Raw genomic sequence first — 67,500 nt, 5'->3', positions numbered from 1 at the left:
CCAGGAAAGAAAGGACTAGGGAGGGATTGAGAGAAGCTTTCACAGTGGAAAATGCAAAAAAGCATATCGTTCTTAGAAATTGTGGAATTTTACTCAGTTAGAGCTATGGTTTAGCATCAAGAGGGAAGTTTTGTAAAAGCAACAGGAAGAATTGCTCAGATACCCGTGAGCGTATATAACTTGGGTCGTGTTATAAATGCTCTGGCTAAACCTATTGATGGGAGAGGCGAAATTGTAGCTTCCGAATCTCGCTTAATTGAATCTCCTGCTCCAAGTAGAATTTCCAGGCGTTCCGTATACGAACCTCTTCAAACAGGGCTTATTGCTATCGATTCGATGATCCCTATAGGGCGCGGTCAACGAGAGTTCATTATTGGGGACAGACAGACTGGCAAAACAGCAGTAGCCACAGATACAATTCTCAAGAAAAAAGGGCAAGATGTAAGAAGAACGAGAGCGAGCCTTCACGAAATAAAATGCAAGTGAAAGAGAATTGTCAAAATTTCCTAAAAGCGGTGGTTCTTTTCTTTATGGATCGGCTAGATCCATATGTTCTGAGGGGGAGACGAGGTGTAGCGCAGTCTGGTCAGCGCATCTGTTTTGGGTACAGAGGGCCATAGGTTCGAATCCTGTCACCTTGATGTGGTATTCACACAATGGGGCCGAAGTGCAAAGCCCCGTAGCCTATCCGCGGTCGGGAAGGCAGGCGAAAAGCGCGCACAAAAGAAAAAGAAAGCTAAAAAGCTTATTTTGCAATCCATTATCTTTGGTATTCTTCTATATTTAGATCATATTATATAGCTATTTCACAGGTTTTATTTACATACCTCAGTCATGTTATTTGTCTAGCCTTCAATCAGAATAGCCTCTCCACCGGTTCCGAAGATTCTTTCGGCATCAATGTGCTTTTGGAATCTTCCTATGAAACAAATAACATTCTGGAACAGTTTAGGATAGAACAGGCCTCAGTAGAAAGCGAGCTTTTTTCGCGTATAGCCACCTCGAAGCCCAATTAGCGCACGGGCTGCCCCCTCAACTCAACCCTGACGAGTACGCAAACTTGGTCAGGGAGCATTTAGACGGTGCAGTTAGTATTGACCACTACCGCCAAGTCCATAATTCAAAAATTGATGAAGTCCACATAATGGAGCTCAAAAGCCGATTACCAAATCTACTTTTTTAGCATCTTGAAACCGCACATAAGAAATATTCTGAATGAATCACCTTACAATAACATACGAGAGACAGCTTTCTATTTTGTCGAACAACAAGTCGAACCCAATGAACAATTCCATTCAAAGGAATGTTCTAGAGTTTTTTCCACTATATTCGCGATATTTAAAAAAATGGAAGAAATTCTTCACGATTTCTAGAGTTCTGGGATTACTTCACTGATATCGATTTTCGCCTAAGCACGGCCTCTAGGTTAGTTCAAAGTGTAATACAACGAACTATCGATACACCGAAAACGAGTCAAGATGGATACATAAAATGGAGACATCGTCGATTACCCAAATTGGGACGACGATAGGACATTTCACTTTCTTTCGCAATATTTCTGATCATGACTCAACCACTAGGAAAGGGGATTGCTTACTCTCAGCCACGTTTTCGCTTATGCTTAGTCAAGTGAGGATTCCATTCGAAGTAACATAACAGGAGCACCATCTTCAAAACTTCTCGGGATCCGGAGTTTTTCGATAAAAGGTCCCATCCTTCAATATCATGATTGGGTCAACCAGGCCAGATCATAAGTGAAATAGTTTGATCGGGTCGACCAGTTCAGGCCCGGTCATGAGTGAATAGAAAATCAAAAACGTACATAGCTGTTCCAGCGGAAATACTTTGTTAATTCTACCACTTCTACTAGGAGTAGCCTTTTTAGTGCTAGCTGAACGTAAAGTAATGGCTTTTGTGCAACGTCGAAAGGGTCCTGATGTAGTGGGATCGTTCGGATTGTTACAACCTCTAGCAGATGGTTTGAAATTGATTCTAAAAGAACCTATTTCACCAAGTAGTGCTAATTTCTCCCTTTTTAGAATGGCTCCAGTGGCTACATTTATGTTAAGTCTGGTCGCTTGGGCCGTTGTACCTTTTGATTATGGTATGGTATTGTCATATCCGAACATAGGGCTACTTTATTTGTTTGCCATATCTTCGCTAGGTGTTTATGGAATAATTATAGCAGGTTGTTCTCGTAAGACGGGGGGCGGCCGTTCGGTCGCCTATGATATACGGACCAATTGGTCAAAATGGGTTTGTGCCGCAGGTGTTGAACGATCTACTCTACACAGGTGTGGGCTTACAGGGCTAGGGCTCATAAACCCTTTCTTTCAGTCATCAAGGGGTCGGTCACTTTTCTGGGCCGGGATCGAGAAGTGGAAGTCATAAAAAAGAGATGTTTCTCTTCGCACCTCATATCAAGAGGAAAGGTAGCTTGTCAAGCTGGTCTCACTATTGGAAATTCTAGCTTTCTTTTTTTTCACCGGCTCTTCTTCTTTGTCAACGCTACTAAGGACCTGACGGTTCGCCTACTTGATGGATGAAAGAACATGAGAAAGGGTTATAAAATAAAAGGCTAGAAAGTCTACTACAGTACAGTCAAAGTCAGCGGCTGAGTTTGCCTAGCCTCGCCTACTCATTTTTGTAGGCGAGCGAGTTAGCGAAGAGGCTTAGGGATAAGAGAGTGTCGGTGCGTACGTAGCCTTCATTCTACTACGCTACACAAAGTCACTTAGCTCGACGTTAATTAAGAGAGTAAAGGAGGAATACCCTACATAGAAGAACCACAGTTCGCTTACAAAGGTATAACCTTTAGCTCCCCGGGGCTAAGCTGCTTCGCACCACTGATAGTTAATTAAGATTCCATTTCAAAGGCGCTACTTTGTTTCGCAAGCCTTTGTCATTGTCAGTCAACTAAGGTTGGCCCTCGGCCCCCTGCGAATCCGTAAATCAGAGAGCATGCCGCAAAAAAAAGGATGGTCCCCTATGCATTTCATTCTTTCCGGAACGCAAAGAATTAAAGTACCTGACCCCCCATCATGGTGAACCTCTCCTTGTGATCGGGATGAGGTAGATGCCTCCCAGCCGGGGGGCGGATCGAATCGGAGTTTCCTTAGGTAGCCACCGACCTACAGTTCTCCTTAAACTTCTGTGCTTGGTGGAAAAGAAGCGAACAAAGGTACGCTCGCTTGCTGTCTTGTTCTCTGCCGCGGACTGGGATCGCTCGCCAGCTAGGCCCTCTAGAAAAAAGTTGGAGCAACATTGTATGAGAACATATTACCCATCTTCGGGGACAAGGGGCGGAACGACCTCTCGATCTACTTACTGCAGCCCAGGACGGGCGTCGTCGTCTAGGCGTGACTTCTTGTTTTGATCTCCCCTACGCCTAGGACGTTGTCTGGGCCAAGAGCCATAGTTAGTTGCTATTTCCATTTGGTTCTTCTTTCTCGTTGTTGATACCGGCAAGACCCAGCCAGATGATGATGTCTGCTGGTTGGTAGTGAGAGGACTCTTAGTACCCGCAAAAAAAGGGCGCTGGTGAAAAAAAACAATCATTTGATTTAGTTTCTTGCTCTCCCTTAGCAGCGGGAAAGGAGTCTATCTATCTGCCTAGCTTTGGTAGATTTCCCCCAACGCAATTCAAAAACGGAAATTCCACGAATCCCTGAGGTGGATAAGTCTGACGACTCAGCAGCAGTGCGGAATTGAGTTTCTGGTCCGGTGGATCTGATCTATAGTTAGGGGGCAATACATACCAAAAGGTTTGAAGAAGGAAGGCGCAGTATATAACCAACCCACCCATAGCCGGTCTAACTGTTGAGAGAGAAAAGTGCTTTTCTTTCCCTAAGAGTCCTCGAGTACACACAGCTATTGCGGATCCTTTGCGAGATCAGGATTTTGGATTCATAATTTAGAATCAATCCATGTTAGGTCAACATCGAGACAGAGCATCTCAGTTGGCTCTGTCAAGGAAGTGAAACAGGCATTCCTAGGTTGAGTTACCATTGGATTGACCCTCAGTCAGGCCTCCGATTCCAAGGAGTTGATTCAGCAAGTTCCCCGCGCTACCCCGCGGGAAGTCTAATCGGATCAATCGGTGGTTCCGTAATGAGTAGTCGAATACACATTGAGGGGGCCTTGCCTCCTCCTTCCCGCCCACACCTTCATTCTTTTCCTCCTTTGATCTTAGAAAGCATACTAAACTTCACTCCAATCTTTCTCCATTAGCAACAAGAGCAGCTCTATCTATCGGCCCTTGATGAGTAAGCTTAGCTATACCGCTTAGGTTGCAAAGCAGCAAGCTCCCTTCTAATGTGTTATTGCTTGGAGCCTTCTCGCTTAGTAAGCCGCCTTCGGCCCTTCCTCCTTCTTACTCTGTTTGGTATTCACTCGCGGGTTTGTTTCCAGGTTCTTTCGTTCTTGGTTGGCTCTCTCTATTGTTGTTTGTAGATCGTGCGTCTTGCGCATTGATCCGGCAGCGAGACCCTCCCTGGTTGTAAAGCGAAGCGAGCCATCCTTCCTTTCATTCGTTGCTTTGTCTTCGGTTTGTTTTTAAACTCGACCTTCTATCGGGACTGTGGTGACGAACCTTACTCCCCTCGGTCAAGTGGTTGACCCGTCTGTCCAATAAGTTTACTAAGTGAATGGGAATCCTATAGTTTGACCAGCCTGGGAAGAGTAGTCAGCGGCAATTCGCTAATATGGAGCTGTTTATATCGGCTTTCTTTCCTAACTAACAGGAAAAGAGACATGCGAGTCCGACTCTCATTCTATCCATGTTCAGCAGTCCCTTTCCATCTTGGTACTGTTGATGGCAGTACCGCTCAACTACGAGATGCTTGAAAGTCGATGTATCAATAATGTTCCCAAGAGTAGCATCGAGCCTCGAAACGGCAAGCCATGCTTCAAGCTAAGTCAGTATGGATCTAATTGATTGCTAAACTGAAGGAACGATCTCTGTCGAAGATTCTCATTCTGAAGCAGGTGCCTAGCTCTGGAAGGATGGACGGGATCATACCTATTTGAATTGAAGAACATTCTGTAACACTTGTTTTTGAGTGGGGAAGGAAAATAAGCACACAAGCGAACAACCATCTAACCGTCAGTCTGAACTCCCAGGATCAGTCCATCAGTAAGAAAAAGCTTCCGTTTCCGTCATTCAGCAGTGGAATGGAATAGTTCGATGGTATTGATCGTCCAACCATTGATTGGAATGTCTATCGTGATAAACCGTGTAATTCTATAAGCTAAGCAGATGAGGCAACAAAGAACCTAACTGTCCTCTCTGATTGACTTCATCAGAAGATTCCTATGGTCTGGTTTACCTTTCTTCTTTCCTTGCAACCTTGGATCGATATGGTTCATTCCTGGGCTATGCTCTTTCAACGGTTGACAGAAGAGGGGGACGGACAAGGATGATCAGACTGCTTGGTTTGGTTCGTCAGAGGTATTAAAAAAACCTTCTTTTTGGTCTTTTCTTTCTTGCCGCCACTTTAACAGGTGCCGCTGCAATGAGAGCGTAAGTTGCGGAGTTTTTTCTGGATTCTTTTTGTTTTGGTGCGCTCTTCCTTTTTTTGGATAGAAAGAAGGGTTCAGTGGGAGGGCAAGGGGTAGTTAAGTTTTAGGTTGGCTCTTGTTTTTTACAGACTTTCTTTTCGTTGTAATTTAATAAAGAAGTAGCAATTGTTCATTTCATTTCATTTTTTTGCATTGGTAGTTCTTTTTCATTTGAAAGGGCAAAGGGGGGAAGGGAAAGGATTGACCCTCAGGGATCATATTACTCAAGAAGACTTGGGGAAAATAGCAGGATTGGAAAAGTTCGAAGAGACTGAGGAAGACAAATCCATTGTCGAATCCTGCAGAGTGATAACATCGAGTAGTGGGGGCTGGCTTCCACCCCTGAGAGAGCTTGATTTACCAGAAATCCCGCCGAGTCCTAGTGGGCCTAGATTCCGCGATAAGTTCCGAGAAATGGAGGAAATGATGCATTCAAAGTTTGCAGAATTGTAAGAAAGAAAAAATCCTTGAAAGAAAAACCAAACAAGACCAGATGTTCCCTATTGTTATCGGGAACGAGACTAAATGTTCGGCCTTAATGAGATGGACCTTGGTTCCTCTCCGGCCAGGAAAAGATGCGGCTCCTCTTTGTTCTACTACCTTCATCCTTGGGTGAAGCCGGTTGGCTCACCAAACAAGATATATACTGTGAAATCATTGGTAACCATGCCTAACGGTCGGTCATCTAAGCTATCGGCCAAGGCAAGTGAGAGTTGTTCAAGAGTTGGGGGCATATCTTTAGCTCGAGCAGCATCCGCTCCCGAAATGTGAGTTAAGCTTTAAAAAAAGAAGAAGAGCTACGAGTGGAACAGCTTCTTCTATTCCTTGTTGGCCTCCAGCTCCTTCTGTCCCTCAATCCTCTTCTCTGCCCTTTTTTTACTATTATGTGTGGCATGCCCCCTGTTCGTATCTTAACAGGCAAAACTTCTCTTGCAAACAATCCCTTCGTCGCTAACACCGGTAATGCCCCATCCCTTTAATACTACCTTCGAGGAATTTCTCTCGCGTCCCTGTAGTGATAAGAGCGCATTCTCTAACAGCTTTGAAGCCGAGGCAGCCATCCTCTTGCCAATCCTAAACAAAAGAAAGAAAAGCCCTACCCGCCTTCATTGGTTGAGTAAGGGGCATTTACCTATCAGTCCTAGTCTAAAGGCGCAATCGGAGCACTAAGCCCAATTACAGCTTGACTCCGTAAATTAGACCTCATTCTCCTAGTCCTATTCCTGATTGTTATTTCGGATTCTGTGCCTGGGTGGTATCTTCTTACTATTGATTCAACCTCTTCGGGCAAACGTTGTCACTTCCTTTATTTGAAAAAAGGGGTCTAGAACTACAGTGATCTGATACCTTCTTCCCTTGGTCTGGGTAGGTAGGTTATGTAGGCTACAATTGTTCATAGGTTGTTCGATCGCAAAAGGCCAAATAATCGATTACTAGTATGCCGGATATTGCCAGGAGGCCCTTCCCCCTATGTTTGACTCATCCTAGATGGGTTCACACCTGTTGATTCCGGTCAAAGAAAAAAGCTTTTTCACGGCATCCGTCCCATCACACCAATCTACGCCAAGATAAAGAATGCTGGGTTGCCAGGAACAAACCCTGTGATTCAAGGTCTTGCCTAGAATTGCCCTAAGAAAAATGCACCCCATTAATTGATCCCTCTTTAGAGTAGTATAAGTACATCCTCGACTATAGCATGAGTAGAGTCGAGTTCTCGTACTAACCTAAGAGCAGATATGCCGAAATATTTCCACGTTCAAGCAGCTAATCAGTAAACGACTTCTCCGTAACAGTTTGAAGATTGGCTCGCAACGCAAGTAGCGGCAAGAAAGGAGAGCAAGACTTCCTTTTCTAAAAGAAGAAAGAACTAGACTTCTATAAGAAGATTTTTATAATCGTAGATCGTGGAATATTCATCTATCTTATTAGGTAACTACTTTAGCTGCTCTCGAAACTGAACCATCGTGAATAGAACTAGCGCTTAAGGAAGAGTAGGATCTGTTAGCAAGTCATATTCAATCACCCGGTCTTCTCCTTCCTAGCTTTTAGATTTTCTGATTCTCTCTTGGATTTTCATACACTTAGTCGTGTACGTATATTGGCTAAACTCGAACCTATAGTTGATCCATCCATACTCGGTAAAGAATCAAAAAGGTACTTGAAGACGACTTTGAATGGGAGGAGGTTTTCTTTTTATCCCCCCTAACCTTATTTTTATGTCTTCTTCGTTCTCAGTCCCTACGGTCCATTGTAGGATGATTTTCCTAAGGCCTTGAATTCGTTGGCAAGGTGATCAGGGTCCTCTCCCTGGTCCTATTGAACCAGTGACTTCTCTCCTGGGATTGAATATGTTTTGCCTTTCCCCGATGGTTCCGCATTCCTATATGGGTAGGATTCGCCAGGGATGAGCGGCTTATTTAGCCTATGCGAAGCACAAAGCATAAGAGAAGAGTGTAGCGAAGCGAGTGTAATACTTGTAGCGAATATAAGTAGTGTCAAAGCCTACACTAGCTTAGCTCTGCAGATGTTTTCAGGACGAAGACGGTGATACGATACCACTCGCCAGTGATGATAAGATTCACTCATAGCATAGGTGGAAGATCCATCCTATTTTCTTTATAGATTTATTTGTCCAAAGAAAATACGCCTAAAAATCATTCAGGGAACCTACTCTTGGTATCCTTTACCACATTCACTTTCCATATTCCCTTTCTTTAGTTCACACGCTATCGTACCTCAGGGAAAATCCAAATTTCTATCAACGATTCCCACCCAACTCTGGAATGACTCTCACCTCTCTCCCTTAACATATAGAAGGCCTCTTATCCGTCAACCGCACCTTAATAGCTCAGACTTCTGAGCCTTGCTGGATGATGCAGAAGGGCCAACATCAGAGGATCAATTGAATAACCAACTCTCCCGCCCCGCTGCCGCTACTGCTCGAAAGCCTTTGGATCCCCTACAGGACTGTCATGAGCCCCTACAAGGAGTCAAAATCAAGCCGAAACCAGATACAGGAAGTGTTGACCCGGATCAATTGAGTGTGAGCCCTTTTATCTTGAGCTGATTCTCCTTATTTTAGAGCTGTGGCGAAGGTAAATTGAGCTCTGGCCTATGGGGAAGGAAAAGGCTCTGACGAAGCTCCAGGGATTACAGGAAGGTTTAGGCCGCAGCTCCAAACGGTCAGAAAAGAAGATGGCCCCGCCCTTACTTCGGCTTGAGGAGTCGTTTTCCCGCTATCTTCTTCGTCTGGATTAGCCTTTTAGTAGCCTAGTAGGTTGTTTGAGTTTCAGGAAAGGAAGAGGTGCTTTCTAAAACAGCCGTTACCGCTATGTTTTTTTTCAATAATTTCTTTTAGAGCATCGTGCCCCACTGTCCGAATAAAGTGTGCGCCTAAGGTGTCATGTGTTTAAGAATATACGTCTAATAGAAATACTTTCCCAATCCGTATAAGAGGAAAGAAGGGTCCGGCAATAAGCAGTAGAAGAATAACCCGCAGAAGAAGTTTAATCGCTTCCAGAGATCGGAGCCAGACAAAGATAAGACTCCACGGCGGCACGATCGGGATGATCGGGTCAAAAATGAGTCAAAACTTGTAAAACCCCGGTTTTGGCCTTGTTACTAAGGAGAAATTGACATACTCAACAAACAGAGATAGAATTATTTCAAAAAGAGATCAGGAAAGAGCCATTTCCCAACCAAATAAAACAAGAAAGCATGAGGCTCGAAGCCCTTTCTCATTTCGAATTTCATCTTAGTATCGGTAATGCCCCGCCCAAAAGTATTTCATCGCAATCACATGCTAGCTTGGTTGGAAAAGCTCGTTTGCACCCACTAACTAATACCTTCTCGTTAGTATGGAATTCTCCATGCTTTTGCCTTGCTTTGTAGTCATTTTCTATGAGTAATCGGTCCGAACTCAATTTCAAGAAAAAACTCTATCTCGCCTGTGGCCAAAAGTAGTGAAAATGGTATTTAGCTTAGTAAATATACAACACAACTGTTGATTCTTCGTGAGATGAAAACCCTTTGTCCTCCGTCTGCAGGGGCAATTCCTGAGAAAAGTGCTACTAGCCCTTGTTTTGGTCATGTCCACAGGCCTTTCCATTCGTCTTTATTCGTCTTTCTTCCGGCAATCTATGCATAATTCTACTTCTTGAACCACCGAATCCGCTTTTGAAAATGGATAACTAGCTCCATTCTGCATCAAGTACTAAGGATGGGCCCAAAGCACACTTTTGAAAGGCATCGGTCACCTTAAAAACCCCAAAAGTAGGAAGTCTAGCGTGCTTCTTTAGTGCTGCTCTTCGATCAGATGCTTTCTCATTGAACGAGGCATATTAAAGTGAAAGAAGTTCCAGGTCGAGTCCCGAGAAGGTGATAGTTGATTTTGATCATGAAGTTGGCACTGGACTTTGGAATTGATTCTGGACCCCCACCTGCTCAAGACGCCCCGCCTGCTCAGGACGATCCCATTACGGATTTTCTGGAGGGGGACACGCTTGACCCAGCGCAAAAACGGGAATTAAGAAATATTCTGAAATTCTTGAAGACCAAAAGCAGAACGAACCTTCAAAATGAGCGAATCGTAATAAAAAGATGTTGGGGGGGCGAGGGTAGTAGTTACGAATCTAGGGCAATCAACCACTATCTAAAAACCCAGGTTGGACAACTGCGTGCTGGGGGATTAGCAGGGGATTTTGTCGTAAAGGAATTACGGAAATGGAAACGGGACTTCAAAGCTCAGAAGAGACGGTCCCACTTCTATCAGGGCCTTCTCGGGGTCTTGAGCAATGTTAATTTGCATTGATTGCAAACAGGGTGCGGGATTCTCTGACGCAAACAAAGAAATGGTCCCGGAGAAAGGAATCAGTCTCTTCAGTCCGGCGCATGCCTCAAATTCATTTTTCCTTTGAATTACTCATTTTTTTGAATTTCGCACCGGAAACTTTTCTAGGAGAAGTTTGAATCCGTTCCGTTCGGATATTGATCGGTCTTGGTTTGACATGGTTTACGCGTTACTGGTTCCCGGAAGAGTCAATTTCTCCATTAGCTAAACCCTTTATTACCCTACCTTTGGACTCGTATTTTGTTTGTACACAATCAACGGAGGCCCCCCCGACATATGTTGCAACGTCTTCAATAGCATGCTCTTACTTCGTCTTTCCCTTAATAAGTCATCAAATTTGGTGCTTTTCGATCCCCAGTTGCTATGGGGAACAAAGGCAGAAATACAATAGAATCCTCCATTTAAGTGGTTCTCGCTTCTCCTTGTTCCTGCTCCTAACTCCTCCCCGGGTAGTTCCCAATGTTTGGCACTTTCCATACTTCGTGGGTGCAACATCAACAAATTCGCTCATGATCAAAGTGCAACTTATTAATTTGACTGGAATTAATAATGGGCAATAGTTAGATTTAAGTGAGATTCAGTCATTAATAAATGGGCAATAGTTAGGAGAGGTGCGCCAGTCATTAATAATGGGATCGTCCAGTCATTACTTAGGTAATATGAGAGAGAGAGAGAGAGAGACTACACGGTTTATTTGCTTTTGTCAAGTTTTTTATCCTTTGATAACATTTTATGTTGAGCCGGTGTCTATTGACCTGGCATGGCTATCAGTCATCATAGTAACCCGGTGTTTGTTAACCCGGCTTGGCTTTCAGCTACAAGCTGTCAGGCCATATTCATTGATAAACCGGTGTTCTATAACCCGGTCTAGCTTTGACTACATGTCTCCAGAATGATCATCCGGTGTTCATCACAACCCGGTATGACTTATTATATACATTAGCACTGCATGGTGGGAGTTATCAATACTCAAGATTTGGGTCCTTACCCTTACTACAATCAAGTTGGTAAACCAACAACATAATTTCATATCACAGGTATGATCTATTTTTGATATTTTTACAACCTTGGTTATCTACCAGGCTTTCTATTGGGCATTATGACCCGTCCGGCGGTAAGCCGCCAGGACAGTTCTTTTTATGCAGACACAAGGATTGCATGAAATTATGAGGATATATAAGCAAGCACAACAATAATCATGGCGGATCAAACCGCATCATGTAGCAGTGCACGATGGCACCATATCAAAGTATTTTAACTAGCCTATTACAAGGCGCTTTGATGCCCAAAATAATGGTTGTTCTTTACACAGAACACAGTTTGTGAAAATCAAGCCGACTGTCGGATTAAGACTCGTCACCAGGTTGACGTGAAGTGGATGGATCCTCTGGCGTTGGTTCAACCTCCTCCTCTCCACCCAGTGGCTGGAAGTCAATGGTGGTCCAGCCAATCCGGGTTAAAGCTTGGAAGACAACTTCTGCACTTATAAGATTGGACGGTTCAACGTCAGGGGCATAAGTGTGCTTACAGATTGGCGGGATAAGATTCTGCACTTCTTTAATAGCAGTATCAACCCGTTGGTTGTCTGCATCATAGAAGGACCGATGAACAGACAAATTAACCTCTTCAGCCAATTGGCTTGCCAGCGGGCGCATCTCCTTTGTCAGGGCTTTGAGGGCTTCATTATCAAATGCTGACCCGTTTTCTTGTTCACCAGGGTAGCCCTCTGCGATATCAACCGGATCAAGGTCAGCTATCCAAGCTTTGGCCCGAGTCAGTGCTAATAAAGCGCCAACCCTTGCAGCAGATCGCTTCACTTCTTCTATCTGGGCCGGTGTCATCGAAAATTTGGCCAGTGTATCCTTGATCAAAGATGGTGCCGGTTTGTTGTACGAGGCCGAACAGATAACTCGTTGGGCACCGGTATACAGTTGCTCTATCAATGTATATACTGCCTTCAACTTCATCCGCATATCCGAGCCCAGATGAGCAACACGGCTACCTGTAACGGTTTAAGAATTTGCTGTTAAACCAGCAATTTCAAAGATGGTTAAGCAAGCTTTTTACAAAGAGTACTTACCAAATATTGGAGAGGTCATAGCATTTACTTGATGCTTTAACCCAATTAGCTCTTCCGCCACCGGTTTAAGAGCTGCCTCGGTGTCTTTAGCCCGCTTCAACAAAGCAGCCTTTTCAGTTTCCCAGCTGGCACGCTCAATCTTGAAGCCATCCTTCAGTTGTTCCATGGCTGTCAAAGCGCCTTTTAGTTCATCTTTGGCCTTGGAGGTCTTTGCTTGCTGGGACTTAATATTTTCTTGACGATTGGCAATTTGGGAATCTTTATTGCTCAAGTCAGCCTGTAACAAACAGATGATAAGTTGTTTATATCTTCTTCAAAGTCCCAAGCACATAACAAGTTATACACTTGGCACTTGGGGGCTAATGTGGATTGCTTCTTAACTGATAACTTAAAGTCCCAAGGCTCAGTACAAGTATTCAGCTTGGCACTTGGGGGCTAATGCCTAATTGGTCAGAAAAATCAAAGGTGAAGGAGGTCAACAAGGACAAATTTTTAACAGAGAGTCCCGGTTCATCTTGAAGAGGTAAACCGGCCCTTGGGGGCTACGCAGTTGCAGTCCTTTTTATCCAAAGTTCCGGTCCATCTTCAAGAGATAAACCGGCCCTTCAGGGCTACAATCGGATTAGCAAAAAGTACAAAGCAAGATTTACAGAAGTTACCTCATATCGCTCCTTCATTAAGTTGACTAAACCGGCCTCATAGTCACGACTTGTATACAGGCGGTTTAGGTATCCAGAGTGAAGATCTTGAGCGTTAAGATGAGCATAACTTGTATTGTAAGTTAGGGAAAAGGGAGAGACCGAGTCGGACTCTTGTATGAGCCGGCCTCGGGACTCTGTAAACCGGTTGGGCGTCAACCTGTGTATATAAAGGGATGACCCAGTGGCGGTTCAGGGACAAGAAACAACAACTCGAGACTCAGGCAAAGTGTATTCGCTCCCTGGTCACCGAAACCCAAGCAATCCCATCACAACTAGACGTAGGCTTTTACCTTCATCATAAGGGGCCGAACTAGTATAAAACTCTCGTGTCCCTTGTCCGTTTAACCCTTTCAATCTAATCTCGTTGCGATGGCTCCACCACTAAGTCCTTCCGTTAGGACATCTGACATGATATTTCCACGACAGTTGGCGCCCACCGTGGGGCTATCGCATGATGGTTTCGAGTTCTTGAAGGGCAACTTTGAAGGACTCAGGGGGTATGCGGCTGGCCGGATGACCAAGAGTCGTCGGGGCAAGCTCTACATCGATGACGCGGGATGGAGCCCCGAGGCCGGCTCAATCGAATACGGGTACCGGGTCCCCTTTGGTGGAATTCATGTTTTCATCGGCAAGATCGGCGAACCGGGCCCTGAGCCGGACATCTCCACGGACCTTGTCAAGACGGCTCAGCATGCGAGTCCTGCCCTGGTTCAGCCTGCCATGAAGCGTGTGTTCATAGGATTCATCCATGGTGCGGGATCTGAACCGGTGTCCGATGGTGAGACGGCCATCTACTCAGATGGCGAGTCATCCACTGGAGAAACCGAGTCGCTGTACCAATGTCAAGACGGCTGGATTGGGGGCTATTCCGATGGCAACAGTATTCCGAACCCCTTTGAACCGCCGAACCGGGTTGCAGTCTTCATGGCCGGAACGCAGCCCACCTTACAGTCTTCATCCACAGCAGCAATGATATCCGGGTCAGCAGCCGCGGCAGGAGGCCCTGCATGCCGACCGACTCAAGTTCTTTCCGGTTTGTTGGATGCCTGGGCGACCTTGTTAACCACGGCAGTCACCCCGGAAACGCAGGATCGGCATAATGCGGAGGTAACCAAGCTAAAGGACCAGATAACACAAGCCAAATAGGACCTGGCAGCTGAGGAAGTTAGGATGGCCGAGGAATGGGCCGCTTTAGATGCCCAGTCACATCAGATCCAAGCACAGATTTACCGGCTTATGTTGGATCAGAACGCGTCAAACGAAGTGCTGCGAAGGAAGTACCGGTCTCGTCTGCTGCCGGTCTACGAAGGACTGAATCTCTTCAATACGCCGGGGGCCGGGCCAAGTAATCCGGTAGCGGTAAATCGGACCGAGGCACCGGCAGCTCCGGATCAACCACGGATAACGGACCCGCCTTGACGAAAGGATAACCCGCCGCAACACGTATCAACACCGCCAGGTCATTTTTCTAGCCCTTTGGATACATGATTGCTGCGACATCTCGCCCGGCAGCTATTCCGATGGAGGGTGATTCGCTGGCGGCGGTTGAGACACGATGTGCCAGAGATCTTCTTCAAACTGTTATTGTGCAAAGGTGATGCTGGAGGAGGAGGAAAGAATCCATATTATCCAACGGTATGCAATTCTCTTTAATCTTTATGCTAATCCTCATGAGTAACTTATTACTGTTATGCGACTTTACACATGTTTGGTCAAAAAGGAATAGTACCCGTCAAATACCATGGCTCTCTGTTTATTAATTAACTTGAATGGTAACATTTATTAGTTTTTTTTTTTTGCAGCAACCCTGATCAGTCAAAGCACTTGGAAACTGCTAACATGAAAATTTTCCTATAAGGTGTTGATTTTGTTAACTTGAGATCTGAAAAATATGTTGGGAGCAGCCGTATTCCTACCATGGTGCGGACTTATCTAGTATCCCTTTACATACTCATTTTATTGAGCTCAGTGTACACAATACATATACAAGTTTTATTTTTGGGAGATACTTTACAACCTGCTTATGGCCGTATCATGTTTTCAACTTGCAGAAGTTTGGCACAGCGGAAGAAGATGCATACCGTAGAGACCTAACAATGAATAGGTAACACATCGATATTCCATTTAAGACGAGGCTTGTGTTTTGTCTGAAGCTTTTCTTTGATCATTACAATGTTGATACGAGTTTGAAATCAAAACTACAACACAACTTATTCTTTAGAATCCCTGAATTTATCCTTTTCAAAATAAATTTGACAGTTTATTCTTCAACATCAACAATAACTCTGTGGAAGATTTTACTCTAAGAGGTGAGTTTTCAGTACTTCTATTGCATGGCATAATAAATTCTCATGAGTGAAATGTAAGTATCGTCCTTAACCTGTCGACCTCATGAGTGAAATGTAAGTGTCGTCCTCTAACTTCTCAGAGAGATCATCCATGTCCATGAACTTTGAAAGTGCGCTTTTGATTCTTCAACTTATTAAGATGTTCACTACTAGTCCAAACCAGGCCGGTCATCATCTTGGTGCCTTGAGGCATGTTGACACACCTACACTCTTTTAAGGTGGGCCAACCAATCCAAGATGCCAATTTCACATATCTATCCTCTCTTAAAATTGGACATGTGTTGTGAAACTTACCTTCCTTCTTTTCTTGCTCATATGACACGCATGGCCATGGCCATTATTCCTCTCTACCTAACAAACCACACGTGTGATGTCGGCTTAAAATGTAACATAGGTACCAAGATGCTAACTTGGATGGTTAAGACCTGCTGTAAAATAACTACATTTTCAAAGTCCGTGGACATGGATGATACTCTCTGAAGAGGACTTCCTATGCATTTTATTCTAAATTTATGGGGCTGTTTTACAATACACATGTTGCTATGTCATTGTGAAGGTATTGATGACCTCAAAAGGGGCCTTATTGCCACTCCTTTACCTGCCAAAGCTACCTTCTTGGATGACCCACTAAGAGTTCTTCGAGCAATTCGATTTGGTAAGTTTAAACATCTTCGTAGTTGATCTTAACATTTCTATATGCCAAAATTTTCATATTATAGAACTATTCATGAAAGTTACTTCCTATGATGTGTGGATAACGGATACATGTAACCAGTGTAATTTTAGTTGAGAACTTAAGAATTTGCTTATGTTGCATATATAGATAAATGTGGCTCCAACTATTTCATCAAATAATTCAGATCACGATGTTGTGTAAATATGACATTCCAATATTTAGTATTTTGGGACGTTGCCCCTTCTAATGAACGTTGCTCCCCTGGGGCGGCTAGCAAAATTTGATTTGACCTTCCAATCTAAAAAAAATCATGTGTAGTTCTTTCTTCTGCTCCCCTCTATGGCTCTATAACTTGTTAGGAAAATCACCATCGTGGTTGATCTTCTAGGCATATAAAATTAAAATTAGTTTATGGTCTTGCGTGTAATTCTTCTCAGGCAATGCTCGATCGCTCTCTCGCACAGCTTCATAATTCCCTAGTAATTACTCCCTCCGTTCTAAATTACTCATCGCTAAAATAGATGTATCTAGAACTAAAATACATCTAGATACATCCATACGTGCGACAAATAATTCGGAACGGAGGGAGTAGTACACAACATTGGATATCTCCCCTGTTCTGAAGAAGGATTTGTTTCTGCTGTGTGCAATTCTTGATCTAAGAAATGGACAATGAATTATAATGAGTACCCAAACTTGTTTGGTGGTGTCATCTAAGTTCTTGAATTATTAGTTTGCAGTTTTATTCTCCTATACTTGCTATGTTCGTGATCTAAACCTCACTTATTGGTCTGCGTACATGGCATCCATGTCATCTAATTTTGCCAACTCATCATAAATTCACCGCTGGTCCCTAATAACTTCCGATAAACAAACAAAACCTCTGATGAGAACCAAATGGGTATAGGTGCTGCAACTGTAAGAATGTAAGAGCATATCTAACCGATCCCCTAAAAACCTATATCTCCCTATTTTCCTACTCTAATTGCACCTAACCAAACTCTCAAACCGTTAGAGGAGGATAATTTGAAGGAGTTAAGTTTACTCCAACGCACAACTCTCCTATTTTTACTCCTCCGCGACACCGCTCCTTAAAAAATTTCCCTTCCCTTCCTCCTGTCTGCCGCTGCCGGAATCTACGCAGCAGGCTGTCGGCCGCCCTGGTGACCGCAAAATGGAAACCACCAACGCTCTCGCAACTCCGGGAACCCTCGCCGGTGGACCTCATCGTGGGCTCAGGCGCATGGGCGCAGGCGCATTGGACCTCACCGTGGTGGGGAAGACCGGTGGCGAGGCGGCGGAATCAGGGCTGGGCATCGTGCTGTTCCTGTGTGCAGTCGAGGTGCTGCCCCGGCTGGGCGCATCAGAAGTAAGAAGGAGATGAACAGAGACTTCCATGTGGGGTTAGTTCATTTGAGGAGTTAAATTTGATGGTTTGGTTACATCCAGCCAGCGTTAGAGGAGTAAAATATTTAGTTACAGTCTTACAGATACTCTATCGTTTGCTCCTCTAAATTGTAAGGTGTCGGTTAGACATGCTCTAACATTTAACTGAAACATCCTATTTATTTGTGTAAACTCATCTTTATCTTTTGCAGCTGCTAGATTCAACTTTGCATTATCCGATGAGTTGAAGGAAGCTGCTTCAGACGAAAAAGTGAAATTGGAACTTGGTCGCAAGATTAGCAGAGAATGTGTTGGCAATGAGGTTTGATGTCTACATTACTTATCATCAGGCAGCTTTTTGATTATTTGTTTCCTGCTTTTGTGAGTAATAAAGCTCTAGAGTGATAAATCTCTTGCATGTATATTGTGCAGATTAATCTTATGATGTCAGGAAAACACCCAGCTGAAGCAATGTCTCACATCCGTGATTTGGGGCTATTTTACGTTGTATTTTCTTTCCCTGAAACATCTGACCCGCCAGGTTTTGACAACTGTGATCGGTGTGTCCTCGTTCTGACATCTAGTTATTTTGTCTTTCAGATACAGACAACTGTTTGTACACAGTTTTATTCCCATACCTATACTTATAGGAATTGGAATAGTAGAAGATACCTATGGGCATTTATCTTTTGTATTTACATTAGCACCCATGGTTATCCTGCACTGGTGCAGGTGTTGCGTTTCGCACATTGAAGCAGCTTGGAACATTGCAATTTCTGTGCATGACGGCGTTTCTCATCCTATGCTGTGGGTCTGTTTTCTTTTTACTCAGATAACATCTTCTTACCTATGTCTAAAATGCTTCATAGTGAGAGCTTAACGACCCTTACTGGCAAACTACTTGAGCCATTTGCAGAAAAATGTAAATCAAAAACCGAACCTGGAGGAGAGCATAAATAATGCTACCATTGTCTTTTTTGTCTGCAATGGTTTATCATAGTATTGTTCTGTTAAAATTCAGAGCACCTGTGATGTGATATTGATAATTTGTTCTGTCTCAGTTCCCTCTTGTATTCTTTTTTAAGGTTCGATGCTATTATGGAAACTCGTAATTGTTTAACTATAATCTCTGTTCTCTCTTGCCTAACCTTAACATTAGATCTTTTATGGTGTTTATTAGGTTGAACAGCAACAGCTTTACCTCTATAGTGCGCTCTTTTTCCCCCTCCGAAAGATGTCCTGCTTGGACAAAAAATCTAATAAGGAGGTAACATCTAACTTATGCATCATCCAATAATTTGTAAATCCAATGTTTTGTCCATTTGAATGGTATACATCTGCTACTGTCTCAAGTCCTTTTCTTCTATTGTGTCGCCTGCAGATTCCCGCCACTAGCTATATTATTAAGGAGTCATTAAAGCTGGACGCATGCGTTGCTAAATCGGTACGTTCTGTTGAGTTGTCCCGATCAAGTAGCATTTGCTGTTGTGACTCCCAGTCTTGTGTAGTGTGGTAACAAATTAATTAACTCGTCGTAATATCTTGTGTGCCTAAAGGTTGTCAACATACATGCTGCCAGCAGAGAGTTTGCTGAATTGGTTCTCCTCTTTGAATCAAACGTCGCCTTGGGAGCACTCAAGGAGAAGCTCGAAGATGCATATCTCGATATACCAACGGACATGTTGATGCGTGTAAAAGCAGGTCAGTTTTAGCATGCTACTTTTTCAATACTGTCATGCCCTGTCCTGATCTGATGCATGTCTCCCTACTACAGTGGAAAATTAAGTTGTATTTCCTCTGTACTTTAGTGATCGATAAACGCTCTTATATTTCTTTACTGAGTGAATATTTTGGACCATAACATTTGACACTGAACGTGTTCAGGACTGATACTTGATGAAATAAAGAACTTGTGGCGGGTGGCACTTCTCATATCCATTCTCTCCTACCCAGAAGCTGGTGACACCCTCAGCCAGCAGGATGAGCTGAGCCGGAGGAAAGAGAAGTACATCAAAGTTGAGCGTTCCATAACTGATCTAGGTAAAGTAAATGGCGGTTGCTGAATTTACGCTTTTCCCGTCACCACAATCGTCGAGATATCTGTGTCACATTTTAACACTTCAGGTCTCGACGGGGTGTGGGAGTGGGAGCAGAAGCAGAAGCAATTGGTCCGTGGCAACACCATAATGGGAGTTCTGCAGGTCAAGTCGGGAGGTCGACTGATTGGAGAATGGGTATGCCCTGCCCGCTTGTAAGTGATCACATCAATTGCATCTTCAAAAATGTTGACACAGCTAGTATTCCTTTTCACAGAAAGAACGCGTGTTCAAGTGGCGGCTTGCGCATCCGGAAGGAACCATGGATGATTGCATCGATTGGATGAAGCGGTCCCAATCAAAATACCAAAAAGTAGAATCCAGCATCTGATGGTGATATATTGAGAATATTTTGTGTATTCGATCCATGGTTTGCGTGATGTTAGCATGATCCCGGGACTGCTGCCTGCCAGAACATTGTCTATCTGTGATGTTAGGATGTGCGTTTGCATTATGTATGGAATCCCGGAATAGGACCTGGCGTAGGTCGAATGCTATGGTTTTTTTACCTGCTTTGCATTATGATGTGTTATTGATCATTATGTATGAAACAGGACCAGATTTAGATGAAAAGATGCATATTTTTTGGTAAGTAAGTCTCATGATTTATAATGGACCTCGAGCAGTATGTATGTGCCTTGTAGTGTTTATGGATCTGTAGGTGATCGTCATTCGGCAAAGAAAGATGGTGGGGACGGGCAACGTGCTGGTGATCATTCATGATTATGTAGGTGCAGATACCATGAGCATCGAAAAGAAGTAAGAAAAACTACGAGGCAGTTTTCGTGTGCATGTGTTCGCGTGATTTTGATGTGATCGATGTGTGGGCGAAAACGTTCACTTGTCCAGCTCGCCTCTATCAGCAAGAGTCCACACAACTATCAGAATTCTAACTGAAGATCATGAAAAGGAACAATCAAAGGTACATTTTCGGAGAAACAAAAGAACATGATGGTGACATGCTCATTTTCAAAATCACGCAGTTCTTCCAACTTATTCTAACTTTTGAGCTGAAGCTCTGCTGCCACAAGCAAGAGCTCAGTCCTTTTGAGTGGCAGATCATCATGACCACAGGATAAAACAATAATTCAAACAATTAACAGACTCAAGAATATATATTGCCACCACTCTAACATCTATAGATCGTGAGGTTTCCACGATGGCTGCTTGCGGATTTTATAATAGCAGTTGTTGCTTCAATTCATTGCTGTCACCTCAAGCAGAAAACTCCAAGTAGAAAGATACCATGCTATCCGATTTTTTTTCTCTACAGCACACTTACCCTGTTGTCTTGTTTAAGCTAATATGTCATTGAGTTTCGGGTTTTCCTCAAATCGACGGGGCATTCAGAAACTCTGTACTTAATCTAGCATGCTACAACAAACAAACTTAATAACTCAATTAAAAAAACCAAACTACAGACATCAACAAAGCAACCAGACAGTAATTGAGATCGGTAAAATTGGCCATACACCAGAATGAATCAAGTGCACATTTCTATAGAATAGACTATCAATAGTTCACGACATTTATCATGTGTACATAGCTTATAGCAAAGATGCTACCGTTACCAGTCCAAATGCCCAGTTATACGGAACCTACTAGATAGCATAGCATAAGTACTGCAAGGGCACAACAAACCTGGACCAGGATCTCAGGATATTACATAAATGTGTTCTATGGATATGGCCAGATGCAATAATGGATCTCATCATCATCTTCTGCTTCTGGCATCACATAATCATCTTGCATCTCCAAGAACGGAAGTGGAATGATATTCTCCTTGAAGCGATAAGGTGTAATGTGCACACGGCTTTCCTCACACTCACCTCAAGCTGTCGAGGACGGTCACACCGCTACTGTCTAGCTTCGACATGGTGATTGATTGCCGCTGCTCCATCTGATGGTCAACTGCAAAGATGCAAAAGTTAGTATGTATTATATATTACTAGTAGAATAATAGGAAACAGGCCACCTCACAAACAGCAAAACACCTAAAATGCAAAAATTCCACCAAAGTACGATCGTGTTTCCTTTGAGACGCACATTTTGGCTATTATCTTTTTAAACAATTTAGATGATACACCAATGCTCACGTGACAGTAAAAGTAAACTGAATAACATTGTTTTGCCAGCAGGGGCAAATATACCTGAAGAGAAAACAATGCCAATTATAACTATATAAGACGCAAGAGAACGATAGAGAATGCTCTATCACAAACGTGCGAAGCAACAACTACTCATACGTGTGAGTATGGAGATCACGAGTGAGAGAATATTCAGCAATTTCCACTCCATTCACAAATTACACGTTCATTCAGATAGGAAAGCTATATAGGAAACTACAGTTAGATTATAAGATGTGAAACCATGGATGTATGACGTAGAGGGATGAGAAGGAAGGATTCCTTTGGTCTTTCGTTCTCCCACATCCAGATCTATTGTTACCACCAACTTAACACAAATAATTAGATCTGTACCAAAGTACAATCAAGTTTTTCTGAAGATGCACATTTCAGCTATATAAATGTTGATACAGCAGTGAATCAAATGATTTTCCATCATAACTATGTGCATCGGATAGCACCAATAACATCAATCAGTACAAGTAGCAGCATCTCAATCACTGTATAATCAATCAGCAAGCACCAATAGCAGCAGCAGCAGCAAGCATTCTCTCAAACACAGGCTACACTAATCAGCACTCCTCTGTCTCCAGCAGAAGTAAACAGCAATCTCTCACTCATCTCAGCCGAAGCCGAAGCATCTCTCAGCGTTTGTCGACTCCGGTCGGTCACCTGCTGCGCCGTCGGATATCCACGTGCAACCACTGGATCGTGTCCGTCCAAACATGCATATGCAACATAGAGAAACACACACAGCGCCCCTTCCCTCTCACTTCACCAGCTCGCCATCTCGTCGTCCCGTTTTTCACGGTTTTAACTCTGTTGTCGATGTTCGCATCTCGCAGACAGCATTGCAGCTGGTTTGCAGTTCCGCCATCCATAGTCACAGCACGGTCGTTGCTGGTTGCAGCTCCGTTGTCGACAGTCGGAACACAGTCAGCGCTGGTTGTAGTTTGACCATCGACGATTGTAACATCTGGTGGATGCTTTCATAGTTCAAGATCATGCATGCAGCAGCATCGCATCACCGTCCCTCGCACCTGCTACGTCGACTCCTCAACGCCTTCGAGGGAACTGTCTACTTCTCTCTTTTTGTCAAGAACAAAGGTGTAACTACATATTGCCTAGTCTCCCATCCAAGTATGTGCTCTACTGCCACAGTATCTGTTGGTGTCCTGGTGCCTACTTGCCTTCACCCGCGTGTTTCTCCTCAACCATCATCAAATCTAGCAGGAGCTGCCCTTAATCAGGTCGTACCAAACTACCCATGGCATTGAAGGCCACATTCTCAGTGTTCAAGTCGTCCAACTCAGGAGCGCCAAGTTTTGTCCAGATTTCACAGATCGGTTCAGTTCTGGCTAATCAATGGGTTATATGAACTCTTTAGCTAAATTCAACGTCCATGCCTCATCTGACGGCATGGTCATCGTCAACAACTATATCTGCAACCGGGCCACATAGTAGTGGGCACCCCTCGTCAGAACACAAGCTTTGTCACTGTCTACAACTAAATTTGATTGGCCCCTACTGACACTAACCGTCTAGGGTGTACCACGTTCTGTATTGATGAAACTCAAGACTGTCTTCTAATGTGCAATGCATAGTTGACTATTGTATCCTCATCATGGGCGCCAAAAAGCTAATCATATCGCACTTTTGTTAGCATCAGTGGACGGGGAAGATTAGGGTGACTGGCAGATGCTAGGAGATGATGATGAAATGCATTATTTCGTACAGCCATAGAATGCACTACTTCTTTCAATTAACCCGAGGGAAATTCTAGTTTGATGTGCCTCAAAGTATCTATTCTATATAAATGCCTAGGAGTGATTGGTTTTTGACCATTCTTACTTCGAGTGATGATATTGGGTGTTAGTGCCTTGTTGGTTGAGTTTTTTTATATGAACCAGATGTTTTCGCTCCATATTTAAGTATATAAGTTGTATGCTACGTTGCGAGCAATGGATGCTCACTTCTATAAAATTGTTGCACTTTTTACCATTTTGCTTTCGGTCCATTGCCTTGGGTTAAGTCACGATGCATATGCTACTTTTCCTTTGCAAGAAGCACAAAGTGCTTGTGTGCAACCTAAAATACTGATTGAACATTGGTATATGTTCGTGCTTCAAGGGTGAACTTGCAATTATGCACACATATTACCAAGGAAGGTCTAATCCGAAAACTCATGTCTGATTAATATAGTTTACATCACCCAAATAAGAATGGGAAGAAAAGTTGGGTTGTCGTGCAAACAAATTTTGATCATAGTGATGGATGGGCCACCCCGATGGTGGGGAATTCTTGATACTTAGCGATTTTAAGACTGGTTCTACAAGTGGTGGTGGAAGACATTCCTAGTGGATCTACGACTAATACAAAGTGATGTCCTGAAACTCGGGAGACCAACAGGATGTTCCCGACTCTGGGCTCTGTAAGGAGCTCTTGCAGGGATTGACAATGTCCTCCACATGTTGCGCACCGTGGCGACTTCAGTGGAGGTTGTACCCTCTTTGGTCAATACTTAGTATAATCTTGATATTAATATAGTGCACTTTATCATATCTTTCTAGATAGCATACAACATTAATTGGATATAGCCAAGAAGGAACTTAAATATTTACCTTCATGTCACAACTACCAGCTCGGTTATAACCTCACATGGTAGGACAAACCCTCACATAGAAGTTCATAAATGAGGCCTGTGAAGAACCTAAACATGAGCAATGTGGCTATATTGCTCCTAATGTCTCGCATAATCTGAATTTCCTTCGTCTTGGTTGGTCTATTCATGTCTGACACTTGTTATAACACTTGGCTCACAACAATTAGTGCCTACTCACTATGACATGTCTAAGGTGTATAACCTTGCATGAAACTCTTAGTTAGCAAGTGTAGCTGTAACACCTCTCTCAACTTGAATATTAGCATGTAACCACATATGTGACACAAAAAAGACATCATCATGCTATCCTTTCTCATAATATCTTCCCAAGCGACTTAAGGATACCCATTCAAAGCATCGACGAAACTTAGTGTTATGATGTCCCCATATATCCAACCTCGATCCAATAATCCCTGGGACAAGAATCAAATTAGTTCAAATAAAAACAAAAATTAGCTGTTGTTTCTCTCCCATTCTCCACAAAAGCATGTAAAAAATGAAGTACTACCAATCAGCGAGACTCAGCATGCCTGCAGGGAGGAGAGGAGTACTGATAGCCTTTGTTTTTTTAGGAAAGGAGGAGGACCCCGGCCTCTACATCTGGACGATGCATGCAGCCACTTTATTAATTATTCATACAATACCTTACAAAATCATACAACAGTAAGACTAAAGCCACCGTCTAGGCAACATCTGTCGCTACTCCTATCCATTTGATGTAGGGATGCTGATAGTCTGGGCCAAATACCAAACAGACCTCGCAGCCAAACCTAACATCTAAGACCTGAGGTCCCAACCAGGACGCCTGCCGGGTATGGGGCACCCACCAGTCCGATACACTCCTCAACCAGGACGCCTGCCGGGTATGAGGCCGCCGCAGCCACCTGCCACCAATCCATCTTCAGTGATGTACTGCTGCATCTACCTTGCCCGGTCTAGCTGCCGTCGACGCCACCACGACGCCAGACAACGCCACGTCATGCACTTGTCCATCATCACACACCCATCAGCGAGACCACGCTGCTCCATGCCGCCGAGACCCGTCGTCGTCGACGTGAGAGAAGGCACGCCACAACCCCTCACGCCTCTTACATCCGGTGCCGCTCCACAAACGATGCCCCAATAGGGAACACGACACCGCAGCGCCGCCATCGTCCGATCCGGTGATCTTAGGATTTCTCCTGGAGCGACACGAGCAGGTTGACGATAGTTACTTGACGATGCCTTCATCAAGGTAACGACGTAGACGCCGCCATCGCCCGCCATGACCGGAGTCGACTCGGATTTCACCGGCGACTATGTCTCCCCAACTCGCCGCCGGTACTAATAGTGGGATCCAAGATCCGTCACTACCAGCCTGGCCAACCGCCTTCGGTGGAGAAGGCAGCCACCACCACCATACCCGGGCCAAGAGACCTGAACGTCCTCGTGCCGCGAAGATTACCAAGGGGGGATCTCCTCTTGTCGTTCTGGAGACAAGGCGCAACCGCAGTGGATCTTGATCTAAACCCCTCAGGCCTAGATCAAATCTCATCGCAACCAAAATCTCATCCGCCAAACAGCCACCGGAGATCTCCTGGCCACCGCCAACCCGCTGCGCACTGCCGTTGGAGGAGGAGGGAGATGGACGCTGCTGCCCCACGCATTACCACCGGCCGAGGACCGCACCGCTGCCGCCGCGTCACCACAGGGGCTTCGCCCCGCGGCGTCCTCAGCGACGGCGGCGGTAGTGGGAGGCGATGGAGGGGGAGGGCTGATGGCGGTGTGGACGGGGACTCCCCGGGGGCGGCGCGGCGCCGCCGCCTCAGGGGAGAGAGGTCCTTGGGGTGGGGGGGGAGCCTTTGTGGGAGGAGGATTTCGTACTTGTGGGGGAGATATGTATCGATCTTCTGGGAGAGAAGGGCGGATATAGACATTGGGTGAGGAAGGAGTTAATTATTGATCGAGGGATCAAGCAATGGGCTTCGGAAAGATAGGATGCCACCTAGGGATGTAGCAGCAGGTCGCAAAGGTGATAAGTTCACCCACATCTAGTCTGTGTAGGTGCGTGAGCACATGCCAACTTTGTGAGTGACACACTATTATATAGGCATAGTAACCACTAATGGACAAGGTTTATCTGTGAGTCAGTAGTGGCTTGTCCTTCCCGGTGAGCTGGAGCAACACCTGACGAGCCATGGTTAAGCGCTTGTCAATGGAGATGCTTGATAATGGGGGGCAATTACACTGATAGACCAAACCACGCCCGTCGATGGTGATGGCTTCATCTTGTGCCAGCGAGATGGCTTTGTTTGTGAGTGCAGTGGCTCCATCAATAGATGAAAAAATGGGCCTCTTGTTTCCCCGCTACCGGCGGGCCACTCCAGGCCCATCAATAGAGGGTCCATCAGGTGGCCTCCGGTCTACCATTCATGATGCGTTTGTTGGAATAGATCTTAAGGTCCAATGGGCTGAACAGAAAAAAAGGAAAGAGGATAAGCTAACGTGAGGGAAGGGGGCAACGAACCAACGTTCGTACCCCTCGACCCCAACTCACGCGCCATGATCGGGGGCACCGTAACCAACAAGTGGTTTTGGTCCCCCGTCGCCAGCGCACACATAAAAGATGGGGGAGCAGCCGACACCTGTGATCTGACTAGTTCACGTAAGGTTTTCTTCTGGTCCCCACATCCCAAAACCCTAATCGATCTAAGGGGAGCGCTGCACGATGTGAGGATCATTTTCAAGCTCTGCCCCTGTCCCAGGGTATTGCCGCTGGCGTCCGGAGGGACGCCGCTACCTGCAACGAGCATCTACACCGAGCATGCGTCAAGCCTGCATCGAGCAGGCACGGGACTACCTGCATCGAGCATGCGTCAAGCCTACACCAATGGCCTCTTCCATTGGTGGTAAGATCATCAAACCATTCCTCTGTTCATTATGCAAATAGGTGATCTAATGTCTAGCTTACGGTCTGTTAAGTAGATCCTACGGGATTAAATTATCTAACAATGGTATCTTGAGCTTGGTTAAGCCTAGATTAGATCCCTAAGATGATCTGTTTAGGTTTGATGATCAACATTACGTACTGATGATTAAGGCTGAAGATTATGGTTAATGATTAGATTGATTGCCCATTGTTCAAGTTAATAATGCTAGGTTAGGGTTCATTGCTTTCGGTTAAAGGACTATTTGCTACAGGATTAGTGTTAATCAAATAACATAAATTATGATTACTAACATGTTCTGTTAGTCTAGCTATGCCACGTTTCCGCATCAAGATCTGTCAATTAGCACTGGTTTCAGTTCCTGTGAGCAATTAGAACATGATGAATTGGCGAAGTTAAAGTCAGCCGAACCCTAACTCTAGAAAATCCCCAAATTTGAAACCCTAGTTTTCTTTTTGTGAAATCCTCCATTGGCGATCCCAAAATGATGAACGTAATTGGAAGAACAGAAACGGTGACGGGCTCACCCTGATGACGCCGGCCTTCGGGGTCCGCACGGCCGCTGCCGTGCGCGCACGCCATGGCCGGGACGCCGCCATCCTTCGGGATGGCGCGCGGAATGAAGCTAACAGCCGCCACTGCCGCGCTCACGCACGCGCGCGTCGCCTGGCCTCCGTGCCTGAGACATCGCAGCCGCCGCCAAAAGCTTGCGCCAGCAGCCGCCGGCGAAATGCCCAACAACTGCGTTGCCGCGTCACAGGAGCTACGCTCGATGGAGGAGCGCGCGGGACAAAGTCCTTTTGCATGCTACTCGGGCGAGCGATGCTGCCGCGTCGCCATGCATGTACGATGGGCCATGCGCCACCGTGTCTTCTTGTGCGGGCGCGCCTTGCCGTCGCTGCCGCAGTCGAGCTCTCCCTCTCTCTCTCGGGAGCGAGTGAATCTGGACCAGAATGGGGATAAGGCTAGGGTTTGATCTAGTGGCAGTTTTGCTCCACTCCGGAGTGATCGGAGCCGTCGGCTTGATCCAACGGATGAGACCGACGCGCAGCTGGGACAGGCTTTTCGGCCGCCTAAACGGGCCACTTTCTCGGCTGGGCTTCGGCCCAAGTTGTCATAGCCCACAGATAATGTTCTTTTTTATGTTTTCGTCTGCTGGGCTAGAAATTTAACGGACTGCCGTGGGTTGATGGGCTAAAATTAAATTTTCTGTGCGTTTTCTACTTATTCAGTGTATTTTCATATTATGATTAGTTCATGCATTTTTATAATTGGAAAATTGCCAAAAAAATTAATGCTATTAATTATGTTTTAGTTTTCTAAATAGAGTGGAACCAACGAGAAATTTTATTTAGAAAACATTTATGAATTAATGTTTGTGTCATTTTATGGCATATTAATGTTCATCTCATGGTAATATCAATAAATGATGTATTATTAAATTTCTGTTGGAAAATTGATATTACCGACGAGATTAATGTGATCATTTTTGTAATACAGACCAAAGTTGTTTTACATTTTTCAATCACCTTGTTAATTCCTTATTATTTTCTGCCCAACGGTGATATAATTTTGAGTTAACTTTTTGCATGAAAATTGATCAAACCGGCGTAGGTTAATTTTTGTGCAATTTTATTTTTAATTATGATGTTCTGTTCCTTTACTTATGATATTTTGAAATGATGACAACTCCCGGTCCTCGTGGTCTCGAGAACATTGAGCCACTCACGGGAAATAAATTCCAAACATGGAAGGACTCGTTGCTATTGCATTTTGGTTGGCATGAGGTGGACCTTGCACTAATGGAAAGTAAACCAGTGGAACCTAAAAAGGATGCCACTGGGTATGCTGAGCTTAAGAAAGCCTACAACACTAAAGTTGAGAAGTGGGAGAGGTCAAACAATATTGCACTCCTAATTATGAACTTCTCCATCTCGACTGAGATTAACGGGCTATTCCCCCTAATGAAAGTGCTGCCGAATATTTGAAATCGGTGGAAGAACAGTTTAAAGGCTGAGAGAAAGTGTATGCAGATGAGCTTTTGCACAAGCTACTTGCAAAATATGAAGGGCAAGGAAATGTGAGGGGGCATATTTTGAGCATGAGTAGTGTCGCGGAAAGCCTAAAACCATGAAGTGTGAATTGAGCAAGAGCTTCTGGTGCTCCTAGTTTTTAGATCACTACCCTCACAGTTCAATCCATTCAAGATAAACTATAATTCTCTTGAAATCAAAAGGAAACTACCTGAACTCATTGCACATTGCGTTCAGGAGGAAGATAGAATTAAGAGTGAACAGAAAGATCAAGCTTTCCATGTTAATTCTGGGAAAAGGAAGCATGAGAACCATGCTCATAACAATAATGTGCCCAACAAAAAGCAGTTTTTCAAAAAGAATCCTCAAAAGCCTAAGCAATGCAACGAGGCAAGTTGTTCACGTTCCACTCCTCCAACGGCTACTTCAATTAATCTTACAAATGCCGCTGGAGAAAGACTTTGCAATTTTTGCAAGCTGCCAAATCATGTCAAGGCGGACTGTCCAGGTTTTCTTAAGTGGCTGAATAAAAAGGTTAAGGATGAGGTCACTCTTGTAGATGAATCTCTATATGTTTATTTTTCTGAATCTACATGGTGGATTGACTCAGGTGCGGCTGCTCATGTCGCGAATTCTTTGCAGGGATTCCATATAAGCCACACCCTAAAGGGTACAAGAAGACTTAATGTCGCGAATGGGAAGAAGGCTGAAGTTGAAGCCGTGGGCTCGCTCACCTTGAAGTTGCACACTGGTTTTCTACTTCAGCTCAAGGACATTCTTTATGTGCCTACATTGTGTAGGAATTTGATTTCAGTTTCATGTTTAGATGATTTTAGTTTTCATTGTACCTTCAGGGAGAAACAATGTTTTTTAAAGTAATGTAATAAGGATGTTGGTCTCGCCGTCCGATGAGGAGCCTCAACATAATGAAGATCCTGAGCATGATGAGGACCGTCAGCCAAATGATGATCCTCAACCCAATGTTGATTCTCAACCTTCTCAGACAAGAAGAAATACACTTACTAATGAGCCTGTGAGAAGATCACAACGGGAAAAGAAAAAGGCCATCTCCAGCGAATATGTCACTTTCATATGTGAGGATGAAAATAACATAGGGAAGGCACAAGATCTAACCTCATATAAAGAAGCCACTAAAGGTGAAGACTCGTCCAAATGGTTGGTCCCCATGGAAGACGAATTGAAATCTATGAGCTCGAATGATGTTTGGGACTTAGTAGAAGTTCCTGATGGAGCCAAAAGGGTAGGCTGCAAGTGGGTCTACAAAACCAAATATGATTCCAAAGGGAACATTGAAAGGTTCAAAGAGAGACTTGTAGCAAAAGGTTATACACAGAGAGAGGGGATTGATTATAAGGATACCTTCTCGCCTATGTCAACTAAAGATTCTTTTCGAATTGTCATGGCACTTCTAGCTCATTATGATTTGGAGCTGCATCAAATGGATGTCAAGACGGCATTTTTGAATGGAGACTTAAAAGAAGAAGTTTACATGACTCAACCTGAAGGTTTTGTCGTGGAAGGAAAAGAACATATGGCATGTCGTTTAAAGAAATCCATATATGCTTGAAGCAAGCTTCAAGGCAGTGGTACCTCAAGTTCGGCGAGATTATTAGAACTTTTGGTTTTAAAGAAAATGAAGTGGACGATTGCATTTATGTTAAATTCAAAGGCAGTAGGTTCACAATGTTAGTCCTATATGTGGATGATATTCTATTGGCTTGCAGCGATAAAGATATGTTGCATGAGACCAAGAGATTTTTGTCCTCAAAATTTGACACGAAGGATCTCGGTGAAGCCTCGTATGTCCTTGGCAGTGAGATTCATCGAGATAGGTCCAAAGGAACATTAGGACTATCACAAGAGGCATACTTTGAGAGAGTACTATATAAATACAATATGCATAAGTGCTCTTCCTCACCTGCCCCCATAGTCAAGGATGATAAGTTTGGAACATTCCAATGTCCGAGGAACCAAAATGAAACTGATCAGATGAAGTCGGTTCCTTATGCTTCAGCTGTTGGAAGCATCATGTACGCTTTTGTAACTAGGATGCTTGGCAGATTTCAATGTAATCCAGGACCGGACCACTGGAAGGCCGCAAAGAAAGTCTAGCGTTATATGCAAGGTACTAAAAGTTTCATGCTTACATATAGAAAGTCCCATAACCTGGAAGTTATTGGTTACTCGGACTCTGATTTTGCTGGGTGTGTGGATAGTAAGAAATCCACGTCAGGTTATATATTCACACTCGCTAGAGGAGCCATATCGTGGAAAAGCTCCAAGCAAACTATAGTTGACTCATCTACGACGATGGCAAAATATCTAGCATGTTTTGAGGCCACTAGGCAGGTTGTATGGTTAAAGAATTTCCTTCTCGGACTTAAAGTGGTTAAAGGCATTTCCAAACCACTGACATTGTACTACGATAATAAACCCGCAATTTTCTATGCAAATAACAACAAGTCAAGTGCTGCTGCCAAGCACATCGACATAAAGTACCGTGTTGTTCAACATAGGATCCAAGATCAAACTATTAATCTTAAGCATATCAATACGACACGTATGCTTGCGGATCCCCTCACTAAAGGCTTAACACCCAATATATTTCATGAGCATGTAGCCGACATGGGATTATTGGAAGCATCTTGATTATGGAATTATGGGACTGATAATATAATTAAACCACTCCCCATAAAGTAATATGTATTCCACTTCAAAATAGGATGTGCGCTATGAGTATTGCGGTTCAATGGTATTTCGTTGGCTGTTGTAACACCTTATTCTAGTGTATCATTCCTATGAAGAATGGGCAAAAGTTATTGAGCCTAACGATCAAGGGGGAGAATGTTGAAATTGATCTTAAGGCCCAATGGGCTGAACAGAAAAAAAAAGGAAAGAGGGTAAGCTAACGTGAGGGAAGGGGGCAACGAACCAACGTTCCTACCCCTCGACCCCAACTCACGCGCCCTGATAGGGGGCACCCTAACCAACAAGTGGTTTTGGTCCCCCGGCGCCAGCGCACATATAACAGATGGGGGAGCAGCCGACACCTGCGATCTGACTAGTTCACATAAGATTTGCTTCTGCTCCCCACATCCCAAAACCCTAACCGATCTAAGGGGAGCGCTGCACGACGGGAAGATCATCTCCAAACTCCGCCCCTGTCCCAGGGCAGTGCCGCTGGTGCCCGGAGGGACGCCGCTACCTGCAGCGAGCATCTACACCGAGCCTGTGTCAAGCCTGCATCGAGCAGGCACGGGACTTCGCATCACCTACACCAATGGCCTCTTCCATTGGTGGTAATATCATCAAACCATCCCTCTGTTCATGATGCAAATAGGTGATCTAATGTCTGGCTTACGATCTGTTATGTAGATCCTACGGGATTAAATTATCTAACAGTGTTATTATACGTCCACTCACCTGGTTATGGGTTATGGGTGTGAGCTCTTCTCTCAGTGAAGACAACCAACGGAAGGTCTTTTCTAGTAATGACACTTATTTGTATACAAATTCCACGCACTTCACATGTTTTGTTTAATATTAACATGAAATTTATTATTAAGATTTTTTTTCTTTCCTTTTAGAAATAGGATATGTTAATAACAACTCTGTTTTTAATGCAACTATGTTAAATTTGGAAAATAGGACGCTACATGCGGCGCTAGATAGAATGAACTAGATGGTACCATGCGTATTGCCGCGCAATTGGGTGCAATATTTCTCAATGAAATTTGTTTGCATAAAACATTAACGTTTTGATTGATAATACGAGAATTTAAATGAAAGACATCTAATTATTGAATAGTTGTAAAATATTTGTTTGATTTAAGTAGTACTCCTACTAGTGATCAAGTTAAGTTTAGAAGAGTTACCATATGTGACTCTATGGTCTAGTGGTACGGTTAGCATCCAAGTAGCTTTCGGGAGTATACTAGTTGTATGCGAATAGGCTTAGGCTAATAGCGGTCAGTGTAGCCAGTGACTAGGAAAGGTTGTTTGGCAGCTTGTCGTGTTGCATCAGGAGTTAGTGTCCCTGTTGTGCTAGGATTAGTTTGAGTCGGTTCCATGCTATAAGATTTGTGTGTGTGCCAGCGAAAAAGGCAAAAGCGGTGCCATGCATTATAACCTTAACTGGTTGGAGAGGAGCGAAAACAATCCATATAAGTAGTACATGGCATTATAATCTGACGTACCAACGATGCCCTTCTGACCATTGCGTCCATTTGAGTGAACCAACTAATTTATGCCACGAATATTCTGCTCCAAATTAAGAAACATCGTCAGTGCGTGTGTGTGGCTTTTGGAAGCCCACCTAACACGAGTCGCTGGTGCATGCTTGCATACTCATGACTGCCCAATAGCACAAAATGAATAATTGCTTTTCGGGTATGCTACGTACTTGTGTAGGAGCTACCCACCGCAAATTTGGTATCCTACGTTGGCGAATCAATTTATAAACAAGGCTGGTCACTTGGAGTACAAGAGAGATTATGATGTAAGCTAAATTAAGTTACTAAACTCAAACTTTCTACCGGCATGCCCCATAGTTCCATGTATGTATGTTCAAGTGCACCTCTATAAATAGCATGCACAAGTCAAGCTGTTAACACACAACAACAGGAGCTGCATCCTCACTTAGTAGTGGCAGTGCTCATCACAGCTAATCCATCTTTCGCAGCTTACGCTCGGTAATCTGTTGCCTTGTCAACGATGCAAGGCCTCGCAGCAACTTCCAAGCTGTCACTGGCCGTCGTGGCCGCGGTGCTTCTGCTGTGCTCGTCGGCGGGTGCCGCCCACGGCCTGAGGAGGGTCGTCTCCAGCAGCTCCGACGAGCCGTGCAACGAGATGACGCTCTACTACCACGACATCCTCTACAACGGCGTCAACAACACGCGGAACGCGACGTCCGCGGCGGCCACCAAGCCCACGGCGCTGAGCACGACCCACTGGAAGAACGGCACCTACTTCGGCACGCTTGTGGTGTTCGACGACCCCATGACGGTGGGGAAGGCGCTACCCGTGGCGGGGGAGGAGCCCGCGGCGCGCGCCCAGGGCTTCTACTTCTACGACAAGCAGGAGTCTTACACCTCGTGGTTTGGTTTCTCCATTGTCTTCAACTCCACGGCGCACAAGGGCACCATGAACCTCGTCGGCGCGGACCTCATGGATGACAAGACGCGGGACCTCTCCGTCGTCGGCGGCACTGGCGATTTCTTCATGGCGCGCGGCATCGCCACGCTCCGGCTCGATGCCTCCGAGGGAACCGTCTACTTCCGTCTGCAGATGGACATCAAGCTCTACGAGTGCTACGTCTGACAATTTATATTAGGATGACATACTGCTGTTTTCTATGCTCTCTGATTTATCTTTGGTGTGTGAGGGCAGGTTTTGATAAGTATGTGAAATGCACTGCATTTTTATCCGTCTTTACTGTTTACTTTGTAAGTGTTAGTTTAGGAGAGGTATCTCTTCTATATATTATCTAAAAGAAGATTTCTAAGTGTTGGTGGTATTTCAATCCACATGCAAAGGCCATCCTACTGTTGAGGTAATACAAGAAAATTGAATATCTTGTTAATAAATAAACTAGCACAGCCACTGCATTTTTATTCTATATGTCATCCAAAACAAGATTTCTATGTGTTGGCCATATTTAAATCCACAGTTCCATCCTATTTTCTTTCCAAAATGCGAGGAAAAACCCTACAAATGCCATCTTACTGTTGAGGAAGCAAAACAAATTTGAAGATCTTGTAAATTAACTAGCACAGCCTCCTGCACAGCCGTTTGCACAGTCGTCTATGAACATCATCATCAGCAATGTAGAACAAGAGGTGCATATCCGTTATAACTACGTAAATATTGCACTATGAAAGAACCATATGGCCATAAACGTATGAACTGTAACATATGAACGTGAATAGTTCTTAAATAATATTTTGTATAGTTCTGAGCCAATTTTCCCTAACATGATAACAAAAAACGTAAATAGAAAAACCATCAGGGTGAAATTCATACGAACCAAATGGTCCACTAAAAGGTTACCGAAACAGATAATTCTACAAAAAAAAATATAATTTATTTGTCTTCCAAACATAGGGTATATCATTTATTGTCGACTATACATTATAGGTCGTATCTATTGATAATCAAACCATCAAGGTGAAAGACAATTTTGCTTCTCACATAGCTGAGCACATCAGGAACAGAGAAGCATAATCAAACCTAAGGGAGGTCAAAGTAATCGAGATTTATGGACCAGAAGCAGATGGGGTAGCATTCGTGTAGATGGCGTGCAAGTAGCTCGACAACCAACTATACATATGAAGGGATATTGGAAAGGACATGCTAGGATCGTGAACAGGAGCTGCAACGTCTTCAACGGCAAGGCGGAGCCGCGTCCATCCCGGGAGATTGCACCTTGGAATGATAGAAGTACTGTGCTCAAGTAGTTATGTTCTCATGCCACTTGATTTCACTATCATGCTAATCTCAGCCTTCACCAAAATTCATGGCAACATGATAGACTAGCTAGCAGTGATGAACTATGAATCTTCGGCCCCATCGGTCCTCTCACACGGTATCGGCATTTTCTACTGTATCACATAAAATATTTTTGAATCAAAAGTAAGACGATGTGATTTATAAGGGCGTTGTATTACCTGGTATGAACTTCTCTATATGCGTCAACAAAAAATTCTACATCTTGCCAACTTAATACAAAATTTAGATTATTTGGTATAGAAGAAGATTCAATAGCATGCTCTTCTTATTTATCTTGAGAATTTCCCAAAGGTGCTGGGAAAATTGGAATTCATTTATCATATGCCATGTTATCGATATACAGTTGTGATTTCCTCTTATATTTTTTTCATCCTATCAACTTCAAGAAAAAAGAAAAAACAAAACAAGTCATTTCTTTATTTTTAGGAATTAATTACAAGGTTGCGACACTTATGATGTTGACATAGATGAATCTTTGGATTACAACAATAGCGATATATTTTGATCCAAACTATTCTATACCGAGGCGTGGTGCCTGAAACTTTTAATCTTCCTCTTTGTTGTATTCCCACAATCCGGTGTAAGTTCATATCTAATTATCATACAAATATACCCGATACAAACTTTTATGTAGCCAAGCACCAAAGACCTCATTATAACTTCATCCGTTGGATCACCTCCCTCTCGGTAATTGAAAAACAAAAAGAACTACATTCTTCCAACTGTTGTAGTACATGGGTTGTAATAGTTTTTCTTTGCGAATGTAATACAGACTTTTGAATACAACTTTTCCAAGATTCATATGTTCTAAAGTATATACATATAATAGAATCCAACTAAATATTCTAATTTTTTTTACAATGCAAGACTACATGAGACACAATAATAATATAAAATATCCATGATGTTTAATCTCTTTCAAGGAACTGCTAGAATTCTACACCAAAAAAGTGAATTGGTAGATTTGGGAAATTCCAATAAAATATCCGTGTATGAAAGGAAATATCTGGTGCACGGAGCTTGTGGTGCTACCGGTGCACCAAACTCATATCGCGCTTTTAAAATGTTCAAAAAAATACTGAATAGAAATTAGCATATTCACACAACATTCATGTAGGCTGTCACAAAATTTCAAGTCAAAATTCGAAACATAACAAAAAAAATCACAAAATCAACACTGAATAGTACATATAACATAACTTGGGCTTTAGATTTGGCTCATTATCACACCAATGTCAAATTTGTCATTTTTGTATCTTAAAAACTGTTTCAAATTTTGATACGAAATTTTGTGACATCATACATTGATGTTGTGTTAATGTGGTAGATTTTTCTTAGATTTTTTAAAAATGTTCTATGGCATACGGTGCACCGGTAGCACCATAAGTACCGGTGCACACCAGCGGGCCACTTTCCTAGTTCAATTAATGGTAGCACCCAAACTGTGAATAACTTGCCGGACCGTATGCATGGCTTGGCGACTAGTACATATAATTATTGTATACTTGTGAAATATTTATTAACTTTAAGTGGTATAATATAATGAAAACCATCAAGCCTCTGACATGCATGTTTACATGCCAAGCTGACATGTCTACAAAAATAAAATATTTGCATCTCTCCAGAGAAATAGGTTACTAATTATATAGATACTCTGTATAAAGTGTTCTTTGCCCGTTGTCATATGCCGAAGCTCCCGCCGTGGTTGGCATGTCGACGTGCTAGAGAAAAAGGCAAAAGCGATGACATGCATTGCCTTAACTGGTTGGACAGGAACGAAAAGAATATATATAGTACGTACCAACGATGCACCCCTTTTCGGATCGTTGCGTCTGTTTGAGTGAACCACGTAATTTATCCCAAGAATATTCTCTGCCCCACGTTATGAAACAGCAGTGCATTTGCTTTTGTGGGGCTATTTTGGAAGCCCACCTAACATGAGCCGCTTAGGCTAGTCATAGTGGGAGTAACATAGGTAGTAACATAGATGCCACATAAGCAAAAATGTTGATGTGGCAAGTAGTTAATGAGGAGAGAGGCAAATAGAGTAACCTAATATGTTACCATCACATAGCGCTTTCCAATGCAAAATGAGTCTACAAGACAATAAATGAACATGTGTATGTTACTACACATATGACACTTCCCACTATAAGGATGGTAACATAGAGTAGTAACGTATGCATGTTACTACTCTAAGTTACTCCCCACTATGACCAGCCTTACATATTCATGACAGCCCGATAGCACAAAATGAATAATTGCTTTTCGGGTATGCCTCGTACTACCCACCGCAACCAAATCATCATCAATTCTAAACAAGATCGGTCACTTGTTGGGGACTTGGAGTACAAGAGATATTATGATGTAAGCTATAAGTTACTAAACTCATACTTTCTACCTGCATGCATGCCCCCACAGTTCCATGCATGCACCTCTATAAATAGCATTGAGAAGCCAACCTCTTAACACACAACAACAAGAGCTGCATCCTCACTTACCAGTGCTCTACTACATCACAGCTACTTGATCTTTTGCAGCTTACGCTCAGTAAACAGTTGCATTGTCAACAATGCAAGGCCTCACAGCATCTTCCAAGCTGTCACTGGCCGTCGTGTTCGCAGTGTTTCTGCTGGGCTCGGCGGGCGCCGCCCACGGCCTGACGAGGGTCGTCTCCAGCAGCTCTGATGAGCCCTGCAACGAGATGACGCTCTATTACCACGACATCCTCTACAACGGCGTCAACAACACGCGAAACGCGACGTCGGCCGCGGCCACCAAGCCCACGGCGCTGAGCACAACCCACTAAAAGAATGGCACCTAATTCGGCACTCTCGTGGTGTTCAACGACCACATGACGGTGGGGAAGGCGCTACCCGTGGCGGGGGAGGAGCCTGCGGCGTGCCCCCAGGGCTTCTACTTCTACGACAAGCAGGAGTCTTAGGGCATCTCCAGCCGTTGGCCCCCCAGGGGGCGTCAAAAAGCGCCGCCTGGGGTGAGCCGGCGCAAAAAATGGCCCTGGGGCAAGTCGGCCCCCAGCCGTCGGCCCACAGGGCCGCCCCTAGGCGCGTATTAAAAAAAAGATGAGACGTTCGGCGAAGTTATGATAAAAACTAGTTAAATTTCGGCTAAACATGACAAATTTCGTCTAGACATGGCAAATTTCAGCGAAATTCGCCATTCTCACGACATTAACCTAATCTAAAAAAGAAAGGCGCTGAAGTCGTCGCCGCCATCGTCGTCATCGGCGGCCTTCTCCTCCTTGACGCGGGCGCCCCTGCTGGACCCGGCGTCGCCATGGTGGACTGGCGGCGGCGCGTCGTCGTCGTCGTTGTTGCTGTCGCGTAGGACGACGACCCCGTCTTCATCGCGCCGCGTCGGCGCTCTTCGAAGCGGCGCAGGGCGGCGCGCTGGCGCTCCTTCACCTTCTCCCGGCGCGCCTTCTCCATCGCAATGGAGTCCTGGCGCACCCATTCTAGGGCCGCGTCGTCGTCGTCGAACTCCGCCTTCACCGGCGCAAGCCCCGGCTCCGTCTTCACCGGCGCCAGCCCCGGCTCCGTCTTTGGCTTGACGAAGCGCGGAGGAGCCGACGAGGACGAGGCGCGCCGGCCGCCCTCGTTGATGACGATGCCGGCGCTGCGAGTGCGCCGGCCGAGCGGCGACTTCGCCGCGGGCTCGGCCTTGACGCCGAGCAGGGCCGGAGTGCCGGAGGAGTGCGACGAGGATCGGGAGGAAGAAGAGAAGGAGGAGGACCCGAACCTCCTTGGCGCCCATGGCCCAACGCGTCGGTGCTGCGCCGGGGGGTACGCCAACGGCGGGTCGTTGCCGCCCTCGAGGTACGTGAGAACGCCCTCGAGTGTGCGGCCGGGGACGCCCCACCAGAGGTGGCGCCCCTCGCTGTTCTGCCGGCCGCCGACCACCGGCGTGCCGTTGGTGGACGTACACCAATCGCTGCTGCTGGCGGCGCTCGAAATACGCCGCCCAGGCCGCGTGGTTGTCGGCGGCGTACTGGGGGAGGGAGAGTTGGGCGTCGGTGAGGGACGCGCGCACGATCTCGACCTCCTCGGCGAAGTACTTCGGCTTCGCCACGGCGTCGGGCAACGGGGGAACGGGTACTCCCCCGGCGCTGAGCCTCCACCCCGATGGCCCGGCGTGCATGTCCGGCGGCGCCGGGATGTTCGCCTGGAACAGGAGCCAGGACTCCTGTTCGCGGAGCGAACGACGGCCGAAGCCGTTGGCCGCCGCCTCGTCTCCGGGGAAGCGTTCTTCCATGGCAACGGCGGGGCTGGGCGGGCTCGGGAGAGGTAGAGGGAGGGGCCGGAGGGCGGCGCTCGGGAGAGGCAGGGAGAGGGAGGGGTTGCACGGCGGCGAGGGGGGACTGGTCTGGGCACAGGCGAGTGGAGGCCGCTGGCTTTTATAGCCGGGCCGCGCCCGTGTGTACGCGTGCGAGGGAAGGAAGGCGTCGGCGCGCTGCCCCGTGAAGCGCCGCCCGTGAGGAATCAATGGCAAGGCTGACCGGCGGCAGCCTTGCCATTGATTCCCCGCGGGAACCGAGGCCGTTGGGGAAGACGAGGCGCCGAGTCGCTGACGCGGCTGGCCCGCGTCTTTTCCGCGCCAAAACAGCTCGCCCCGGCGCCCTCGGGCGCCCCCCAGCGCGCCGGGTTCGGGCTGGGTCCGCCGGCGCTGTTTCCGGCCCAAGCCAGCGAAAATCGGGCTTCTGGGGGCGCGACTGGGCCATTTCTTCGGCACCGGCGCGAAAAAATCGCCTGAGGAGGCCTTCCTGGAGGCGCGGCTGGAGATGCCCTTACGCCTCGTGGTTTGGCTTATCCATTGTCTTCAACTCCACGGTACACAAGGGCTCCATGAACCTCGTCGGCGCGGACCTCATGGATGACAAGACGCGAGACCTCTCCGTCGTCGGCGGCACTGGCGATTTCTTCATGCCGCGCGGCTTCGCCACACTCCGGCTCGATGCCTCTGAGGGAACCGTCTACTTCCGTCTGCATATGGACATTAAGCTCTACGAGTGCTACGTCTGACGATTTATATTAAGGTGACACATCCATTATGGTGTCTGTTAATAAGGATGCTGCTGTTTTCTATGCTCTTCGATTTATCTTGATGTGTGAGGGCAGGTTTGTGTGTTATTGTGACATACGTTGACAAGTATGCGAAATGCACTGCATTTTTATTCATCTTTACTGTTTTTTTTTTGTAAGTGCTATTTCAGGGGAGGTGTCTCTTCTATATATAGTATCTAAAAGGAGATTTCTAAGTGTTGGTGGTATTTCCTATTTCTTTTTGAACACAATACGGACGCAAACACTCATACAAATGCTCATACACTCACCCCTATGAGCACCTTCGAGAAACTGTGTAGGCATATTATCATGAGATTTACGAAGTCGCCGTAGGAGCCTCGTCGTCGACTGGAACGTCTCCTCCCACTGAAAGATCACCGAAAATCCTGAAATAAATTCAGAAATACTGCGAGCATCAGGACATGAATCCTGATGGGCTGAGGATACCACTGTCCCTCTAACCATCCAACCATAGGTTGATTCGCTCCTATTTTGTTTCTGGAATGTGACAAAAAGGCCCCCAAAGGCCATCTAACTGTTGAGGAAATACAATAAACGAAAGTGCTGCAAACACGGACACCAACAGCAAGGTGTGATGAACGACGTTAGGACGATTGTTTTGCCTTGGACTTGGATGGCGGGATATGTCATATCACTAGATCATTGAAGGCGCGCGTTACTGCGCCGGTCAATTTTGGCACTTTAATATTGGTATTTGATACAACTATTTGTAGGTATGTGTCGTTGGATGAGGAAATGTATTGCAAGAAAATTAGAATGTTTGCCAGAAAAGAATTAGGTTAGTACGTTTCGATGAAAATGGCTGGACTTTCATTTGGTCGCTCGTCATATACGGATTTTTTTCGTAGTGTTCGTTCAATGGTGGCGAGGCTTAGATCGCTCACCTCATACGAATGGTTTGCTCACTTGCCACAGAGAAAACAGACAAAAAACGCCCAAAGTCCCATCCGAGCGCCCATCCGTTAGTCCAATAAATTTGTTAGAATTTTCATATTCAGTGACTTGTATATTGGAAGAAGGAAAATTTAGTTGTTTTGTGGATATGTCAAATTACAACATGGTCACGTTGACCTTAGAGATCACAAGTAAACTACTAATTGGGGATAGATCATAAATTCAGAAAATTATATACATGGTGTACTTGTATATTCAGCAAATCCTGCATCGGTTCAATCCATCTTGGTTCTTAGTTTGTCTTTAGAGCATTCTCCTTTGCTTTCAGGTAAAGACATTCCTCTAATAGAGAATTATCTCGTCCACTGTTCTCATCTTCTCATCTGCCAACCAACCATAACCACAGCTAACAACATATTTTAGTTCCCTTGTTTCTTCCGTTCTCCCATCCACCAATATCTAGCTAATGATTTGAATGAAATATATGACAAGCAACGCATCTATAATTATGGAAAAAATCGGTGAAACTAAATCAGTGCCCCAGCTTTGCCACACCTGACTGGCAACTCTATCATAAGATTTTCATGAATTCATATTAGTACCAGTATAAAGGATTGATTGTCAATAAATATTGCGTCCTTCCTTTTCAATAAATTAGAAACCTGCAAAATCAAAGGCCAAAATCTTGCATGAATATAATCAAAAACATGTCTACTTCGTGTCAGAACTATTGGTGGCGTCAACCTGAATATCTCTTAATAAAAACATCAAACCTCTTTCTGTCAACGAAACCTCTGTGCACACGACAATTCTGTGGCCGATCCCTGCCCGACAAACGATCCTGTGCCTGCTCTGATTTGCTTTTGGGCTCCTCTGTGAAAATTAGTAAGGTGATTTGCTCATATCTCCAATACAATTATCTAATCAAGCCATGGATACTTTGGAGGCACGTGTGCCCCTATTTTTTCCCAGGAATTTGTGTATACCTGGCATTGGAACGCTTGCCCAAGACGTTCTTGCATCCGGCCTCCTTGTCTGCCACCTCCGCGATCCGGGAGGGCAGCTCCTTGCGCTGCCTTTGCTTGACCCAACGCAACCGCTTTTCCTCCTAAGCAGTTCGCTTCTGAGGGCCTGGTCGCTGCGCCGTGGACGGAGAGCGAGGGGTCGAGGAGGAGAGGAATCAGCCGCTGGCCCCTTGCCTCGGTCGCGACCTAGCCTGATGCGAGGAAAGGAATGATGGAATATATGGACACTCGTGGAGTACAGGAAGCGCCATGGTAACTGGCCTGTAATTATCCTCCACCAGCGTGCGCATCTAATGGCATTAAAGCACTGTGAATGGTATCGAATCGCCGGCGGGTGGTATCGAATCGACAGATATCGATCTGCAGCCCCCGGACACTGCCCATCTAGATCAGACCCGAAGGGCAGTCAGCATGCGACGCCGTCGGTTGCGTCTGTCGGACCCCAGGCGCGGTGGCCATGGGAATCACTCGACGCCGTCGGCCGCCACGCCACACGACTGCTGCGTCCGTGCGCGAACGAGAAAACAAGGCCGTGTAGAGGCCTATGCACAGGACTAGGGATCAGTGGGCCCATTAGGCCCAATTACATACCAGATGCTCAAAAATGTCGCCAGAGCAGCGGCCCAACACGGGTACGGCTCGTTCTTAACGAACGGGGGATGAGCAAGCGCAGGATTGAAAGAAATCGGACGGCCGAAAATGCCTATAACTGAAGATCCAACGGCTGCGAACGCTAATGGCCTGAGATGGTTGGATTAGTGCTCAGTTTTAATATCTCTAAATGTGCATTTCATCTGGACAGTGTCGTGCATCAGTGGCGGATCCAGGATTTGAAGTTACCCGGGGTGGACTTTAGAAGAAACAAATAATCAAAGCCACGGCACAATCAAATAAGACAATCAAGAAAATTAATTGGCCAATACTATGCATTTAGGCAAGATGATCAACGCAGTGAATTGTTCAGGGTTGTTTCATTCTAAAGGACTAAGCCAATAATATATACTACAAAAAATCATATAAAGTCTAACTTAAACCCTCAACCCTAAAAAAGTCTAACTTAGACTCTTGCTGGCTGAATCTTCCTACAACATCTAATTGTAATTAATATCAGTATTCAACTTTTAAGAATTAGGTCCATGTGACAATAAATAAATAAAAATGATAGAACAGAAGATGAGAAAATTACTGGAGGGCAAAAGGACCTGCTCTTTGCTGCTTCTGTTGGTTGCTCTCTTGCAGTTTTAAGCAGGACGTTGGGCCGTGGCGGTGACGAATGGCACGAGAAATCGGTGGCCTCCCCTCCCTTCTCCTCCATCAAACACCATCCATTGGAAGAACTGGGGAACCCCGCAGTGTCTCGTCAAGGTCAAGGAGGCGAGGCAACAATGGAGGGGGGCGGCGTAATCATGTAGCGCGGTTGATCTGTTTCGATCGCTAGGAATTGGGAACGTCAAAGGCTGCGTTTCTTTTAGAACGGCAAATGCTTCAAAGGCTGCCTAAGGAAAAGGAATGGGCTGCGTACAGAAAAAGAATGGGTATTCTCGTGTTCTATTGGGCCTTACTCATTGGCCCGTCTCTTTAACGAAGCGTTCTCTTCTCTTTTCATCTTCCTGTTCGAAGCGTTTTCTATCTTCTTCTCTGTAGCATGCACAGAAACCTACAGCAGGAAGCTCCCCTCGCCTCCCATGGTGGCCAGGACTGTCCAAAGCATTAGGGGGTACCATGGGTTCCCAAAATTTACCCGGGGCGGCCGCCCCTACACGACCCCACGCTGAATCCGCCCCTGTCGTGCATGTTGCACTCGTCTGCAATAAAATTGAAGACCTTGTTAGTAAATAAACTAACACAGCCACCGGCCCAATTGCACGGGCAACATATTTAATGATTTTAATATTTTTTCAAAATAATTTTGAGAAATTACATCGATATTAGATACAATGTTTGGTTGTTTATTCTTCTAAAAATGTTACATATATTGATCATCAACATGACAGGCAGGCCGCACACGTGATCCGGTGCTGCACCCGCAACACAGGATCCGGCTGGCGCGAGCGAACCTGACACGACGCACGCCCCCACGTGCAAGCCGACATATGGGCACTAGGCACGCCCTGCCTGTTGCAACTAGACCAGCCTGGCGCGAGGCGAGGACGCCGACAGGCGCGTTCGGGCATGCTTTCGCACATGGAGAAACGTGCTACAGGGCACTCACGGGCGTGCCCGCCGCCGCCCAACGACGGTGACAATGGGTGCGCCCCCACGGTCGACCCGTCATGGATTGCCCAGTCGGGTCACACGGACACGTGCCACCCATGCAGATTGGATGGCATGCATAGCCCTTGAGAAACCACCATGTCACGCTAGCCGGAAACAAACGGCGCGGAGGCTTTCTTCGCCCTCGAAGCGCCTAGGGAGGCGGGTACGCCGGGATCCTTTAGAGGAGTAATATGTGAAACAATGTTCTTGAAAGTTCAATGAAAAATGCTTTTTTGACACAAATTCGTTGGATCTAAGTGATTATTGTTTTGGGTCGGGGTGCATGGATACTTTTTTTACTCTCTCTAGGTAGGCACTTTTGACCGATTTGATGTCACTCATCCTCAGTTGGCCTATATGTTGGTTCGTAAATTATTTAAGGGAAATGATTCCCTTCAACCGGCAGATTTCTTGGATCTCATCTGTTGCCTCGCTCGCACAACACGTGTCCCACGTGAGAAGGCGCTGACTCCTGGCAATTTTTTTGGCAACTTGTGCAACATCACCAATGTTGCAGAAGTTTCTTCCATAACATTAGCTATATTGCAAAAAGACGAAGACGAAAAAACAAAATATGCAACAAAGCCTGCTACTAAAAAAATCCGCAATAAAACCTGAGTTGCAAAAAAAATTGCAAAAAGATGAAGACAAAAAAAAAACAATTCTGCAACAAAGCCTTTGTTGCAAAAAAAACTGCAACAAGACCTTAGTTGCAAAAAAATTATGCAACAAGACTTTGTTGCAGAAATTTTCTGCAACACTACTTATGTTGCAATGATGGAGGGCGCTGATGCACTAGATCAGATGGCCCACGATCCGGCTGATCTTTTAAAAAAATCAGCCGGTGGACACGTAGCAATCCCAATGATTGGGATCATCCGACATTAGCGATGAGTGCGGCTGTCGCCTCCGTGGATGTTGGATCTGATTTTAATCAATGTATTACCTAGACTAGGTTTCGAAACCGAGCCGTTGTTGCGCTTTTCCCCACCGCACCAACTGATGTGTTCTGGGATCTGGATCTAGATCCCATAAGAGCAGTGGCCACTCGTCCACCTCCCGAGCTCCCCGTCAAGGCGACGCTTCCTCGTGCTGCTTCGACCGCTGCCACCAACGCCTCCTCGTTCCGCTTCGACCGCCGCCACCGATGCTCGCCGCTAGCATAGGCGCCGCCGCCGCCCTCCTCCACCATGAACGTCGGCCATCGCGGTGCGCACGAACTCAAGTTGCATCTGCCGTCCTGGGGAAGAATCGGCGTCCGCGTCTACCGCGAGGGGTTGTGTCAATTGTTGCCCTACCGTCTCGAGGGAGTTAGCCTTTCTTTTGGCTGACGTGGTCGTTGCTTGTTGCTCGCTACAGCGAACTTCTGCAACAAGGTCTTTGTTGCACAACAAGAAAGTAACAAGACATTTGTTGCAAAAAAGGCAGCCTGGTGCATGTAGCTCCCGCTTGTGCATGGTTCGGGAAGGGTCCGACCACTTTGGGTCTATAGCATACAACCTTTCCCAACATTTCTGTAAGAGGTTGTTTCCAGGACTTGAACCCGTGACCTCATGGTAACAAGACCTCTGTTGCAAAACAAATTAAATTGCAACAAGACATCAATTGCCAAAGAAATTGCAACAAGATATCTGTTGCAAAAAAACACTATAACAAGACATCTATTGCATATCCTAAAAAAAAGATATCTATTGAAAAATAATCTGCAACTTGACCTATATTGCAAAAATTTCCGCAACATAAACCGTGTTGTGAAAATTTCGGCAACACGACATGTGTTGCTGTGGTAGAAGATGATCCTCCACTGCTCAATCTATCAGATCCAACAGCTCACGATCCACCGGCCTGTAGCAGCGCGCATCTAGTATTTTGGTTTAACGTGAATCAAAATCAGGTTCGTAGGGACTTACATCTCTTCCTCTCTTCCACTTCTCTATTTTTTCTTTTGTTTGAAATGGAATACCTTTCATTCCAAAATTACGGCTGGCCGACTACATCAGCGGCCACAGCAACGTTTACAACGGATGGGAGGTGAGCCAACCATACATGCTGGTCACCATAAGCACCACTTCTCCCTATAGCTGCCAGCTCATGTGCTGGAACATTACAAGTGCGGGGACAGTGGATAATACTCCATTCACTAATACCCAACTGAAGAAGATACCTTGTCTCCCGGAAAACAACACCAAGAGGTGACCGGTCGAACATTTTTGATTCCATAGCTCGGACCAGACCCAGGCAGTCAGTCTCAAAACCAACCTTACCCATCCCATAGTTTCCAGCCAGCTGGATACCCCTGATAAGAGCGTACGCCTCAGCATGCAAAGCCTCACTCATATAGTCAAGTTTACCCGCTGCGGCAAAAATGACATCTCCTGTATGGTCACGCGCAATGCAGCCCCAGCCTGCAAGCTGATTGGAACCGTCAAAGGCTCCATCAATATTAATCTTCACTGTATCCACCTTTGGCCCTTTCCACACTGGTTTTCAGAACACCTGCTGTTGTTTCCTTTCCGGCTTCATACAGAACCGGCGCCATTCGGCTACATGCCTGGTCATTAGAAATTTAAGTTCTTCTACTGACGCCCAGGTCTGTTTATGATTAGCTTTATTTCGCTCAGTCCACCACAACCATAGAAGGCAAATACACTTTAACTTTTCATCTTCAGGCAGAGAGAACAAGGCTTGTAGCAGCTGACGCGGAGTAGGACAGGTAAGGAGCATCAGCCGGAATTCCTCAAGGCCATAGGCACGCCACATTTTCCTTACTTCCTTGCATCGTAGAAAGAGATGGCCACCGTCCTCTGGCAATCTAGAGCATATGATGCAGCTAGCGTCTAGCTCCACCCCTAATCTTTCCAGATTTCTAAGCATAGGGTGGCTGTTGTGGGCGAACCTCCACATAAAATGATGTACCTTGCCCGGGCAGTGTACCTTCCAGAGATCAGTCCAGAACCTCTTATCTTTCAAGACTCCAGCAGTGCTTTCTCCCACTGGTCGGTGACTCTCTCTATTCTGAATTCCAGTACAACTCTCAATCCTTTGTTGGAAAGGAACGCTGCTTTACCTGCCACGCTATCAAAAAAGGAAAAGAATTGTGTCTTGACGTTTTCTAAAAGAAAATAACATAGGATAAGTTACAGCAATGAAAAAATAAGGAACCTAATTAATACTTCCCATAACGTTTTCGCTGCTAAAACTGGGACTCGCCTCCATCCATTGAATCTTTTTCATATAAAGCTACTTGTGTTGTTCCTCTCTTCCTCACTCAACCGAGGAATCACACCAAAACACAATGCTCGTCAGAGTGCCTCCTTCACTGAGGTGAGAAGCTTCATGCAAGACTGTGTCGTCTGGTATGTTTTCTTTATCTCGTCCATCCAACTATTCATCTCGCTAGTACCGCCCTCCTTCCCTTTTCTTACCCCAATTTGTCTCCAGATACAATGGGAAATAGTCATGGCGCTGGCAGGATGCCACCGTTGTAATCTATCTATGCCATCTTCCTCCTCCATATGTACCATGGTAAATTATCTCGCCTATAAGTGTCCTTTTCCCATCTGTTTTACTTGTTGCCTAAGAAGATCATTAACAACAGTGGTGCAGCATAGGTTGTTCAATCCGCCGCTTCGGGAAGCACTTCCCTTGTTTTTTGTATCTTGGTTGGGCCAAATGGGCGAAATTTTACCTTATTTTTTGATTCATATCTGACCAAAGTTTGAAGAGATTTCACACTTCTTCAGCTTTACTGAATCATTTCAGAATACATGTGCCCCTGTAATATTTTCATCGAAGTATAAATATTTTGGTATGTCGTGTAATTTACAAAAAAGAAGTAATATTCTATTCAAAAGAAGAACGCTGTTTAGCTACCAAATGTTTACTAACATTTACCTCTTTTTAGTCACGACACTAACAATCAAACTCCTTGCAGAACATATGTGGCATGACCGTCCTCGACGACTTGCCTGAGTCGGTCATCATCCAAGAGATACTCGTTAGGTTACCGGTAGAGGACATCCTCAGGTGTCGTGTTGTCCGCAAGTCGTGGCGTCATGCCACAACCACCAAGGAGTTCCTCCTCGCGCACCACCACCACCAACCGTCACTCCCAGTCATTGACCTTATCAAGAGTGATGGCCATGTGTTTGACCATCATCTCTCTGTATTTTTTCACAATAGTCCTGGTGCCGCAAGTCGCAAGCTCAATTATCGGATCATACTCCGTTCTCGCAACACCCGTCCCTACGAGGACAACCTAGTGATCCATGCTGTATGTGATGGGCTCCTTATAATCTCCTTCCATGATCGTGAGGGACTTTTTGAAATTTGCAATCCAAGTACTCACCAACGTGCTCCTCTACCACTGCTCCGTGAACAAGACCTACAAGGTAGAAGGGTTCGCATTGCCGGATTATACCAACATCGCCCATCTGGAGGATATCAGGTGCTTTACTCAATCTGGACAAGGAACGTGGATCTTTTCACTTTCACAGTTGCGTTCTACATCATTGCAGTGGGAGCTAACGAACCGAGGCCTATCGAACAACCGCCATTGCAACAAGTATTAATGGGTGGACTCACATGTTCTGACAATACATCGGTCCTCTACCGCGACAACCTTCATTGGTTATTACGACGGCAATATATTAGCAATGGACCCAGCAACATAATGATATTCAACACTGCGGCTGAGACATTTCGGTGGTTGTCCCATCCTCCCCGACAGTACCCTTGGATGTCACTGTTGGAGTTGGAAGGAGCGCTTTCTATGTGCAGTAGTCATGACGGAATCATTATAGATATCTATGTTATGCATGACTACGAAGGTGAGGTATGGACCCTCATTTACAGTATTAACATGATGGCATTGGAGGGATTGCCGCCACTCAATTTAAGGGCGAGAACTGTACGGAAGATTGCTGCACTTAATGAGTGTGAGATGCTGATCGAGTTTCCAGGATGTGTTCTGCACTGTGACACTGGTGGTAAGTTTCTTGGAAAGATGGAGTGGAATGAAGACGAAGACAACCACATGCATATTACTCCATTTCACTTTCAGGAGAACATTTGTCAACTTCCTTTCTTTGCAACGCAAGATTATGATGCTTGGGCGGTGCTAAAAGGAGATGACGAGAGGAACTATTCCATATGGCCATAGAATGCACTGCTTCTTTTATTTATCATGAACTGAAGTTCTACTTTGATGTTCCTCTAAGTGTTTGGTGTCCGGTCGTTCTTATTTAGAGTAATGCCGCCAGGGACCGGGTATGCCTGGTTGGTCTGAGCTTTTTATATGAACTCGAAATTTTGGTTCGAGAATTCAATGCATCAGTCATATATGCTACAATATGTTGCAAACTATGAATAACTTCTACAGAATTATGGCACATTTCATCATTTGCTTTCATCATAGACTATTTTGCCTTCGCGAGAAGTACAGAGTCCTTGCATGCAACCTAAAATTCCCATTGTGCTCTGGAGCACATGTTCATTTCCATTGTTGAACTAGCACCGGTGAAGTGCTAATGCGAAGACTTATGTAGGAGTATCTGGTTAAATTAGTTTGCATCACCCAAATATATATATACAAGGACCGAATTCAACCGGCATGCAAAGAAATGTATTACCTCCGTTCCGAATTATAAGATGTTTTGGATATCTCAATATGGACTAGATACAGACCGAAACAAGTGAACAAACATACCAAAACGCGTTTATACATCCGTTTTAGGAAAAAGTTAGAACATCTTATAATTTGGAACAGGGCCGGGCTCATAGTGGTGCCAAATGTGCGGCCCGCACAGGGCCCATAATTTTGAGGGGCCCCAAATTTTTTATATAGGCATAGTATTTCTAAAAAAAAATGCCAAGGCTCTGCCATACTGGGCCGCTCGGCGCTGGAGTTGGGCCGAGTCGAGGCCGTCGAGCGCTGGTGCCTCGATCGCTCGATGGAAAAAGGATCGCTCGATGTTCTCAGAAAAACGAAACTGCTCGGTCTAAAAACAAGGGATCGTTCCAGCAGTCGATCGGGATCGCCTCGATCTGAAACCGCATTATCGCAAGCTGTCCCGTCCGCGGCGCAACATGAAACGAGATCGTCTCGTCGGTTGTCGCCTTCGCCTCATCAGAGCGATCAGAATCGAGCTGCTGTCGTTGCCTCTCCCAATTTTCTGGGATCGATACTTCAGTCTGCTGCAATTCTTTCGCCGTTGCTACAGGAAACGAGATCGCCTCATCGAACCTATCCATGACCGACTGACCGACTCCAGCCTCCAGGTGCTTAGCGAATCCTCCTTCCCGATTAGTTTCGGTTCCTACTCCTAATTCCTAATTTCCTAATTATTTTCGTAGGAATCACTACTTCGTTACAGATTGGTTCTTACCTCCTTGGTTAAAGATCACAGTCTAGTAGTTCAACCGGACAAGACCCAAAACTAGGTGAGTTAGACGGTTCGTTGAATTGCAAAATATGAGCGCATGATATTCAATTGATATATAATATTGTATAACTTCTATTCATCTTTTTTATCTTGTGTTTCAATAATACAGATTTGAGTCATCATGAGAAAAAAATCAGCCTGGTCCATATAAGCGCAAGAGAAAAGAAAGAACAGAATCTAATTAGTACATCTTATATTATACACTAAATAAAAAAATTCTGCGAGATACATATACATTATAATTGCTTGTTAGTTCATTTTTATAGCAAGATAGGGCCCCATTTTTTAGTTTCGCACAGGGCCCCGGATTTTGCCGGCCCGGCGCTGATTTGGAACGAAGGGAGTAGATCCGTTCAGAGATTCTCATGAGCTGATTTCGAAACGCAACATAGTATACTAACTGAAACGCAAGAGATATGAACTACAATAGAGTAATGGATCTGTCCAAACTGCCATTCGGACAGTAAATTTGTTGATACACTTCCTTGCGGGGGTGGTAGAAAGTAAGGATAGAACAACGAAAATGGTAGCAACAAACCTAAAGAGTAGTAGAGACAAACAGAAATTGCTCCCAAAAGCAGAACACAAATCTTATCTGCTACTCAGCACAGCTAAAGTTATCTTCACACATCAGGAATGACATAGGCAAATTAGTAACAGGTTTGAATATTTTAATGAAAAGACGATATACCATGAGGAACTACAATACAAGATGTGCCCAGTTTAAGAGCATGCCATACTATTTTAGCATCATAAAGAATAATTTATGTTTTTCATGTCCTGTCACTTGTATGAATCAATTGATAAGGTGCACTTGAAAACTTCAAATCATTCTCGGGGTAAAAAAAGAAAACTTCAAATCATTATAGGGATACATCCAATGCTAAAACTTTCAAGTACTCAGCCGAGATTAGGAGCAAACTTAGTGTCCTATGGAGCTCACCATACTCAGCCGAACAGCAACAATCCATTAAGCAGTACACATTGGAGCTGGACGAGCTCCTGTTGAGAGAGCAACTAGTGTGGTGACAAAGGTTGAGAGCCACTTATTTGAGAGGGGGAGACCGGAATACAATCCATTAAACTTGATCCAGCTGGTATTGCACTTCCTGGTGTAGTGGAGAAAGAGATAATTTTCTTCTTAAAACAGGATCTGTCATTTTTTCGTCTCCTGATCCTTATTGTACTGGCTGAGTCATATCTCCAATATTGCCTAAAGCCTGATCCATTTTGATAGGAACACATACACATTGGGTGCAGCCTGTTGTGGCCTTGTGGATGCATATCAATTTTTTAGGAACTACCTTCCCTAGGACTCAAAACCTTGACCCACCATGTATCAAATCATTGCCTAACATTTGTTTTCTTTATCTTGTCCATCCAACTATTCATTTCGCTAGTATCACCCTCCATGCCTTTCCTTACCTCAATTTGTTTCCAGATACAATGGAAAACAGTCATGGCGCTGGCAGGATGCCACCATTGTAATCTATCTATGCCATCTTCCTCCTCCATGTATGCACCATGGTAAATTATCTCGCCTATAAGTGTCCTTTTCCCACCTTTTTTAATTGTTGCCTAAGAAGACCATTAACAACGGTGGTGCATCATAGGTTGTTCAATCCGCCGCTTCAGGAAACACTTCCCAAGTTTTTATATATTGGTTGGGCCAAAGGGGCTAAATTTTACTTATTGTTGATACGTATCTGACCAAAGTTTGAAGAGATTTCACACTTTTTCAGCTTTATTGAATCAGTTCAGAATACATGTGCCCCTGTAATATTTTCATCAAAGTATAACTATGTTGGTATGTAGTGTAACTTACAAAAAATAATAATATTCTATTCAAAAGAACAACCCCTGTTTAGATACCAAATACATACTAACCTTCGCCTCTTTTGAGTCACAACACAAACAATCAAACACCTTGCAGAACATATGTTGCATGACAATCCTCGATGCCTTGCCTAAGTCGGTCATCATCCAAGAGATACTTGCCAGGTTGCCGGTAGAGGACATCCTCTGGTGTTGTGTTGTCCGCAAGTCATGGCGTCATGCCACCACCACCAAGGACTTGTGCACCACCAGCAGCAGCCTTCGCTCCCAGTCATTGACCTTATCAAGAGTGATGGACATGTGTTTGACCACCACCTCTCTGTATTTTGTCACACTAGTCGCGGTGCCGCAAATCATAATCTATTTTTTCGGACAATCCTCCGGCATCCCAACACCCGTCCCTACGAAGACAACCTGGTGATCCATGTTGTATGTGTTGGCCTCCTTATAATTTCCTTCAATGACCGGGAGGGACTTTTCGAAGTTTGCAATCCAAGTACTCGCCAGCGTGCTCCTTTGATGCTGCTTGATGAACAAGACCTACAAATTAGAAGGGTCCGTACTGCTGGATTATTACCGACATCGCCCATCTGGAGGATACTAGGTGCTTTACTCAATCTGGACAAGAAGAAAGGTGCTTGTCATTGGTATATTTCTCACTATTCTTTCAGTATGTCATTCTCCTGATTGGTTGATTGACACGGGTGCTAATGTGCATGTATGCGGTGATATTTCCATATTTTCGTCTTATCAGACCGCAGGGACTTCAACCGTGCTAATGGGCAACGGTTCAAGTGCTTCTGTTCGTGGTGTTGGCACGGTCGATCTGAAGTTTACTTCGGGGAAGATCGTGCGGCTGAAGAATGTGCATTATGTCCCCTCCGTCAATAAAAATCTTGTTAGCGGATCTCTTCTGTGTAGAGATGGCTACAAGCTTGTCTTTGAGTCAAATAAATTTGTAATATCCAAGTATGGAACCTTTGTTGGTAAAGGCTATGAGTCAGGAGGCCTGTTTCGTTTATCCTTATCAGACGTTTGCAATAAAGTTGTTAATCATATTTGCAACAATAGTGAATCAAATGTGTGGCATTCACGTCTTTGTCATGTTAACTTTGGTTGCATGTCGTGACTAGCGAAGTTGAACTTAATCCCTAGTTTCACCACTGTCAAGGGATCTATGTGTCAAGTGTGTGTGCAAGCTAAGCAACCTCGTAAGTCTCACGTGACTCCGGAGACGAGAAATCTTGCACCACTAGAACTTATACATTCAGATCTATGTGAAATGAATGGTGTTTTGACAAAAGGTGGAAAGAAATATTTCATGATGTTAATTGACGACTCCACTAGATACTGCCATGTGTATCTTCTGAAATCTAAGGATGAGGCTTTGAACTTTTTCAAGATCTATAAAGCTGAAGTGGAAAACCAACTTGATCAAAAAATCAAGAGGCTTAGGTCCGACCATGGTGGAAAGTATTTTTCCAATGAATTTGATGCTTTTTGTGCGGAACATGGTATAATCCATGAGGACGCCTCCCTACTCACCTCAGTCAAATGGGGTGGCCGAAAGAAAAAACCGTACTCTAACTGATTTGGTTAACACCATGTTAGACACATCGGGTCTCTCCAAGGCATGGTGGGGGGAGGCGATATTGACTGCATGTCATGTCCTAAACCGAGTTCCCACAAAGAACAAAGAGATAACTCCATTCGAGGAATGGGAGAAGAAAAGGTTAAGGCTCTCTTATCTACGAACCTGGGGTTGTTTGGCGAAAGTCAATGTGCCAATTCCAAAGAAGCGGAAGCTGGGACCAAAAACTGTGGATTGTGTTTTCCTGGGATATGCTTTTCATAGCATTGGCTATAGATTCTTGGTTGTAAAATCTGAGGTACCTGACATGCATGTTGGTACGATCATGGAGTCGAATGATGCGACTTTCTTTGAAGATATATTTCCCATGAAGGATATGGCTATCTCATCTAATCAGGAGATGCCTAGTTCATCGACTCAGGAACCAGTTACAATTACCAAACCTGCCATTTCGATGGAACACTTTGAAAGTCCCGTGGAGGAAAACAATGAAGTTCCCAATAGGAGCAGAGGACTACAAAGTCCTTTGGTGATGATTTTCTTGTGTATCTCATAGATGACACTCCCAATTCTATTTCGGAGGACTATGCATCGGAAGATGCTGACTACTGAAAGGAAGCGGTTCGTAGTGAGATGGATTCCATCTTGGCGAATTAAACTTGGGAGATAACTGATCGTCCTTATGGGTGCAAACCTATAGGATGCAAATGGGTATTCAATAAGCAGCTTAGGCCTGATGGTACTATTAAAAAGTACAAGGCTCGGCTCGTGGCAAAGGGTTATACCCAAAAGGAAGGTGAAGACTTCTTTGATACTTACTCACCTGTGGCTCAACTGACCACTATTCGAGTTACACTTTCACTAGCTGCCTCACATGGTCTTCTCGTTCATTAAATGGATGTTAAGACTGCTTTCCTAAATGGAGAGTTGGATGAGAAAAATTATATGGAACAACCACATGGGTTTGTAATACATGGTCAGGAAGGGAAAGTGTGCAAGTTGCTGAAGTCTTTGTATGGACTCAAGCAAGCACCCAAACAGTGGCATGAGAAGTTTGAAAGAACTTTAACAGCTGCAGGCTTTGTTGTGAATGAACCTGACAAATGTGCATACTATCGCCATGGTGGGGGCGAGGGAGTTATGCTTTGCTTGTATGTTGATGACATACTGATTTTCAGAACAAATCTGAATGTTATTAAGGAGGTCAAGGATTTCCTATCTCGCTGTTTTGAGATGAAGGATTTAGGAGTAGCTGATGTCATTCTGAACATCAAGTTGTTGAGAGATGATGATGGTGGGATTACATTGCTTCAATCTCACTATGTGGAAAATATCTTGAGTCGCTTTGGCTATAGTGACTGCAAGCCCTCTCCAACACCATATGATGCTAGCGTGCTGCTTCGAAAGAATCGAAGAATTGCTAGAGATCAATTGAAATATTCTTAGATTATTGGCTAGCTTATGTACTTAGCCAGTGCTACAAGACCTGACATCTCTTTTGCTGTTAGCAAACTAAGTCAGTTTGTTTCAAAACCAGGAGATGTGCATTGGAAAGCTCTAGAGAGAGTTTTGCGTTATTTGAAAGGCACTACGAATTATGGAATTCACTACACTGGGCACCCAAAGGTGCTTGAAGGGTATAGTGACTCAAACCGGATCTCAGATGCTGATGAGATAAAGGCCACGAGCGGATATGTATTCACTCATGGAGGTGGCGCTGTTTCTTGGAAGTCTTGCAAGCAGACCATCTTAACAAGGTCAACAATGGAAGCAGAACTCACAGCACTAGATACAGCTATAGTCGAAGCAGATTGGCACGTCGGCTCTTGAATGACTTGCTGGTTGTTGAGAAACCTGTACCGGGTATCCTTATGAACTGCGATAATCAAAATGTGATCATGAAAGTAAACAGTTCAAAGGATAACATGAAGTCATCAAGACACGTTCAGAGAAGGTTAAAGTCTGTCAGGAAAATGAAAAACTCCGGAGTTATTGCATTGGATTATATCCAAACATCTAAAAATCTGGTAGATCCTTTTACTAAGGGTCCATCACATATTGTGATAGATAATGCATCGAGGGAGGGGTATGAGACCCATAATATGAGTTGTTCACAATGGTAACCTATTCTTTGTGATCGGAGATCCCGTGAATTAGATGTGGAAGACAAGATGTTGGTCAACTGGGAGGAGAGTATCCTTACTGTTAAAAAATACCACTCCATGAAGATGCAATACTCTCCTAATCTGCATGGCAGGTTGATGTATATCTTAATGTGTTCTTAGTGGCTCTTTGAAGCAAAGATGTTGTCCTGTAGAACATCTTTTGAAGAACGCACATATATGAGTCTGATTGTTAAACGTCGCAATCTATGAGAGTAGGGTTCTCTCTAGTAAACTCATGAAAGGTCTCGGAGTATGACGCATAAGTTCCACCCGCGGGGAAGACCCACGGTAGCCACGTATCGGTCAAGGCTTTATGTGAAGCTAGATTCGCAGAAAACTTGCATTTCAAGGCCCAGTCCATTATTCAAGTTGTTTACTAGTGTAGCATAGGGTTCTAGGTGGAAGGTCAGCTTAACAGTCTCCACTGCATTACCGGTATATAAAACAGTGTTTTGGAACCAAAGGCAAATTTTGTGTGCCTCCGGGATTTGGTGGGGGATTGCTGGAATTTTTGTCTATTTGGGCCTAGCCCAATAGCAATTTCAGGAATTCCTAATAAATCCTAGAGGCCCACGCAGCCCATTCATGCAAGGCAAGAGGTGGAACTAAAGTTTAGTCCCACATTGCTAGTTTAGAGGGAGTTGGACCTCTTTATAAGGGAGTCTCCTTCCCCACTTGTATGAGCATGAGAACAAGAGGGACATCCACGCGCGCTCCTCCTCCGCCGCCCGCCTCGCCACGCCGTGCCGCGCATTGTGGGAATGAGCCGAGCCGATGTCTAAATTTTTGCCACGCACTACGGGTATACGAAAGGTCACACGGAAGCTGAAAAGTTTTTGCGATAGTGGAGTTTGAATGCGAACGGTGCAGCCCTTCGGCTGCTGGCTGTTCGCTTCGTCTTCGTCTCTTCGTTTCACCTTCCGTCGCTTCCCTCTCGCCTCCTTCTCTTGCGCCTATAAAAGGGAGGTCGCTCCTCTCAGAGAGACGCACCAGAACTTCTCCTTCCTCTCGCCATCGGTTCCAATCTCTGCGTTGCTGCTGTCTTCCTCATCCCGGCTTGCGGCGTGCACCGCGAGTCAGGATAGTAGGCCTCCGAAACTGCATCTCTTTGAGTCCTGTATTGGAGAAGGGTGATAAGGTTTTTGGGGAGCGCTCTGCGCGACTACTGACTTCTTCGTCACGGACGCCCCGGACTCCGACGACTACTTCCCCGATGTTGACAACCTCCTCGACGACATGGAGGACACCGACCCTAAGTCCAGTGCCTCTGCTCCAGCTGTTGTCAAGTACGTGTTCTTGTTTTTCCTGTTAGAGGTCCTGCCACAGTTCTTTCTTCTAGTGCTTACCCTACACATGTTAGGATCTACCTCATATATGCATCTTGATCTACTGTCTGCTCGAGAAATGATCCTTTCTAGCTCATATATGCAGATGTTATTTACCTTCACTTTCTCACATCGCATGACTTGTTTTATCACTGCTATACTAGTCATGTTTTATCTAGTATTTCTATTAATAAAATCATTCAGTAAATTGCTCATATTTCCAACAATTTTTACTTTCACGGTTGATTTCTACATCATTGCAGTGGGAGCCTACAAACCGAGGCCTATCGAACAACCGCCATTGGAACAAGTAGTAATGGGTGGACTCACATGTTCTCAAAATACATTGGTCCTCTACCGCGACAACCTTCATTGGTTATTAGCAGCAATATATTAGCAATGGACCGACCAACATAATGGTATTCAACACAGCGGCTGAGACATTTCGATGGTTGTCCCATCCTCCCGGACAGTACCCTTGGATGTTACTGTTGGAGTTGGACGGAGCGCTTTCTGTGTGCAGTAGTCATGATGTCATAATTATTGATATCTTTGTTATGCATGACTATGAAGATGAGGTATGGGCCCTCATTTACAGTATTAACATGATGGCATTGGAGGGACTGCCGTTGCTCAATTTAAGGGCGAGAACTGTACGTAAGATTGCTGCACTTAATGAGTGTGAGATGTGGATTGAGTTTCCAGGATGTGTTCTGCACTATGACATTGGTGGAAAGTTTCTTGGGAAGATTGAGTGGAACGAAGATGAAGAAAACCGCATGCATATTACCCCATTTCTCTTTCAGGAGAACATTTGTCAACTTCCTTTCTTTGCAGTGCAAGAAGATTATGGTGCCTGGGAAATGATAGAAGGAGATGATGAGAAGAATTATTCCATATGGCCATAGAATGCACTGCTTCTTTTATTTTATCCTGAGGTGAAGTTCTAGTTTGATGTGCCTCTTAGTGGTCAGTGTCTGGTCATTCTTATTGGGAGTAAAGCCACCAGGCGCCAGGTGTGCCTGCTTGGTCTGAGTTTTTCATATGAACTCGATGTTTCGGTTCAAGATTTCAATGCATCAGTAATATATGCTACTGTTGCAAACTATGGATAACTTCTACAGAATTATTGCACATTCCATCATTTGCTTTAATCCTAGTCTATTTTGCCTTTGCACGAAGCGCAAAGTAATTGCATGCAACCTAAAATTTCAACTGCGCACTGAGTGCATGTTTATTTCCGTTGCTGAACTAGGGAAGATCTAATGCAAAAACACGCGTATCTGGTTAAATTAGTTCGCAGAACCCAAATATATTAGGACAGAAAAGTTGAACCGGCATGCAAATAAATGCAGACCCGTTCAGAGATGCCCATTAGCTGATTTCGAAACGCAACGTAATTCGTGTCCCTTGAAGAGCAAACAACAGTACTCCCTCTCTCTTAGTTTATAGGGTGTGCGCGTACCTCTAGGTCGTCAATTTGACCAACATAATACAAGTCATATATTACAAAAAATATACCAATATAAACTTCAGATGTTCTATTTTCAAACGATATAATTTTTGTGTTACATATATTATATTAGAGTGATAAAATTGGCAACCTAGGTATACGTGCAGGACTTGTAAACTGAAACGGAGGGAGTATTAGAGATAACTATATCGGTGTCATACTGGTAGCAAGAAACAAAATCAGAGATTCACCTTCGTGTCGCCACTACCAGCGTCAGTTATAACCTCGCAATGCGGCACCTAAACCTTACATTGAATTCAGGCCCGTACTGGGAGACTGTGCAGAGTGTTCGACTGCACAGGGCTCCCAAACGATGAGGGCCCCCAGATTTTGAACTATACTAATAAGCAGTAGTAGTACTAAGGCTGGTCATAGTGGAGAGTATCATATATTAGTATCATGCATATGATACTAGTGTATGGTACTACATACATAGTGTATAGTATCATATATTAGTATTATAGATGGTCTCATTTATTGCCATGCATGACACATAATAGCATAACATTTATTATGTTGTGGTATCTACCTATGTTACTATAACCATCTCTTTCTTCTTTAGTTGTCTGTCACATAAGCATATTTGCGAGTCCCAAGTGCATGATACTACTTAGGCGGGTTGCAATGGGGAATACGTATATGATACTACCTCCCTAATGCATAATATTATAAGTTAGTATTTTAGGTTGCCTTATTAATTGACATGCATGACACAAATTAGTAGAACATTTAATATGATACAGTATCATGATATGATACCACACCCTCTCTTTCCTTATTTAATTGTGTGTCACATCATCTAAAAAATCTAGTTGGCATGCATGATACCGCTTGTGATACTCCCATTACGACCAGCCTTATGTTACCCCCCACTATGGCCAGCCTAATAAGCATGCTGACCCGCCAAAAGTATAAGCCTGCTGACTAATCAATGCAGTGGGAGTACTAGTTGGGGCCCTGGAAAACTGCCACGAAATACTAACTCCCAAGTCACCTCTCACGCACGCCTTCTACTCTTCTCTCCTTCTCTCTCTGTGACTGGCACAAGCCTATTCCTCTTCACTAGTAGAAAACATGGCTTTGGTCACAGCTCAATGTACATATTAGTCCCAGTTGCATGACGAACCGGAACTAATGTGAGCATTAGTCCCGGTTCGAGCGGCTAAGGCATCGGGAAGGCATTAGTCCCGGTTCAAATGAGACCTTTAGTCCTGGTTTGAGACACGAACCAGGGCTAAAGGGTGTGCGATGCCCTTTAGTCCCGGTTCATGTCTCAAACCAAGACTAAAGGTTCAAACTCTACCCCTCCCCCCCCCTTTGTATCACCTTTTCAGTTTTGTAAAAAACAAAATAAAATGCTAAAAACTTCAAAAATCCTTCGAGATGTAGTTATGTTACTACATCTACTCACTAGTAGAAAACAGGGCTTTGGTCACAGCTCAATGTACACATTAGTCCCGGTTGCATCACGAACCGGGTCGGGACTAATGTGAGCATTAGTCCTGGTTCGAGCGGCTAAGGCGTCGGGAAGGCATTAGTCCCGGTTCAAATGGGACCTTTAGTCTTGGTTTGAGACACGAACCGGGACTAAAGGGCATCGCACCCTTTGGTCCTGGTTCGTATCTCAAACCGGGACTAAATGCCAATTTTCAAACTCTACCCCCCCTTCCCCCGTGTATCACCTTTTCAGTTTTGTAAAAAACAAAAGAAAATGATAAAAACTTCAAAAACTAAAATCCTTTGAGATGTAGTTATGTTACTACATCTACTAGTTAGGAAAATTTAAAAACTTAAATTTGGACATGTTTTGGAAAAGAGTGTTATAAAAAAGTAAAACGGTCATATCTTTTGCATATGATGTCGAAACAAACGCATAATATATCAAAAAAATCAGCACAAAATTTCGCATCCAATTTTGACCGTTGTAGGCCTGTTTGCAAATTTTTAGAATCCTCAAATTCTAAAAGGAAAAAAGATATGCTCAAATTTTAGTTTTTCTAAATTGTGGTAAAACGGTGGTCAAACTACTTATTCAAGAAATATTAGTGTTACTAAATAGTTATTCAAGAATATTAGTGTTACTAAATAATTATTTCAGTTTTTTTGAATTTTGGTCAAATCTAGTCAAACTGTGGTCAAACTATGGTTAAACTATGGTCAAACTACCTATTCAAAAAATATTAGTGTTACTAAATAATTATTGGTTTTAAGAATAATAGTTTCAAACTTAAACGGTGTAACGTGTGACTTCATGCTCAACTTCAACTCCTAAGGGTTAATATGATTGACGGCTTAGTATTGTTAGGGAAACAACAAGTGCAGACTTGGAAACAAGGGGGAATAGAACTCGAAAGTTAAGCGTGCTCACGCTGGAGTAGTGAGAGGGTGGGTGACCGACCGGAAAGTTAGATGATTTGGAATGAAGAGGGATGATTAGAGATTAGAGATTAAATTAAGCAGTGATGAGGGGTGATTAGAGATTAAATACAAATAATTCAGAAATTTAAAAATCAAGAAAAAAAATTCAAATTTTGTTTCAAAAAAAAATCAAAAAAATTCCTTTAGTCCCGGTTGGTGTTACAACCGGGACTAAAGGTCAAGCTCCAGACAGCGGCCGCGTGGAGGGCCTTTAGTCCCGGTTCGTAACACAACCGGGACTAAAGGGGGGCCTTTAGTACCGACCCTTTAGTCCCGGTTCCAGAACTGGGACAAATGGGCCTTATGAACCGGGACAATTGGGCCTTTTTCTACTAGTGACTCCCTCCGTTCGGAATTACTTGTCACAAAAATAAATATATCTACAACTAAAATACATCTATATACATTCATTTCTTGGACGAGTAATTCCGAACGGTGGAGTAGTAGTTAGGAAAATTAAAAAACTTAAATTTGGACATGTTTTGCAAAAAAAGTGTTATGAAAAAGTAAAGCGGCCATATCTTTTGCATATGATGTCGAAAATACGCATAATATAGCAAAAAAATTCGGAACAAAAATCCGCATCCAATTTTGACTGCCGTAGGCCTGTTTGCAAATTTTTAGAATCCTCAGATTCTAAAAGGAAAAAACATATGCTCAAATTTCAGTTTTTTTGACTTTTCACTAAATCTGGTCAAACTGTGGTCAAACTACTTATTCAAGAAATATTAATGTTAATAAATAATTATTTTTAGTTTTTTTGACTTTTGGTCAAACTGTGGTCAAATTTGGTCAAACTACTTATTAAAGAAATATTAGTGTTACTAAATAATTATTCTAGAATATTAATGTTACTAAATAATTATTTTATTTTTTTGAATTTTGGTCAAATCTAGTCAAACTATGGTCAAACTATGGTTAAACTATGGTCAACCTACATATTCAAGAAATTTTAGTGTTACTAAATAATTATTGGTTTTAAGAATAATAGTTTCAAACTCAAACTGTGTAACGTGTGACTTCATGCTCAACTCCAACTCCTAAGGGACAACTTAGTATTGTTAGGAAAACAACAAGTGCAGACTTGGAAACAAGGGGCAATAGAACTCGAAAGTTAAGCGTGCTCAGGCTGGACTAGTGAGAGGGTGGGTAACCGACTGGGAAGTTAGACGATTTGAAATGAAGAGGGGTGATTAGATATTAGAGATTAAATTGAGCAGTGATGAGGGGTGATTAGAGATTAAATACAAATAATTCAGAAATTTAAAAATCGAAAAAAAAATCAAATTTTGTTTCAGAAAAATAAAAAAAATCCTTTAGTCCCGGCCGGTTGGTATTACCAACCGGGACTAAAGGTCGAGCTCCAGACAGCGGCCACGTGGAGGGCCTTTAGTCCCCGTTCGTAACACAATCGGGACTAAAGGGGGGGGGGGGCTTTAGTACCTACCCTTTGGTGCCGGTTCCGGAACCGGGACAAATGGGCCTTATGAACCGGGACAAATGGTCCTTTTTCTACTAGTGACTCCCTTCGTTCGGAATTACTTGTCACAAAAATGGATGTATCTACAACTAAAATACATCTACATACATTTATTTCTTGGACGAGTAATTCCGAACGGAGGGAGTAGTAGTTAGGAAAATTAAAACACTTAAATTTGGAAATGTTTTGCAAAAAAGTGTTAAGATAAAGTAAAGCGGACATATCTTTTGCATACGATGTCGAAAAAAACACATAATATATCAAAAAATCAGCATGAAAATCCGCATCCGATTTTGACTGTCGTAGGCCTGTTTGCAAATATTTAGAATCCTTAGATTCTGAAAGGAAAAAAACTTATGCTCAAATTTCAGTTTTTTTGACTTTTCGTTAAATCTGGTCAAACTGTGGTCAAACTACTTATTCAAGAAATATTTGTATTAATAAATAATTATTTTTTGTTTTTTTACTTTTTGTCAAATCTGGTCAAACTGTGGTCAAACTATGGTGAAACTATGATCAAATTATGGTCAAACTATTTATTCAAGAAATATTAGTGTTATTAAATAATTATTGTTTTTTAAATAATAGTTTCAAACTCAAACAGTGCTTAATGATCAAGTTCAAATCCTAAGGGTTAATAGGATTAACAGCTTAGTATTGTTAGGAAAACAACAAGTGTAGACTTGGAAACTAGGGAGAATAGAACTCGAAAGTTAAGCGTGCTCATGCTAGAGTAGTGAGAGGATGGGTGACCTGCCGGGAGTTAGACGATTTGGAATGAAGAAGGGCGATTAGAGCTTAGAGATTAAATTGAGCAGTGATGAGGGGTGATTAGATATTAAATATAAATAAATCAGAAATTTGAAAATCGAGAAAAAAATTAAAAAAAAGTCAACAAAATAATTAAAAAAAAGTTCCTTTGGTCCCGGTTGGTGTTACTAACTGGGAGTAAAGGTCGAGCTCCAGACAGCGGCCACGTGGAGGGCCTTTAGTCCCGGTTCTTAACACAACCGAGACTAGGGGAGGGGGGGCTTTAGTACCGACCCTTTAGTCCCGGTTCCGGAACCGGGACAAATGGGCCTTTTTCTACTAGTGCTTCCATAATTAAATCTCTAGTTGTAAGGTGAAGAATTGAAATAGTAAGATTAAGATGAGGAATTGAAACCCTTTGCAGCTCCCCTTGATTAATTGCTTGACATATCCTAAAAGATAAATTCATTGTTGCAATGAATGGGTATAATCCACCCTCAATCGACGATCTTTTTATTCAGTGTCTAATTCCCAATTTCTCATATTCCTCTGATTATTCATATACCATAGTTGCATGATTCATATACCATAGTTGCATGAAACGTTCCTCTGATTATTCACATCTGCTACGTGGGTAAGCCGATTGAAGTTGGAGGACAGGCCCAGAACGCTTGGTCGTTAGTTCATCACCAGATTAGAACGTAAACCAGACTACCCGACCCACACGCTTCGCTGCTAGCCTCCCCATGATTTTCTTCCCAAATAAAACAAAGGTTGTTTCATCCACTTCCTTTTATATGTTTAGTTTTAATACATGATAAGTTTGTACCTAAAGAATCACTTGATCTCAAAAAGGTGCTCCTAAATAAGTTTCTCGTGAAAGCTTGATGTGACATTTTGAGGAACGTTGCTTCTGAAGAATTAATTGCAGAGTTTCTATCAGGGGAAGCTAAAAGGATGTCACATTTCCGCTAAATAATATAGTACTTCTGGGTTTTGAGAATTTCTTTTTGGTAAGATATAGTTCTTCAAACAATCGTGTAATTCCGAATTGCCGACGGCTATTCCGAGGGTCAAAATTTTCATTTTGCACCAGGCCACCATTTTCTTAGGTGCTAACCTGATTGAAGTTGATAAACACAGATTGTGAACTGTGAAGAACCTAAAGATTAACCTTCGCACTCTAGCGGTGTAGCCCAACACTACTAAACATAAGCAATGTTCCAAATTTCTTCCATTCCCTGCAAGCAGCAGACAGGAGTTTATTAGAGTCAGCAAGTTGTCAAAAAAATAAATTACAGCGCCATAGATACACTCCTTCTTTCTATAAACTCTGAGTAATGACCGATTTCCTGGTCATTCTTAGTTTTCTTTTAAGAATTTGGTCATTCTTAGTTGGTCGACTTATTCTTTTCTTTTAAATAGTAAGTCGATGTACTGCCTCGAGGTACCAGTGTACCAGTCATACTATGTTGCAAACTGTGGAATCTTTACATAGGGCGTGCTACGCGTCCGCCGGCTGAAATCATTAAAAACTCGCGGGCTCGCGAGCTTTCCGATTTGCTGAATCAAGCGAGCCGAGCGCGCCTCCAGAACTACAACACATGTCTTGTTGCAAAATTATTTCTGTAACATTGGATTTGTTGCATATTTTTTTTACAAAGGCTGTTTTGTTGCAAAAAAATATTGCAACTATGGTTTTGTTGCAACTTTTTCTGCAACCGAGGTCTTTTTGCAGAAAATTTTCGCAACAAAGATTTTTTGCAAAACTAGACCCGTCGTAGACCATTGCAACACCGCATATGTTTCTGAAATATAGCCTATGTTTTAGAAGCGTGATAAAGGATGGCATGCAAGCCCTCATTTCGACGTGTGTCATGCTGCGGTGACGGACGGGGCCACTACGATCCACCGGATGACGGTAAGCTTTTCCCTAGAATTATTGCAGTTTTCATATTTTGCTTTAATTCTACTAGTTTGTTGCCTTGAGGTTTACGAAGTAGCTAACGGTGCATACTTTGCCTTTGCAAGAACCAATGTTCTTCCCACAACTCCTATTTAGCGCCCAATGCGCCGGTTACAGTGTGTGCTTTCGGTATAAGGTGCTCAGCCCCCTCCCTGTGATAAATTTTGAATGGGCCGGTGGGAAGCTTCCGGATGTTTTTTTCTTTTCTATTTGTCGTTTTTTTTGTTTTTTCCTTCAATTTTTAATTTTTAGTTTATTTTATTTTCTTGTTCGTTTTTATTTTTCCCTTTTTCAAATGTGCGAACTTTTTCAAATCCAAAAATTTCGCATAATTTTTGTCATAATTGAAAAAAAATCGAATTTATTGTGTACATTTTTCCTTAAATTCATGAATTTTTATCCCTGAAATAGATGAAAATTTCCAAGTTGGTGAACATATTTCCACAAAAAAAATTCCAATCCGCGAAACACATGAACTTTTTTATCAAATTCATGGACTTTTCCTCAAATTTACATACTGTTTAAAAAATTTAGGAATCTTTTCAAACTCCTAAACATGTTTTAAAAGGTCAATAGTCAATGCTCAACGATAACTCATGAACTTTTTCCAAGTTTATGATTTTTTAAAAATTGTTAACGTTTCCCAATTCAAAAACCTTTTTTTTAAATAACTTTTTTTCGAATTCTAGAATTTTTAATTTTCATGGAAAAACTCAATTTCAAAAGTCAACGATCAATGGCCCACCAGTTAAACCGTCTACTAGT

General features: G+C 43.9%; 1 protein-coding gene, 1 long non-coding RNA gene, 1 other non-coding gene and 3 pseudogenes across 3 annotated transcripts; 5 read left to right on the top strand and 1 right to left on the bottom strand.

The window, feature by feature from the left end:
- LOC119360331 overlaps positions 1–2,314 on the top strand; it is a 7,078-nt pseudogene extending 4,764 nt beyond the window's left edge.
- Positions 567–641, top strand: TRNAP-UGG. The gene has a single exon. It is a non-coding gene; the product is annotated as a tRNA-Pro (tRNA).
- Positions 2,315–14,744: 12,430 nt separating the features above from the next.
- On the top strand, positions 14,745–20,458 carry LOC119360330 (annotated as a pseudogene).
- Positions 20,459–21,171: 713 nt separating this feature from the next.
- On the bottom strand, positions 21,172–28,350 carry LOC119361960. Its single transcript, XR_005173042.1, has 2 exons — positions 27,938–28,350; positions 21,172–21,606 (listed from the first exon to the last, which is right to left on the bottom strand). It is a non-coding gene; the product is annotated as an uncharacterized LOC119361960 (long non-coding RNA).
- Positions 28,351–34,117: 5,767 nt separating this feature from the next.
- Positions 34,118–34,952, top strand: LOC119366953 (dirigent protein 5-like). The gene has a single exon (XM_037632620.1). The coding sequence runs from the start codon at positions 34,178–34,180 to the stop codon at positions 34,781–34,783; it is 606 nt and encodes a 201-aa protein (XP_037488517.1). The 5' UTR covers positions 34,118–34,177; the 3' UTR covers positions 34,784–34,952.
- A 3,591-nt stretch (positions 34,953–38,543) lies between these two features.
- Positions 38,544–41,150, top strand: LOC119366952 (annotated as a pseudogene).
- Positions 41,151–67,500: the final 26,350 nt, after the last annotated feature.

The sequence above is a fragment of the Triticum dicoccoides genome, chromosome 2B, assembly GCF_002162155.2.
Source record: "Triticum dicoccoides isolate Atlit2015 ecotype Zavitan chromosome 2B, WEW_v2.0, whole genome shotgun sequence".
NCBI classification, from domain to species: Eukaryota; Viridiplantae; Streptophyta; class Magnoliopsida; order Poales; family Poaceae; genus Triticum; species Triticum dicoccoides.
This window is presented reverse-complemented; position numbering and strand designations above follow the sequence as displayed.

Bases quoted from the DNA above. Each gene is read 5' to 3' on its own strand.
- LOC119366953 (XM_037632620.1), top strand. From the start codon at position 34,178: ATGCAAGGCCTCGCAGCAACTTCCAAGCTGTCACTGGCCGTCGTGGCC.